General features: G+C 38.7%; 1 protein-coding gene across 1 annotated transcript; it reads right to left on the bottom strand.

The window, feature by feature from the left end:
• Positions 1-1,497: 1,497 nt before the first annotated feature.
• On the bottom strand, positions 1,498-25,348 carry LOC128989651 (G1/S-specific cyclin-D2-like). Its single transcript, XM_054411613.1, has 5 exons — positions 25,045-25,348; positions 15,760-15,975; positions 10,140-10,305; positions 3,894-4,039; positions 1,498-2,758 (listed from the first exon to the last, which is right to left on the bottom strand). Exons 1-5 carry the CDS (start codon positions 25,237-25,239, stop codon positions 2,555-2,557), a joined length of 927 nt encoding a protein of 308 aa, XP_054267588.1. The 5' UTR covers positions 25,240-25,348; the 3' UTR covers positions 1,498-2,554.
• Between the last annotated feature and the right edge of the window lie 46,741 nt (positions 25,349-72,089).

Consider the following 72,089-nt stretch of genomic DNA (forward strand, 5'->3'; position numbering starts at 1 on the left):
TTTCATGTTTTTATAAGTTTTCGGTATCGTAATGAAAAATAATGTTCAATACTCGCCTCGAAAGTGTCATTGCGGGGCACGATGGCGTTTCCAGCGCTCGGCTTCGCCTCGCGCGAAAATGCCATCTCTCCCCGCAATGAGTCACTTTCCAGTCTAGTAATGAAAACTACTATTACTGGCCATATAAACCATCACAGCATAAATGATTAAAAGAGACCTTGTACGTTCTATGAGAGTCTCCTTCAACTGTGTTCTCTTTGTTTGAAAAGCTGCCTACTGCTGGTTTATATACTTCAGTATCTAGTGTGAATATTATTACTTTAACGCACATCATTGTCATCTTGACTCTCAGTTGTACAATGTTTTGTTGAGTGGAGTGGTTTAAAGCAAATGCATCTGTTTCATCCACACTGCTCTACACTTAGTTCACACCAACACATGATGATATTTACATCCACACTAAGTTCCTGACAAAGTCTATTTGTACCTTTTTTTAGGTTGTAACTTTGTTCAAGTCATGTTGTATGGTGTCCGTTATTTAAAATCGATGAGCCCTATCCCATGTGTTGTTCATTGATTTAATTATGCCAATTATTGTTTGTGTTTTCCCTCCTTGTATGAAACACAATGATTCTAGTTTTTAAAACAAACTTTGTTTGAAAACCAGTAAAACCACACAAACAGCACGGACAAGTAAAAAGTAACAAAATGCCTGATAATGCAACACACAAAGAGTTTGTCTATTCTGTTAACCTCTGCCCAATTACTTTAGGTGGGGCTCATGAGTTACATACTAGACCTGGGGTTTTGTCCGTCTATCTTGCCATCATGGTTGAATTGAACTCAATGAATTGCCATGTTTTCATTTCATGAAGATTGTAATGTTTTAAGCAATTTTAGTTTTGGTTAGAAAAACGTTTGTTCATATTTACTTTCTTAAATGTTTTTTGTAGCCTTCGAACCATAATATGAAGTTTAAAATGTTGTACTGTTTACTCACATAGTGCTGTTTTATGAAAGCAAACAATCTACACAATAAATCTACATTTTACTTGAACTGTATGTAAAAGATCTAAACCAGTTAGAGAGTTTCATCAGTCTCAGCTTTCGCTACAGATACACTAGGTGAAGTAGACATTCCATTAATAAGTTAAAAGTTATAGACAGTTTTATAAAAGAGAAATCTCATCAATTGATCCACTGACCGAGGATTATGTTGATGTGTTATGTTCAATGTTATGATTATGTTCAATTATAGTCTCTTATGTTTAAACCAACTATGATGAAAAATTAAAAGAGAAGACAAAACTTTATAGTAACACATTTAATAAGAGGCTTTAATATTCCACTTGTCCTCTTTGAATAAGCAATTGCTTACAGCAGCTGGTCTATTTAGATGAGAATTCTCTGCAATCACTGCATTTTGACAAAACCTGAATTAGATAAAGGATATAAAATAACGCAGGTATTAGTAATACAATTACAAAGGTTCTACTGGAAATGTATATTTATTTGAAACAGAAGGTACAGCAGTAGCATGTTGTATGGAACCTGAGGTATATCTATATATATATATCTGATCAACTACTAAAACTACAACAGAACTTATTGATAATTTTATTGATAAAAATCGGATATGGTGACTATATTTGATTGAATCATTGACTGGTACATACTTGGTATGGTAAAACTAAACTTAACTGTATGGTGCACATTTTTTCTTATAAGTATATATTTCCATAAAGATTACAATTTTAATAAAATCTGCGAACTCTCAAAAATATTTCTTTAAAATACAACATATAATGCGAATCGATTAACAATCTAATAAAACGATATGTATAATAATATAATATATATATAAAACACTATAAGCTCTATATAAAATATAAGAAGCACAGCGATATCTACAAACTATATACAGGAGGTGTTAAGTAATATTTGTCGTATGTACAAAAGTTATGACTAAACGGTTAAAGGTTCAATGGCACTTGACTCGACTATTGCACTACGGTATTCTAACTGAGGAGGTACATAGTTGCTGAGCACCGCAGAATTACTGGAACCGGTTAAGTACAAAAACGGATTGAGCAAAACGGTCCGAAAAGATACTGTGAACGTAAATAACGACTACTGTACAAAATAAGCCCACTAATTGTATACAGGATGCATTACAGGCATTGCTGAGGGAAATTCCCTTACGAATTCTAGGAACCTAATTGTTACTCGTAGGATGTATAACCGACTTACGCTATATACATGACTCGATTTGACTAAACTTTACACTAACCAATAAACATCTAAATATACGTCAAACTAAAATAAAACTTACGGTATTAAGAGCTCCGAGTGTTCTACCTCTAACTGTAACAGTAACAAAGCGTAATTGATTGCCTTCCCCGTAGAGCCGGAGTGTTTCCTAGCTCGTTTTCTCCGATGCCGCTCAATCGCACAACCACAGGAACGTCTTAATTCGACCAGTCTTACCTTCGAAACTCCTAGTCTTTAATATTTATCACAATACAAATGCCCTAGTGGCGCAGTGCTAGTGGCGTCAGAAGTGAATATCACGGACGTCCGTGGGTGTCTCAGCTTTGGCGTGTTGCGCGGCGTGCTGAGGCTGCGGCTGCTCCAGGAGCTTCTCTGATTGGTCCACCACTGGAGGCCGTTCTACACTTGGCTCTGAGGATAACTTGGTGTTGGAGATGGCCGAAGTGACCATCTCTTCAATCTGGGACAAACAGCTTTGGAGATAGTCCTGGAACAAACAATACAATTGTAAATAGGAAAACTAATTTACCAACCTTTATTTTTTCATGTAGCCTAATTGTATTTTGAAAATGTATTTATTTGATGTACCCCTTTTGAGGGAAAATCAATAAAAGAATGATGATGATGATTAGACAGCTGCGGACTCAGTCTGTAACTTAACTATGTAGGCCTAATACCAATTATCATTCATTCATTTTTGAGTGAACCCATATCAATCAAACACTGATCACATAAAATGTAGTGCAATTCATGAGCACAAACACTGCGATGAAAACAAAATTATATGAATAGCAACTTCAAAAATCAATGAAGGTGGAGCTAAAGTTTTTTGCAAATCAGAGAAACCCCAACCAATAAAGTACAATGAATCGCCACAGTGATTTAAAAAAATGCAGTCACATGATGAAAACTGTGTAATGAGTTTCTATTATGTGGAGCCGTGATGAGAGTGGATGATTGGTCCTTTGTGTGAAGGGGGCCACTTAGATGCGGGTTAGCTCAAGGCTGAAACAGCAAATCCATTCTGATGTCAGGGTCACTATATGGGGTTAAATGGGGAAAACGTAAAATTTGCCTTTTTGTTAAGAAATTATGATGCATTTGGTTGGATTTTTAAAGAATGGAAAACATAAGTATCAATCCAGTTTGATATCATTGTCATTGAAAAAAGAAAACGTTGAATCTGTGTTTCCATTTATAAAATGAAGACAATGGGACTTGTAAACATCTTATTTTTTCAAAATGACATCATTATGAAGTCTAAACTTATAAAGTCACTTTAGCGTTTAACAAGTATTTTTTCCTCAGGAGATTATGCCAAAGGAAGTTCTATGATATAGCTGAGTAGTTAATTAATGCTCAGCTACAAATCAGAAGTTTACCGGTTCATCTAAGGTGGTTCAAAACGGGACCCGGATGTCCGATCATTATGGGATTTTATAAATAGTCCAGTCTAAAGAACCAGTTCAGTACCAAAGCTATCATCTCATCCATTCCACCCACATCTACTCATCTTCACCTTAGAATATAGGCCATACCCCATGTGTCTCATCATCTTTTATTTTATAGAAACTTATGATTTGTTTTAGATACTGTAGTTGTTTCAAGTATAAAGTATTTACCATCTCAATGTGCAGTATCCTCTGCAGCCTAAGCAGTAGTTCAGGCAAAGGAACATTGTTCTTGGAGGTCCAGTCGAGGCCATGCAGAGCAGCGGCGACACTGGCTGCGGATATCATACTGGCTGTGTATCTGCAGAACTTGTAGTCTGGAAACAAACGATGGCAATTATTGTGTGCATTCTCAGTGTAAAAAAAATTATGTGAAAGTGTATTTGAAGAATTGAAAAAAAAAGAAACAGCAAGTTCTGTAAGTGGTTGTTTGGGATTTTTGTGGCTTCATTTTTTACAACTAGAAGCATTGGTCCACTATATACACACATAAGTTGTACTACTGTATAGCTCATCCTAAATTAAACGTGTTTAATTGTTAAAAAATAATTTGTTGCATGGCGAGGCCAAATACCACCTTGGGTATCGATGGCCATGGGAGTAAGAGTAAGTAAGTAAGTATAAGAAGGGTAAAATCAAAATGTCCTGTATAACTTTTTACAATCAATACACTACATTTCAATATTGTATTATTTACAACATCTATAGTCTTATGCTTCAGTGGATGCTGTTTTTACAATTTTAATTCTAATTCCATCAACTAACAAAATACATTAGAATGTAGAATATTATTTGATTAAATGGCATTTTTTAGAATGACGTCCAAGTAAAAGAAATTTCTTGTGAAACTTTCTCACATCCCATAATATTGCCAGATTCCTTTGATTAATTATGTAATTATACAGTGTAGTGTAAATCTCAAAACACCTTTTAAGCCTTTTTCATGCAACATATTACACTGGCGACCTTCCAATTCTGATCTCATTTCAACTTGGGAGAAAAGGACCAATCACACGATAAAATCAATCAATTTTTCCCTGCATTAAAAAATAATTGTTAACCTTGATGAGTGTAAGGCTGGTTTAAGGGTGGGGGTGCGTCAGCGGTAAGAGTAAATGGGTAATGGTAATGTACAATAGCCGGAGAATGCGACGGGCTGTGTGGCCTGGTGTCCTTGTGGCTGGGCGGTCCACGGCGTGTGTGTGAGTGTGAACGCTCGCGTGTGTATGTGAACACCGTGAGAAACGCAGACTACTCGGCCTCTTTTCAAACAAGTAAATATAGTTCGTCCGCCGAAAGAACAGGTCTTCAGGTCTTCACACAAAGGATGTGTAAGGCATGTTGCCGACTTTGAGAAGAAGGCGTTGTCGGACAAGGGATTGGCTAGGATTAATTGGTCTCATGTTGGAATTTGTGTGAACGGAGTTTAATGAAAAAGTACGAATCGATTTTTGACACTTCGACTCAACATTCGCGTTGCTCCATAGGGAAGGGAACTTTGTGGAATAAAATACCCACTTAAGGTTCAAACTATGAATTTTTTACAAATATTTTCGCTTTGAAAATAAAAATAAAAAAAAATTATTCTAAAAACACTTAAAAAAGTTTCATTTAGTGGTTCACGTTATGAAGTAGTTTTTTCCAATAATCAACCACATTGCAACTTTTTTAAATTTGTACAACATAATTTTTCCCCCTTGCGTCTTTTACGTAGGTAGTAAGTACGTCTTTTTGGCATATATTTAAGTTCCGTTGACCCACAATTAGACCATCACGAGTTGAATTGTAAATCCCGATAAGTTATTGATGAATGCGAGCTTTAAGGTTGTTCTGACTGAGGTATTTAAAAGTTAAATCAATCACGCTTTAAATCTTTGAGTCGATTTACAAGCATATGCATTGAGCGATTTAAAAGCCTCCTTGGGCGATTTTTCCAGATATTAACCTAGATATTAACCACTTTTGTAAATGTTAACTGCTATATGCGTTGAATTTTGCTGATGCTTCATCGAAATATTGTATACGACTTTTAGATTAAAATATTGTTTTGACTATTGACACTACAGACTAAAATAGTATATTTCACTGTAATGTTTAGATCTGCGGTTTTTAAAAGTTGAATCGATCACGCTAAACCTAAACAAACCTTTCGGTTTGATATTCTTGAATAGTTGACTGCCATTGATCACAATAATATGGCGATGCTATACACATATTGTTTAAGGGACGTTATTTTAAAATCGTTCTATGTGTTTATGCTGATGTTATGTTAAACCGACTTGTTTGGGAGTTTTTTTGCAACTATCGTTCTTTGTCTGTTTGGCAGTAATAGCTTGCGTATGTTTCACTAGAAAGTTATTGCAAACAAAATATTAATCACGAATTCCTAGAACAATCATCATCATGCTCTGTGTTTGAACGTTCCTATCGCTCCAGACTCTGTTGTTCCCAGCCCGAGACCTCTACAGGGAGGTCGTCGCGTCGTCGCGCCGCTGCCCCAAAGAGGCCCCTAACGTCTGGTTCTTTATCAGGGCCACGAGATATGCTGATTTTCATGCCGTTGCACTCTAGCCGCCATCTTGGACACCTTATCGATATTTGCACACTTCCTGTCGCCTCTCGAGAGCAGCCTGTGATTGGTCGATGGTCGCAGAGTTCACACTCGTGTCGGGACGAAGCAAGGTCGCTATATCGATTGCACGATTTGCCTTTTCGATCTTTAGGGTCATTTTTAAAATTTAATCGCGCATCTCATTGGGAAACATACAAAAATGTGGAATTCATTGATAATTTCCGTGCGTCAGTTCGTGTTTCGCTTCTTGTGGCAGACTTTCAGTTTCAAGAGAATTCTTCACGAGAAAGTTTTCTTCGTCGATTTAAACTCTGTATGAGATTAAAATACCAAAACAACCGTCACGTTTAATCAGTGGCGAGGCAATTCTACAAAATGAGTCCGGACAAAAGAATAACTATCACAACGAACGGTGTGATAGAATTACGTAAAAAAAGACTTGTTACAGTACGTACAATTGTATAGTCAAACCCAAATCAATGTCTTATCAAATCAAGTATTCCAAGCAACCCTAACCGACTTGAGAACTAATGGACTTATAAGTGCCCATACAAATGTTTTCCGCAAAACAATGTGTTTACAAAGTGGTTTTGTAGATCACTAACAACCCTAAAAGAAATATTTAAAATCAAACACATCTCCGGCCTACTTGAGAAGTTGTGACCTTGTTGTCTATGCAAATGCAAACGTTTTCCAAGAAAGATGAATCACGGTGATGCAAGAAAGAGTCTTATAACGGACGAGGGAAGCAGACGCAGACTTACTGACGTGTGAAGTGAATACTGGGAAGTGTACCGTGACGATCTACGTGGCGTCTGTCTGTTGTGGATCATCATACACCCATACACCGGTACAATCCCACTCAGCAGGCCTATCTGACAATGTGTACCTTCATTTCTTCAATAAGAATACTTACAGATATGAAATTGATATATTGATATTATACTATAAAACTGAAATGATTGATGAAAATGGTGGTTTAACATTGTATATTTTAGACTCGTAAATCCTAAATCAATCAAACTTGTCATAACAATTTTCCCTTTTTCTTCACATTTACGCGAATCCATCAGAAATTTAAAGCGAACACGACTTCAACACGCACACGTACGTGAAAACACACGTACCGCCCCAGACGCAATCATTCATTGAAATCGAAACAAAGAAACCGACAGTCGATGTTAGCGGGGCGCGTAGTACACAGCGGGAATGAATGAATCGATGTTTTTAGAAAGACTACAGTCGAATATGGACGCAGCATTCTTTAAGATAGGATGTTGCTATGACGCTTATTTGAAGGTCGCAGTGATCACTAAACGCCGCCGGGCAAGGGGGAGGGAGTTTCCGGCCCCTCCCCCACACACAGATAACTATGATATACTGACCGTATACAATTTGGGCAGCGGACACGGACTGGTTCAAACAATAAAACATTAAGCCGTGGGTCGCGGGAAGAAATCATGATGAACAAGATCCATATCGTTAGTTGCTTTACTGAGTCGCCCCTCGCCTGGGTATTTGTACATTAGTTTATGAAGCGGACTTCGAAAGTATTATACAGATTGTTAAAGAAAAAACAATGCAAGTAAGAAAAATTTGTCACAAAATCTTTGTGACTTCTAGAGTCACCGTCACCTGGAGTATTTTTTTAAATTTCCTTTCAAATCCGAACTTCGAGAAAATATCCTATTGATGGTTAAGTAAAGAATTTAAAATATAGGTAATAACAAGATAAGTTAAATAGGCTCAAATTCAACAATGTAACAATGTAAAGTCCAACTTTTGATTTATTGCTAAGTTTGACATAAAATGCGAAATAAAGTTTCTAGACGAGATAACGTGGAAACCAACTGTGTTGTTTATGCAACAAAATGCAACAACTTATTTACTTTGCATTTCCGATGCATCAAGATAATAGCGTGATAAGAAACGAAGAAAAAACCTAAACGAGACTTTAAATTCGTAATGCAATCATTTAACTTGTTAGAATGTGTTACAATGAGCAATACACTCCAGTCCAGTGTTTGGGGGGCTTTTAATCCGGAATGAAAACATTTTGCTACACATTTGTGACAGCTAGATCCATTGAGAGATTTAAAGCCGCGTTTACACCGGAGTTTGAAACACGAGTTGCAAACAGAAATTGCAAACATCTCTAAAAACGCACATTTTTAGACGAAACATTTTGCTGTTGCAAACAGTTTTTCAGTGTTTGCAACAGAAATTTTTGTTTCCACTTGAAGTCGGTAAAGATCAAAGGGAGTTGCAAACTCTTTGTTTGCAACACTAGTTTCGGTCACTATGAGCCGTTGAAACACGAAACAGAAACATTTCTCCGCCATCCCCTTCCCTACATCCTCCACTCTCACTCACGACGTGATCACTCGCACCACCCTGTGTCTCGACTCAGTGTTAAATTAATCGGAAAAATGCTGTTTGACTGTCAATGAATTAACACTAACCTCAAATGACAAGGTCGTCTAATTTAAAAATAACAATAACGTCTCATGTGGATTAAAAGACTTATAATTAAGTCCTTGTAATCTTTAAAATTAATAATAATTTTAATTTGATGATTCATACAATCACCAATGTTCACCCAGCATCGTCTCGGCCTACGTTGATATGACAACACGACACACGCCGCCGCGGCTATCCTCGACACTTGACATCCTCGGAATAATCAGAACCAGAACGAGGCGAGTCATAATCAAGGTCGAAATTATTTCAAACATTTTCATGAAACGTGGAAACAAATCATGAAATAAAAATTGCAAACATTTATTTGAAACTACTGTTTGCAACTGCTGTTTGCAATAAAAGTTTGCAACTTTTTGTTTGAAACTCCGGTGTAAACGCGGCTTAAGAACCATCTTTGTAACTATTTTGTAATTGGAGATTGAATAGTTTGAACTCGGTGCAACATTGTAGCCGGTTTATCACTGGTGCCTTGTTGACGTACAGAGTTTAAGTTCAATCAGCTGTTTTTAGCCTCTTATCTTATCCAATGAATGGGCAAGTCAGATGGTCATTGCCAGTCATTAGTAATTCTAGCCTCTCTAGTTTAATTAGCATTTCCTGTCTCCCAAAACCAACTCACTTTGTTCGTCTTATATCACCGTCAGGAACAGAAATGTCGGGATATCAGTGATAACACCTTATTAATGTACGGTAGTTTATTTTCACCAGGATTATTTCGTAGATTGTTCCAATTTAGTTCCTTAGTTATGGTAGTTTTACTTAGTCCTTTGCCTTATAAACCAATCGAAACTTAAACAATAGGTCTAAAATCTAAACAAAATAAAGCTGTTGATATGTTCAAGTTGTCAAATATAGGGTATAGCCAACTAAAAAAAAAAACAAAAAAAAAACCTAAGGTTACAAATGTTTGATTGAATAGTACTTTTTTTTACAGTAGGTGTAACGAAAAAATGTGGTAGGACCACATTTGAGCTTAAACTAAATATTCACTTACATACTACACAGAAGTAGGCATTCCATTCCTATGTTAAATTTATAGCAATTTTTCGTTTCAAAAATGACTTGTATAATAACTGAAACACTGTTTGGGTGTCCTATGAAATGCCCCTTTGGCTGTTTTAATCAAATCATACATAAATAAAACCTACAGCAGCCATAGCATAGAACCTTTTGTCCCCACTATCAAATTATAGAAAATTTATAGAAAAATATACAAGAGCGACACACACTCTGATAGTGGCTCTATATCTAATTAATAAATTCATTTATGTTCTCTTTTGTAAACAATTTCGACAGCGGATCCATGAATGGAATGTCTTATTCAGTGCCCAAAGCCAACATTAGCAAGAATTGAACACTCGTACCTCTGGCACACAGGGCGATGAAGGTTTGGGCGTGTCGTCGGACCATGTGACACTCGCAGGACTGAAGATCTAGAGGAACTCTGGCGAGAATGTGACTGACAAAGTCATACGCCGTCACTGCGGATATCTCCCACTTGAGCTTGGCTAAGACCAGGACCTCCCACCTCTGAAACAGGGACACTGTCAGGACCATGGCAGACGAGGACGTGGTCGGGGAGGATTTAGAACTTAGGGGAGAAAGCTACTGTACGCCATGCAAGAATTGGCTCATCTAAGACCAGGACCTCCCACCTCTGAAACAGGGAGACTGTCAGGACCATGGCAGGCGAGGACGTGGTCGGGGAGGATTTAGAACTTAGGGGAGAAAGCTACTGTACGCCATGCAAGAATTGGCTCATCTTAGACCAGGACCTCCCACCTCTGAAACAGGGAGACTGTCAGGACCATGGCAGACGAGGACGTGGTCGGGCAGGATTTAGAACTTAAGGGAGAAAGCTACTGTACGCCATGCAAGAATTGGTTCATCTTAGACCAGGACCTCCCACCTCTGAAACAGGGAGACTGTTTAGGACCATGGCAACGAGGACGTGGTCGGGGAGGATTTAGAACTTAGGGGAGAAAGCTACTGTACGCCATGCAAGAATTGGCTCATCTTAGACCAGAACCTCCCACCTCTGAAACAGGGAGACTGTCAGGACCATGGCAGACGAGGACGTGGTCGGGGAGGATTTAGAACTTAGGGGAGAAAGCTACTGTATGCCATGCAAGAATTGGCTCTTCTTAGTGGAAAGCTGCACAGCGCAAGAATTGCAATTTATCCATAGTAAATATTATTCAATAGAAAGCTACAATCGTGTTAGGAACTCTTTTTGCGTGGAAGCATAATAATAGTAATGTAATATAGATAGGCTGAAAGTTTAAAAGACGCTATTAGATTGGAGTTGGTAGATCAAGATGGGAACAAATAGGATTCTTGTGATATGGGGGAAAAGGTTAAGATTGTTGGTAGATGGTCTACAGGCAGTTGAAGGGTTGTTCTTACGTATAAAATAACTTTTAACAAACTATAACTGGAAGTCAGAAAAGATCATTTTAGCGATCTTAATATGTATAGGCTTATGCTTAACTATCTATAACCCGATTCCTTCCGCGGAATTTTAAATAACCTATGCGGTGCTGTTAGGGTATTTTCTGCCACAAAATTGGATGCAACAATATTTTTTTTTAATTTTTAGTAGTTCTAGTAGTTAATTGTTTATGGATACCGTGGGCTAGTTTATAAAACTGGGTTATCTGTTTCCAACACTTGTCACAATTTTATCCTAAAGGACTTCAGTGCACACCCCCGTTCAAGTCTCTCTACACGCAAATTGTGATCGGGAATGTTTTTGAGTCAAAATACAATTTTATCGTTCTAATAGTGTTTACAAATGTTGAGTTGTAAATATAGTTCATTGAAATTTTCCATTGTCAAGTCTAAACTATTATTGCGGACAGATTTTCATTCATAGACCTACACCAAGAAAGAAGGATAAATAGAAAACTATGCCTTCATTATACCCGATACATTATGGAAATGTAAATTCTTCTATTTACAATCTTTTCACATCAAAATCATCGGAAACGCCATTAGCGTTCAAACGAGTTGCTAAAACCAATTCAGAATGTCGTTTAACAAACAAGAACATGTCAAGTTGGACAACAACCCATGTCGGAAATCAATGTTCCCTTTAAAGAGCCAGCCAAAATATTTCGAGCCGATTAAAACAAAACACGTTCTTCAAACGATCGCGACACGTAAAAAAGAAACCCGATCGTTGGTCGGCGCTGCACACTACACTTTCATCTACGGCCTTGGGCGGAATGAAAAACTGGTTCTCGTTTTGTTAAGTTAATAACGAAATGAGCCGAAGCCATCCGAGCCCCACTCGGCGTGTAATAAGGCGGTGCCAGGCTACAATCAGCTGAACAAATATCATTGTTGAGTTACGACGGTGGTAAATTAGAGTGAAATTAGGGATTTATCCGTGTACGATTCGAGCTCATAGAGGACCTTATTTGTATAACGCCGGGACAAACGGAATCTACATAACTACGAGGGGGGAAAACAAACGGAACATAATCCAAACATAACACTCTCACCGTTAACACCGACGACAGGAAATAGCTGGCATTCCGGGTCGAGTTCCACTACTTGAGTCCACGGTTGTAAAGATAAACATTTCGGCAGGAGGAAACGGGCTGTCTACTAGATACGAGACAGTAACACTAAACGTTATACAAACCAACGAATACTCGTGTAGACCCATGGAAACTGTTAGTTGGGAGTCTAACCTCGTTAACCTGTCAGTACATTTTCCCGGTCCTCATCGTATAAGTGGGTGATGAGGTCAACTACAGGATTTCCAAAGTGTTAAGTACGCAGTATAATTGGTAATTACCTCTCGAAGCACCCCGCCACTACCGGAATGCCGACCAATCGTGGAGAAGACCTGTGAGCCGCGTGAAATCTATAATGTCTTATTAACAGACCCTCCAGCTTCTTGCCGGGTTTTTTGTCGGAGTACGACCACCTACCAGTCCGCGTCTACAGTGGATTCCTTTGTCTGGTCCATGCCTTGGATTACACGCTCATTGCCGTTAATGAGGCTCCATCGCGGATTACTTAATTATAATTGTCTGAGAGAAAACGTGAATGGTGTGACGATTGGATTGGTTTCCCATTGTTAAGTTCTATCGTTGTTAAGTGAGCAAGAATTTACGTGGTGTTCAATGTCGTATTTCAGAGCAATTTTACAACTGGAAATACCAGAGTAAGGCCTGGCAGCAGTTATTTACAAATACATCATCCCATTTGGTCATAATAATGTCGTTAGTGAAATGATCTATAAATAAAGAGAAGACGTAAATGCACTCAATCGGTGCCGAACATTACCGTAACATTGTCTTCACCTGATGACGTAAAGGATGATTAATATCTACTGGGAAATGTGTAATGCACTAATGTACTATATTAGAGTTATCAGGGTCTAAAAGTTTGCCGAGAAGATTACAAACCAACATTCACAATTTATTTACCTCACATTTGGAAACATCCAATAAAATTCTTTTGTGATTTGGGAAAGACCCCATCAATTTCTCTACTGCAAATACTTTTCAGAGAAAAAGATCCTAAACCGAGATTAGATCTTTGTTCTGAAACAAATGAAACGCCAACATCTCCTAGGGACGTGTCGGCTCGTGGGGCGAAGACCTGACAAAAGTAAAGGCCTCGACCGATGTTCCGAGAAGTCCCGACCTTCTGGCAAGTTATTTGGAGGGATACTGGAGTGGAGCCGACAAACGCGGGCTCGACGGCCGAGAGCGGCGCGCGGAGTGATTTACTACCTCCGCGGAGGCGCTAACGATATTCACAGAATGAATGAGAACCGAGGACTCAACTGTTGCCAAAACCTGAGTGGGAGACTGGGTGAGGTCTGTGTGTCCTTGGACATTCACTGTGGTCCTGTCTGGGGATGTGGACGGGGTTATACACTTTGAGGATACTTGGACATTCACTGTGGTCCTGTCTGGAGATATGGACGAGGTTATACACTTTGAGGATACTTGGACATTCACTGTGGTCCTGTCTGGGGATGTGGACGGGGTTATACACTTTGAGGATACTTGGACATTCACTGTGGTCCTGTCTGGGGATGTGGACGGGGTTATACACATTGAGGATACTTGGACATTCACTGTGGTCCTGTCTGGGGATGTGGACGGGGTTATACACATTGAGGATACTTGGACATTCACTGTGGTCCTGTCTGGGGATGTGGACGGGGTTATACACTTGGACATTCACTGTGGTCCTGTCTGGGGATGTGGACGGGGTTATACACTTTGAGGATACTTGGACATTCACTGTGGTCCTGTCTGGAGATATGGACGGGGTTATACACTTTGAGGATACTTGGACATTCACTGTGGTCCTGTCTGGAGATATGGACGGGGTTATACACTTTGAGGATACTTGGACATTCACTGTGGTCCTGCCTGGGGATGTGGACCGGGTTATACACTTGGACATTCACTGAGGTCCTGTCTTATACATCGCTGGCCCGTCCACGCCCGTGCGTGGAACAACGTATACAGCAAAGCAAGGGGTGAGCCGGTACAGTACAGTACAAAGGTAAACTGAACTGCTAAAATGATTTTAAGGCAGTGACCAGGATCCGAACCCACGACATCGCTGCCTTAAGCCCGAAGTCCGTGACGCTAACTGAGCCCATCTCTAGCCATGAACTGAGCCACCGACTCATTAAGAGTTCCTTGATGTTTCAGTCCAGGGAGCCGAAACCCCGGACTGAGACTATTCTACGACCAAGTAAGTCATCTTCAAAATTTTTTTCACAAGCAAACACACACCATAGTGTGGGGACAAGAGAAAGCGTTCAGAGTTTGTACAGGATCATGGCTGCTGCAACTGAGGACAGATGCTGAGGAACCTGTCCAGGTAGTTGATACTAAGTGGGAACACATCCTCCTGTGTATTTTATTCGGGAAATGAAAGTTGGCGTGTAGGATATCAAAGTTTCTAGTCAGGAAAGTGTCAGGGCCATTTTTCAAATAAATGTTAATCATAATCAGGCTATTTTAAATCATACTAATATTATCACACTAAATATTAGTATCATTGAAATGACCTGATAACAACTTAAGGGTGCCAGATAAAAAAAATAAAGATGTGTATGTTTGAATTGTAATTATGCTATACTATACTTTCTTAATTTAGAGAATGTTGGCATTTTTCCAACAGTATTGGAATGATAGACTACAATATTAACTTAGTGCTACAATATTTAACATGGTGAACTCATTGTTAAGAGCTCAACTAGTAACAAAAATGAATGAATGAAAAAATCCTGGTGGCTTTAAAACCGCGATCATTCAGGAAAATCAAAGGATTACCGGATACCGCGTTGGGAGGAAGCAACATAATCGCTTTTAAAACGGAAGTTTGGGAAGGGAAACCACTGAACCAATGAACTGCCTCAAGATGTGATAAGAAAATCAGCTGAGCGACCTACGCTCTAGATAAGAGATAAAATCATCAGATGGTCCGGTAGTTCGACACTTTGGCTCGCCAACTTAAAATAAACAAAATTGTTTGTCAACTTTTTTCTCATTCTAATAGATTGCTTTCTTAAAATAGTTACTGAGCAATTTAATTCCATATTTTATTAATGTTTTACCATTGTATTACCAATTAATTCAGATAACGACGCAACTTGATTTTTACTGAAACTGAAATAAATGGCAAGTGCAAATGGAGTAAGGATTTTTTTAGTTATTGCTTAGCTGTTCCTTTAAGTAAGACTTATTAAACACAATATGAAGACCATGTGGGTCGAGTTTCGAGCTATCCAACGTCCAACGAGTCTAGAACTTTGTTTCTTAACAACACTTTGTAGTCAGAACATACCCACAGTAGTACTCGCCTTTCATACCACTGAAATAAAAATGTTCCAGAGATTTATCAACTATCTAATCAGCATATTTGAATTCCTAAATTTGATCACGGATTCAAGACTCTCTAGAATTTGCTTAAGAATGTTTAAGTATAAAAATAACTCACCCACAGATCTTGGAGAGTGATAGAGTTGTCTGTGTAGTAGACTATCGTCTCAGCACTGACTGGCCGAGGTTCTCTCAGTTTGGACGCCACGAGCAGACAAGCGCTGCCCAGCAGTTGAAGCTGAGACTTCTTGATAGGGCAGATGCTGAGGAACCTGTCCAGGTAGTTGATACTGAGTGGGAACACATCCTCCTGACACTTCTGCTCTTCGCACACCTGGGGACAAGGGAAGAGTTCAGAGTTTGGACAGGATCATGACTGCTGCAACTGAGGACAGATGCTGAGGAACCTGTCCAGGTAGTTGATACTGAGTGGGAACACATCCTCCTGACACTTCTGCTCTTCGCACACCTGGGGACAAGGGAAGAGTTCAGAGTTTGTACAAGATCATGGCTGCTGCAACTGAGGACAGATGCTGAGGAACCTGTCCAGGTAGTTGATACTGAGTGGGAACACATCCTCCTGACACTTCTGCTCTTCGCACACCTGGGGACAAGGGAAGAGTTCAGAGTTCGGACAGGATCATGGCTGCTGCAACTGAGTTGAATAGTGAAGAACTTCGTTGGTCAGTGAGGCTGAGGCTGTTAAGCTTTAAAAGGAAAACTAGAATATTATGCCAAAAGGAAAGTTCATTATTAGGACGGATTCATGGGTGCTGCAACGAAAAAAGATTGGAAAAATTATCAACATCGACTGTCAGAGAAGCAAGCTGTGGAAGCAAACTGGAAATTATTCAGAATTCGCGTTGGCTCCAGAATTGATCCTCGGAAACTATTACAGTAGAACCTTGATAAGAAGACTCTCATGGGGATCATTAAAAAAGACTTGTTATCAAGGTTGGCTCCTTATTGAGGTTTGCATAACATGTGATTAAGGGTAAAGTAAATTAAAGGGGATATGAAAATGACACTTGTTTTCAAGGGTGACTTGTTATCGAGGGTCTTCCTATCGAGGTTCCACTGTATAAAAAAACAACTTAAGATAGTAAAATGAAGTACATGAAGATAAAATTACCCTGTAGACTGTTAATATCTGAGAATATTGAGAACTGGAAGGTCACGCATTAAAAGTATTATTTTGGGCGAAAATATTACTGCCTACAATGTAGGATTTTTAACAACACAATTGGCAAACTGCGACTCAACTGGAACGGTCAAAAAGGACGCGACCTTGGTGCGATGTTATGTTATACGTATTTCAGAGCAGGGCCCATGTTTTATAGTACATTATCGATACAGTGCAGTAGACATGACTTGCAAACTGCTGTCGACAGCCCATACATATCCATCAGCAACTAAAACCTGCCACGCCACTCGACCACGGGTCGTGTCACCGAACAATGAATGATCCGTATTATATATTGTACAGGCTGAGTTGAGTACGACGAACAATTTTTGTTTTCACATAGGCCTACTGAGTCACTTGACGAAGAATCCATATCATGAACATGTTGTTTGACTAGGTTAAGACCATAGCTCATTATACAGGTTGTCCCACTTAAAAACGAATATCGAAATTGAGTACGGTACAGTTTGTGATGGTTTGTGTCACTAACAACAAATAGTCTACAGTAATCGTAAAAATTTAGTTCTTTTTGTGTTGCCTAGCAACGGATAATTGGAACTAAGGAATAGTCGGATTTCTTTTAAATGTTGCCTTAACAACCAATAATAAAAAAAATGGTTGAACAAATCTCGTCACATTAAACTGAATACTGTAATCCATATTTTGCCCAGATTATATCGATCAATACCCGTTCGACTTGACTGATTTCCTATCAGACTAAATAGTTGGTACAAACCGTTCTGTGATGCTAAGTGTCGAAATGGTGTCTGTACACCAATCTGTTTGATGTTCTACTGATCAAAGTTATTCGGTATATTATTCCCATTCTTTGTATATTCATAGCAAAATCCCAGCTTATCGGTGAGTCATATAAATGAATGTATGTGTAATTTCAACCAGTTTACATAAATGTCTCATTACATTACATTTTCCAAAACGTGAACAATTTAGACGATTTTCAAGACTTGAAACAACCCATGTCCCTACACTCAGGGTTACACAAGTTATACGATGTTTTGACGGAGACGGCACTATCGTAGTGTCGTTGTAAGTGTGTGTGTGTTAGTGAGGAGGCCAGACAGCGGAGGCCGGAGTTGGGGGCGGCGCCGTGGAGGCGGGAGGTTCACTAGGGATGCCGCTAACACAAGTACAACGTGCATCCTACATTGACATTCCTACATGTACACAACCGACGTGTAAACGCATCCAACATGTATACGTGCTGTGGACAACGGATACTACGTGTGCAGGCGATTTGAAAAAGCCGATACTGTTGGTTAGATAGGCCTACTTTTTTTCTAAAATTGAATTAGGTCGATTTAAAGTGGGCACTGAAATAAATTTTATTTTTCCTATTTAGTTTTCAAACCATTTTAACTTGAGACTGATGGTTCGGAAAATCCTTGGTTAGACGTTTAAAGACTCCCCCAAGAAAATAGAAAATCCCATTTTATGGACATTTTAAGGTTGACATGAATGCGTTAATTCATCCAACAACATATTCAAACCAATATAAACTTGTAAGTATAACTTTGATTGGTTGAAAGATAAACTAGTCTTTTGCAAGACCCTTCTCTCAAACTGGAAACTCCGAGCTCACAGGCAGGCGCAGATTATCTCACTGGGTTGGAACGGTAACCAGAATTATTTTACTAAATTGTCCTAGCAAGTCCTAGTTTAACGCAAACTAACAATTTGGCTAAACACTAAAATCTCCAAACATAGCCACCGATTCCTGGTGAAATCGGAGGTACTGTATAGATTTTATATCCCCTCTAAAAGATATAATTACAGATGCAGAGTAGTATTTTCTGGCTAGAGGATATTCAAATATCGAGAACATGCTTTGGAAAACATGCTATTTGCAAAATTTATCATGATTCTATTTTTAAATATCACACTTTATAGTTTCAATCCAGAAAGATAATTAATTGTCAGGTTAAAAGCTTTAAAGTTAGAATGTTAAAAAAGTTGAAAAAATGAAATAACTAGGTACTTTTGAACGTGCTTCCCAAGAGTATTTCTTGATAGGTGAAATGAAACACATATCAACATTGTAACGATTGATACGATAGCGATGTCAATTTGAGTGGACGACAGATGAAGAGGCCCGACGTGTGTTTGTGTGTGTCTGTGTGTGTTGAATGTGTGTCGTATTTGATGTGTGGGCGCCAGGCTGCTAGGCGATTTGCCGATCGGATGTTTGCCGAGTGGCGCCCGCCAACAGCTGGGACTGATAACATAGAGATAACACAGCAACAGAAACAGGACCACAGGGATGGGTACGGAGGCTTGGGTATGGTCAGCAGGGCTGGATATGGATAACATAGAGATAACACAGCAACAGAAACAGGACCACAGGGATGGGTACGGAGGCTTGGGTATGGTCAGCAGGGCTGGATAGTGGATATGGATAACATAGCTCGTGATAGGGGTTTGAGTTCTATTAGCTGAGCACTGCGGTGGGTCAGAAGAAAGAGTGGATGTAGCAGTTAGGTTGAAATCACTGGGGAATAATTCGCTGGGTGAAGAGACAAGAGTTCAATCAAAATGGTTGGATATTAAGGATTTTTGCAGATCGGGGAGGATAATTGAACATTCCTGCTTGAAAAATATTCAAGATCATGTAAGAAACTCATAAGTAGTATTGGGTATTAAGAGCGGCAGACTTGGTTTCGTATCACGCTTATAATAAAGAAGGAATACATTTCTGTAACATTACTTTTTAAACAAACTGACTCGCTAAAATACAGATAAATGAAAAGACTATCCACGTACTAATGAACATATAATAAATTAAATGTGTAAGTTTCCAATTAAATTAAATAACCTAGGCAGTAGATTCTTAGAGGTAGTTCAAATGTCTAATTTAACGACGCCAAATCACCAGAGTAATTTACAGTGTTGGGGATTTATTGGAAGAAAAAAAAATGCTTAAAAGTGACGAGGTTACATAAAATAGATTGTACGACGGGTTCAGATATCCCACTTCCCCTAGTTAATGCTTATGGAAAGCCATTAATATGAGGGATGAGCCTGTTACAACGCTAGTTTAGATCACTGACATATTTATGACGCGAAATCGTGTAAATCAGATAAAAAAGCGACCACAGGGCTCAAACTGGGAAGAATAGAATTAAATTCTAAATATCGACATTAAAAAGTATGTACTATTTTAGTTAAGTTTTAAACATTTTTGAGGAGTTTAGTCAAACGATGTAACCCTTTTTCTTAGTAAATACGATGTAAACAAGTAAAGGTTGCATTTAAAATTTTAACAAACTAAATTTTATCAGGCCTAAGTTAAATTTGCAGCATATACAAAGAATTTAAACTTTTTGACAAGCAGATTAAAATAGTGGACGTCAAAAAAACTACGTTTATACTTATTAATCGTTTGATATAATAGAATTATCAATAATGGACCTATTTAACATAGTTAATTAAAAAAAACATTTCGGTAAGAATGGTACAGTAATACTGTCAGAAGAGCTTAGACTATTTTGAAAAAATTGTAACTAAAACAAATAACCCAAAAGCCCGAAACATCACAAATTATTTTAAAATATTCACAGAAATCGAACAAGAAAGATTTCAAAGAAATAATTCATGTGTTTATCTGAGGCAAAAACATCGTTTTTACTGTGTATATAACAGTTTACATACAAAATGAAGTAACGCTACCTTGTGATGTCCCATAATGCGTACAAGGCGTGTAGTGAAGGCTTATTTGTTTTAAAGTGAATATTTATTGATACAGTAGTTATAAATAAGTAGTTCACTTCTTTACAAAGAATAACGCGAAATAATATAGGCTATAACTATAGAATTTATAAATCTCGTCTATCGTAAATATAGTATCGATTGAGTTTAGCTTTAAAATGGCATCTGTAAGTAAAGCATTGATTAAAAATGTTAATACAATTTGAACAAAGTAATTACTTTGTTTTGTTTGCAGCGAATAGAATATTTGCATATAATAAAATATAGTCTACGTTAAAAACAGAACAAACATGAAACATTGTTCGAGATTTTGCGATGTCTACGAAAAATATCACATTTAAAGCACACGCCCTACAAAAAATCATAAATAAAAAAAGCATGAAATATCTACTCGCCAGTTTAGCTTTTCTGCATCGTGTTTGAAATACAGTACTGACAGTTTTATAATATATTTGATTTCGTTGTAGTTGGGGATATATACTAAGACATAAAGTGTTATATACATACGCAAAACATTATGGATAGCAATGGTAAATATTTGCCGATAAAACAAATGATTTTAAGTTTGCAGACTCGATATATATTTTATAGAACGTCAAGTTTTTTACACAATGTTTGCCAATTTATCTGTTAGATCACATCGATCCTTTAAATTTCCTAAATATACACAATTGACGCAAAATCCTCACTAAAACTTGATTGGGATACATCTATGTATTCAACAAGAATAAATAATATTTTGTCGAAAGAAAGTAAGTTTTTTTACTATTGAACCACGAAATATTCAACAATTGAACTACAATGAATTCAACACGGCGTCACCAACAGAATTGCTTCATTTTGGATTGTTGAGTCAATTGCGCCAGAACCTGTTTTTGCTTACTACTTAGGCCTATTTGTGGGTAGCAAAAGTAAAAAAAGAATTTTAAAATTAATGATATGTAAAATACCATAAGCTATACGTAAGATTGGGAAACTTATTATAATACCTTTATTGTGATTAAAAACTAATACTTAAGTTAATTGTTTTAAATATCGCGATTTTACAGTATTAATTAAAATTGAACGTTACAAAAATTAATAGGCTCGTAGGCTCTACAAAGCATTAAGTTACAATATATAAAACGTATCTTAATGTGAAGATACATTATATACGAACATGTCAACATGCCTTCTGTATATTTAAATTAAATCCTATATCTCTGTAAAATAATAATAAACTTTATCATTTTAAGTACTTTAACTCTTAATGAGAGTTACAAGTTTTTAACTGTTCCGTGTTCGAAACCTTCACTATATTCGTGACGTTTAAAGGTTAATATTTATTTTGAGGTAAAACCAAAACTTAAGAATACAATTTTGTATAATGGTGCGGTATATGTTTTTTACCATCACCCATACAAGTCTACAATGACGAATCAATTATTTATATTTAAACTATAATATAGCTCTCAATATTAGTGCGTAGTCAATACAATGTAACAGTTTTAGACTATTTTCAAATGCGTCGAAATCTATTAATCCTAATTTAAATAGATTTACATTTAACTATTAGAACAGATTTTAACATTCGTTCTTTTTCAATCGGCCATACAAATTTATAATGCTATATAAATTTAATGTTAATAATAATACAGTATTAATAGTTAAAGAACGATATCTTCCGATCGATGGAGACGAAGAAAGACCACCATCTTCGGTAATAATGTAAAAAACTGTAGATGCTGTAGAAGTAGAACTGTACGTAGTTGATAAAATAGCATCCTGAAGAAAAAATCTACGTCATTGGCATTTCCCGTGATTATGCCAGATTTCTAGCCTCGTTTGGTCGCGCTGATTTCGTTACGAGAAATTCAGATACGTGGCGATTTTGCAATCGAATTTAATATCCCTCCAAGGAAAGTTTTGTCTAACATTATACAGGGTGGGGCAATGAAAGCACCCCAATTTATAAGCTGTACAAACTCAATAATATTCACCCTATAGATATAAATAGCACATCAAAACACAGCTTATCTTTTGCCATTTTAAATTAACAAAGTAATTTTTCCATTTCTTGAGAACAAAATTATGCAAGTGACGTCCTTGTCCTACTTGACATTCCTTTTAAGGCACAACTCCATCAAATACTCCTCCAGCATTTCTTTAGGTTCACTTTAGTTTTTGGACAATTCTTAGCTTCAGTTCAAGCAAATCTGTGGGGCGACCTTGAAAAACCTCGAACTTCAAGTAACTTACTAGAACAACCCCCCCCCTCCCAAAAAAGGAGCCAACAACAAAAGCTTCCTGGAAAATCCCTTTGGACTTTGAGTTACTGCGACTCGCACTCTTTCAACTTTTGCTGGTATACAAAGAGTTTTGCGGCACCCACCGATTATTTTTTAGGTTAAAGCGTTTATGCTAAATAATTTTACCCAGTTAACCATTGTTTTCCAATCGGGAACAGCACCATGTTGACCAAGGATGGAATGTGGTCCAAACCAAACAATCTCTTGTTTTTTGCACAAAAATCACTGTTTTAAAAATAGGTTTCCCCATCAAAATCTCAGTGTTAATAGCCACAGGCATAATATTTACTAAAATTGCATAGTTTAATGGATGTTATAAGCACAGCTGATCATTCGTTGTTGCAACAATTAACATGTGACATGTAAAACAAATTGTGGCGTTCTCATTGCCTCACCCTAGTTCTGGTAATTCTGTTTGATGAATCAAAGGAAATTGTTACAAGTCAATGTTTACTACATGCGTTTCGTTCATATAGGATATTAGACAATTATCCACTGTATGATACAGATTTTGATAATATAGAGTAAATGTAGCGTTAGGTATTAGTTGTATGCTAAATACAGAATCAATGTTTACAATCTCTTTCAGGAGCATTTAGACCCACCCTTGTCCTTTGTTAGCGCTGATTCCTCTTGGGATTTCGGCACGAGCCGATCCTCGGGGATTACGTTTTTTGTTGTTTTACTTTGTGCTTACCAAAATACACCTGTTTACTTTTCCGGAACTTTTAGCAAATGTAGGTTACGTATATGTATGACTTATAAGTCTATACTTATAACGGTAACGATGAGAAAATAATGCGTCAGTTTTGTGATTGAAATACATATTTGAAAGAAGAATAAAATATGTAACAATGTCAGAAGTAAGAATGATATCACTGCCATATTTTATAGAAGAAAATTATATTTGTTGCGTGCGTTTTCTTATTATATTTTTGATACTATTCAAAGGATGAATACATGAATAACCTACTTGTGCAAACTTGTACTTGCATACAAAATGACCCGCAATGAATATATTCCTGAATATAGCTTTTTCGTTCTACGAATATTTTTTTCAAAACCATCACAAATATTATATTTTATAGATACACCGGTACCAGTATTAGCTACAACTGTAAACCTGTTTCGCCTTTTAATAGGGTTTAAACCGTTTAAAACCCTTTTTCAATTTCAGGAAATTCCATCCTTGTAGTGCTATTGAGAAGTTGTTTTAGCTTAATAGTTAATGTAAAATAGTGTAATAAGGATGATGGTATTGCAAGATAAAAATGATTACAATAATGATAAGAATTATTCTGATTATTTAAACGATTTTAAGACTTTTAACCTTTAATTTGTTGTGCAATACAGTACTAAGTACACAAGGTCTACAGTCAAGTTTGCTATCCCAAAAGTGACGAACGCGTGATGATGGTGCAGTTTTGTTGTTTTAAGAATTGTAGGCATTAATGAATCGAAGTAATGTAACTAAATCTATTAATAGCGACTTGATTCGACTTATACTATACAATCAAGATTTTAAAACTCTTGAAAAGGGTAATAAGGCTACATGTTAGTCTACATTACGAAATCTCACAAATGACAAAATCTCCAAACTGTCGTCAAGTCAAGTAGATCGTGTCTCTTAACACTTAATTAAGTAATAGCTCTAGCTGCATCCTAGGTTTTCTCATGCACCGTAAAAGTTTTTAGTAAGGATTGATTGATAACTGAAAACTGGATTTTATTCTTTCCTTCAGGATGAAAGGTAACATAAATCATATGCAATACCATGCAGGTTAAACTAATTGCCTATTTACTTATATGCAGTATCTTTGTTGTTATCATTGTCATCCCAATTTTATCGGTCTTTGAGACTTTAAACCATAAGAACTATCAAATCGTCTAATTCAATCTATACATGCACTTGATTGTATGCTTAACACTACTCCGCTTATAAGTTCTTATAAGTTGAATCAGCTGATTGTTACGAACGCTTACATTATTAGCATTATTATTACATTATTAGCTTACATTATTGTTTATTGCACCCAACGTAATCAGCTGTTTCTCGTATTTCCTCAGTCAGTATTGATATTTGTTTTATTGCGCTCTAGGTACTTTGAACAGATGTGATCAGCTGATTCTTGTGTGTTCTCAGCATTTTTTCACTATACCTACTGTTCCTCAGCACTGTTGTTATTGTTATTGTTGACACTGTACCCACCTCCCACATCCAATCAGCGACAATCCTCCTCATGTCCGGATTCAGTTCTCTCTGGACACACTCGAAGTAGTTGATGCCGCTCGCATACTTGTCCTCGTCCGTCAGCAGGTTCCTCAGCACGCGTGCGTCGTTCAGCAAAGCCGGGTCAGCGTAGGATCTACATTCGCACTCGGTTTCGCAACATAATAAATCCATATTTGATATATTACAAACACTTCGGTACACTAAACGCACTTAGGAATCGGAAGGAACTAACGTTTGAGAGCTCGCCACTACGCGACTGCACGACTTACACCTGGAGGCAGCCCAGGCAGGAATGATAAAAATTAAAGAGTGGTGGAATTCCTCGCCGGCTCCCCACCACCTGATGTTTCCCATAGCCCCCCCTTCCACACCGGAGAATGAAAGACATTGCGGGCGAGCTTCACATATCCGCCGCCGCAGCGCTGCCGGCGCCTGCCACTCTTGTTCTTGTTGTGGTCCAGGGTCCAGTCCAGTCCCAGTCCCAGAGCTAGACAAAGGAGGCCTTGCCTTCGACGTGGACTGTCCCTGCGTCGCCACTGTCGGCAAACATCGCCAACTTTCCCTTTGTTACACGATTAAATCGGGTCTATTGCAAAAGTTCAACACATCAGTGACAAGTCTAGGAACATTTAAACTGTTTGACGATGATATCGAAAATTGACAAGAAAGAGAGTTTAACCTAGCCTAACTAAAACTGGCAAAGAAGCTAAGATAGGTTGATCAATTAGATAAAATCATGTATAATCGGTTATTCTGTTGGCGAGAATGTAAAAAATAACATACTTAATTAAATGAATAAACAATTACTGTTCATTACACCAAACCCTTATTTCAGAATATTTCGGAAAAATCAAATAGTAGCTCACCTAGTTCATTAGCTGTGTTTCTATCAAGTTTCAAGTGGGATGAATGTAATTGTTTAGTAAATAATACTATGTTCCCAATAGTGCAGTAAACATAAGCGAAAAATTCCATAAACCCTCCCAAAAGAATAGCACAAGCAAGGAATTTGGTACTGATGTTGGGTGTACCTTCCTTTTGAACATACTAAAAGTCCCCTAAAATTGAAGCTGTCCTATGGCAGCCATATTGGAAAATGGCGGCATATTTATGTATTTTTTTATATATTGGCCTTATTATTAGAGATACAGGAAAATCTAACCATAGACTAACCAACACAAGTAGACTTCTCATCCCATTGTAAATTTTGAAGCTCGTTTTTCATGTCTAGTTCATGTACGCCACACTGGGCGCTAATGTCGACGAAATTTTGTTTCTATTATTTTAGGGTTAATTTCTTGATTTGTGCTTTACTGTTTGGTTATATACCCCCGCTGCAGCAAACCTGCCATCTAAGCGAATTTCCATTTGGCTGAATTGATTTTCAATCGATCTATTAAATAGCATTAGGTTTAACAAGTACCTAGGTTTGCTGCTACAAGGAAACTAATAAAGTGTGTGTTTTAAGTAAAATAATTATTGCTTGGTAGAAAATGAATATATTTGCCAAGATTGATCAAAAGATATCCATAAACAAGCAAACTACAACATTTTACAATATTCTCCATAAGAATAACATGGGAATTTTAAATTTACCATTTTTTTCGTTTTCTCCGTAACCAATAACCGTACAAAAACACTTTGATATACTGAATTGTTTGTTTTTTTAAGCTCTTTAAGAAGGTTTAGAGAAAAAATGGGAAATTTTGTGTTTTGAGGGTCAAAAGTGAGAAAAACCAATTTTTACCCCATAAAACCCCCCATAAAACCCTGTTCCCATGGTCCGATCATGCTGGATCGCGAACTCATTCAAGTTTATCCGGCCTTACATCTTCAAACCAAATTTCATCAAAATCGGATAAAAATTACTCAAGTTATCGTGTTCACGGACACATATATATATAAATCTATATATATATATATATATATATCTATATATATATACATATATAAAAATTTTAACGAATGGTGTTTTTGGCCTCTGGGGACATCAAAATGAAAAAGTAAATCGGTCCCGGGCCTAAGTCTTACCATGAGACCTACGGTAATAGCTACTTCCCTATAGGGAAATTCGCTAATAACTAGGGGACAGGTTATTGTTTATGATTATATCGTATTATTTGGTTAAACGAGGTTTTAAATGGCTGTAATAACGGGAAACAAATTGTAAACAAAACACGACCTCTACAGAAAAACGTACAGAACTAACAATAAAATTGTCTTCAGCTGTTCCATAAGGATGAGAAATCTACCAAGGGAGTATGTGTTATCTATGATCTAACTGTACGAAATGTAGTCCATCTAAAAATACACATTTTTTGTACATATCATTTTTCTTTAAACCTAACGTTTTTTGAGTTATTTGTGATTAAGTGTATTTCGTTTTTTTATTTCTAAAAAATAGGCGAAACTTATCGAAATTGACGGTTAAGTTTTCAAGGTTTACGACAATTCATCCCATTTAGTTAAATAGTGTGATACTATAAAATCTTAAAATTTAACTTTATTTAATGAGTAAAATAACTCCGCCACAGCAAACCTGCAGACTCAGCAAATTTCCATTTGGCTGATTGGATGTTTTATTAAATATATAAATAAAGTTTTAACAAATACCTAGGTTTGCTGCTACAGGGAGGGTAACATAGTTTGTTTTTTTTTTAGTAAAATATCAATAGCTTAGTATAAAATAAACTAATTTTCCAAGTTTTATCAAAATAAATCTATGAACAAGAAAACTACAACAGTTAACTTATTCATAAGAATAGCATGAGAATTTGTAAATTTACAATTTGCATATTGTGCGGTTACTAAAAAAATGGCGATTCACCGTCACGATTCGAATACTAAACGAAGAGGGTTTCAAAAGGAGATGGAACAAGTTATTTTAGTAATATTAACTCTATCAAGCACCGAAAATGTTGTAAGCAGTGAGGTAATCAACCATATTTTGTAAAGTACGCAATAGTCATATTAATATTTTATCCTCATTTTGTACCCATTAAATAACGGTACATTTTAATATTTTGATGCTACCACCACACTAACACAAGTAGTGGACTTGACATCCTATTGTAAATTTGGAAGATCGTTTTTCGTGTCTAGTTCATGTTGGTGACACTGAAAGCTAGTGACGAAAAAATTTTGTTTCATTATTTTAGGGGTAATTTTGTGATTTGTACTTTACTGTTTGGTTATATAAATAGGAGACGTATAATTTTTTACGATTAGATCGTTTTATTCCGTTTAACTAGGTTTTCAATGACTAACATAACTAGAAACAAATTGTAAACAAACCACGATCTCTACAGTCCACCGGACGGAACTAACAACAAAATTCTTCAGCTGATCCATAAGGATGAGAAATCTATGGGAGAACATTTAATCCGTTGATTGATCCATCCATGATATGACTAAACTATATCTCCATGATATCTGTTTAACTGAGTGGGATGAATAATTGTCGTAAACCTTGAAAGTAACCATAGATTTTGATGGGTTTCACAGATTTTTTATAAATAAAAAAATCTAACTATACTTAATTGCAAATAACTCAAAAACTGTTGGTCTTAGAGAAAAATGATAAACATCAAAAATGTGTACTTATACATGGACTACATTTTTTATATTTAGCTTTTTCCTTTATCTCTAATAATAAAGCCACTATAGCGAAAAATACAGAAAGATGCCAACATTTTCCAATATGGGGGCCGTAGCACAGCTTTAATTTTAGGGGACTTTTAGTATGTTCAAAAGAAAGGTACACCCAACATCTGTACCAAATTCCTCCTTGTGCTAATTCTTTTAGCCAACCAAACATACAGTATATCACTGTGCAATATCAATGACATAATCAGCAAGAGAGTCTTATACGTATATGTAATTGGGGAATCATTTAGAAGTTATACCACAGTTTATTAATGTTTTAGCTGATGGAAGTTTCTTATTGTATAATAGTATAGCCTTTTGTAAACTGAAGTAGAAAACACATCGACTACTTTCAGTTTATAACTAAAATGAGCCTATTAAATAGGCGTCAAAAGGGTTTGTGTTAAATTTTATTCCCCTTTAATTTGATGCATGCTATACAACTTTTGTAACATGGCCATGCCATTTTTACTTCATGGTAGTAGGACTTGTATCTATGGTTTATGGTAATACACATGGCTGGGTAAAATAGTCAATCAATCGACTAAACTAATCCAACAAAATTATCATCAGCATCTTACAAAACAATCAATAATGTGTTGCCAAGTTTTTCAAGTTAGGTTTTTTGAAGGAGGTTTCAAAGCAACATTGCCATTACCACAGCATATAAACTGAAGAACGTCAATGCTAACTCCAAAGGCATGGTGCGAGACAATGTGATAAGGACCTAAGTATAGTAAAGATAATACTTCCGGCCTCTGTTCTAGTTTCAATATTTTACCAAACTCATCCACATTTCTGCATTCATAACCTTAATAGATGTATTAATTTATCAATATTCACTTATTGAAGGATAAAAATAAGAAAAGTTATAATAGGCTCCTATAATTCTATTCTAGTTATAATAGGCTTCTATAATTCTATTCTAGTTATAATAGGCTTCTATTATTCTATTCTAGTTATAATAGGATTTCTATTCTAGTTATAATAGGCTTCTATTATTCTATTCTAGTTATAATAGACTTCTATTCTAGTTATAATAGGCTTCCATTATTCTATTCTAGTTATAATAGGCTTCTATAATTCTATTCTAGTTATAATAGGCTTCTATTATTCTATTCTAGTTATAATAGGCTTCTATAATTCTATTCTAGTTATAATAGGCTTCTATTCTAGTTATAATAGGCTTCTATTATTCTATTCTAGTCATAATAGGCTTCTATAATTCTATTCTAGTTATAATAGGCTTATAGGTTTCTTTGTAATCCGAGGGCCTTGGAAACCCTTTTCTTCAGATCTTTAGACAAGACTCGTAAAAATGGGAAACAGTTTGTGAATTCAAAATAAATATTGGCTAGAAGAGGGTGAAAACGAGGATGGGAGGGTAAGAAATAAGCCCGAAATAGTTGTAGTCCCTATATTTTAAAGTAGAAGAACCTTTAATCATCAATCCTCAATCCAACAAATATTTGATAAAAACTCTTATACTGGTGTAGTTGTTTAGTTTAAAGAAAGTTCTCGTAAATGAAAAGACTTGCATTTTTTTCTAAATAGGTGGATCTACAGTACATGATCGTGGGTTCTGAGCCACTGGGCCAATAGCCTATCACATCCGGTGTTAATGCCTTCAAGTATGGCATTATTACATTGTAGATTAGAGAAATATGCTCTCACACGCGCAGAACAGAGAAGTCCGAGTTCTAACTAGTAGACAGATCGTGTCACTGAAAATACAAATTTGATCCGATCAAGAGGGTGTAAACAGGGAATGTTACAATGAATGTAGAAGAAGGATAGTGAAACTTAGTCCTTTAAACCGGTGGAGTGGTCTATAATAAGACAATATAAGAACAGACATGACACTGAAAGTTAAAATTTGAAGAGGAATGATGAAAGTGAAATAGAAGATATTAAGATAGAGAACGGCGACGGGCGAAGAGGATGTTAAGAGAGTGAGAGTGGACGCCACTCGCCAGAGAGAGAGAAGTTGAGGAGCTTGAGTCTGCACACCACACACGTCTCAGCGGCTACATCTCTTTGTTTTTGAGCCGAGGCATTTACAGCATTCCACCGTTCCAGTTGTGCAGATTAGCGACTTCTAGGAATTTATAGCTGTTACAGTGGAATACATATTGTCCATATGGTGGTCCAGCGTAACCTCCGCACTTCAGGTTAAGTTAAGGAAAGGGCCATGTGCCGGCCCTAGCTTTGCATGAAATATAAAGAATTTTTCATTTAATTACAGTAGGCTACACCTTGTCTGTGATTGCTAAGGATAGGGAAATGAAGAGTATGAAATGAGAAAGATCTGGAAGACTCAAAACTGAAAACTAAACACGAATGGATAGGTGTCGATACATCAAATCGCAAGGAGTGATGTGATAGTGACCGCTACCTTCAGTAAACTTGTCTGGAAGTAGGGGTCTTTAGTGTTGTGGAACGGGGGAATATGTGATGATGAAAATGTGGAAAACTCGTCAATCAAGCTCAGCACAGATTGATGAGTGATGACAGTGAAGTCACTTTGTATCGAATCACAGCAGCAACCCAGTACATAGGAAGTAAGTCTTCGATGTTGGAGAGCTGGGGAAAATGAGGAAATTCTGAAAAATTCAACGCTTTGTCACATAATCCATTACATATAATTTTGAACGTTCACAAGTTCTGGGGAACTGGGGGGATATGTGATAAGAAAGGCAGAAAAGTTTAACATTTGAACCCATATGTACTGATACACTCAACGACTTATTACATTGAGTAAAGATGCCATGGAATTCACACACTTGAGTCTTTAGTCAAGGGATAAAGAGTGTATCAGCATGTGCTCGACTAGAAGATACAGTGCATTCCAGGAAATAAACATGCGCATTACATATGTGCGGAGAGCATACCATAGTTAAGATTTCGGATTCCTTGATAATGCGCGTCTTTACGAGAATTTCGTCTCGCCACAGTAAGAGGAATGTCTTCACTTACAGTCTTCAGAGTACAGATAGTGATGTTGTAATTCCTTGGTTTCAGCAAAAATTGTGATGTGTATCCTACCACTTTGAGGTAAATGGGAATCAATTGGGAATTTCATGTAGAAAAGAAATTTATGGAAGGATAACCTCAACGATTGAGCCCCTCAATAAGTAATGTGAGATCAACATAATAAAACCTATCCTAGTTAAATCGTCTAATTAACTGCGGATGGTGTCCAAAATATGTGAGCCGTTGTGATGTTACTTATCAATCCGGGACTTTAAAATTGTGTCATAACGAGTTTGTGTAAAAAAAAAACAATACGTAACCTATTTTAACCTTGCATAACCGAACTAAAATCAGCAATAAAAATAAAATGGAAGCCTAAAGTTTCTTACTCAAGCATAATAATCTATTAACTACTTCGCTACTGTATACCTCATATGAACCTCTGTAAAACCGTAATGGCTCGGTTGAGTATAAAGTACAAGCTCGAATGAACGTTTCAAAAGATTGTTTTACCATATCGTAGGTGGAAATCGTTTAAAAATCGTAAACATGCCCCCAACACAACTACACTACTAATGCTCCAATTGAACAGTATCAATACCTGAAAGTTTGATAAAAGTAACGTATTTTCATCGCCCGCATTTCTGTGGCTGTTTAAAGGGTGTCGGGTGAGAGATTTTCTGTTCAATGAAAGACACTTGTATGAATGAATAGTCTGCGTTTCGATGAATGGTACAGCACGGTACATCTGTGCCCCATATGTTGCCCCCTGCATCGCTTCGTATTTACATCTGTGGCGCATATCCCCCCCAAACTTGTCCACACATCCTTATTTTGCATTGTTTCTGATTTAAGAAATCGCAAGTTTAGCGATTTTTTTAACTTTATTTGTGCGGCTAAGTTTTTACGGATGATGAATCTATCACCGATTCGGTTTAGAATGGCTTTAGTTTAGATACATTTTTAAATTTTTTTTTTAATTATAAACATAGAAGAAGAGACCCTAATAGAATTGAAAAATCATCTTTTATTCGAAATATTTGGCAAAAAGGTGTTTTGAGAAAACATTTGATACGCTAGGTGGTCTTTAGGTCAACCACCATTATGACGTCGAAGGACCGTCAATAGAAAACGCTAGCATTTGAGAAGGGGTAACTGTAAACTGACTATGACATACTGACGATTTTGTGAAAGTTATCAGTATCGTAAATATCATTCATAATTTTGTGATGGTTTCAGTATCGACAAAGCATTGGTGACGGTGACATGCAGCCATTGCAGCATATAGACTTGGTTATAACCAAGTGTATCTGTGTGTTTGACATATGCCTCGCCACAGTCGTGGTGTCATGAAGTGTATACCCAGTATACCCAAGTGTAAGTGTATTTCTTGTGTTTGCCAAATGCCTCGCCACAGTCGTGGTGTCATGAAGTGTATACCCAGTATACCCAAGTGTAAGTGTATTTCTTGTGTTTGCCAAATGCCTCGCCACAGTCGTGGTGTCATGAAGTGTATACCCAGTATACCCAAGTGTAAGTGTATTTCTTGTGTTTGCCAAATGCCTCGCCACAGTCGTGGTGTCATGAAGTGTATACCCAGTATACCCAAGTGTAAGTGTATTTCTTGTGTTTGCCAAATGCCTCGCCACAGTCGTGGTGTCATGAAGTGTATACCCAGTATACCCAAGTGTAAGTGTATTTCTTGTGTTCGCCATAGGCCTCGCCCTCGCCACAGTCGTAGTGTCATGAAGTGTATACCCAAGAGCAAGTGTATTTCTTGCGTTTGCCATATGCCTCGCCACAGTCGTGGTGTCATGTAGTGTAGGCCTATACCCAGTATACCCAAGAGCAAGTGTATTCCTTGTGTTTGCCATATGCTTCGCCACAGTCGTGGTGTCATGTAGTGTAGGCCTATACCCAGTATACCCAAGTGCAAGTGTATTTCTTGTGTTCGCCATAGGCCTCGTCCTCGCCACAGTCGTAGTGTCATGAAGTGTATACCCAAGAGCAAGTGTATTTCTTGCGTTTGCCATATGCCTCGCCACAGTCGTGGTGTCATGTAGTGTAGGCCTATACCCAGTATACCCAAGAGCAAGTGTATTCCTTGTGTTTGCCATATGCTTCGCCACAGTCGTGGTGTCATGTAGTGTAGGCCTATACCCAGTATACCCAAGTGCAAGTGTATTTCTTGTGTTCGCCATAGGCCTCGCCCTCGCCACAGTCGTAGTGTCATGAAGTGTATACCCAAGAGCAAGTGTATTTCTTGCGTTTGCCATATGCCTCGCCACAGTCGTGGTGTCATGTAGTGTAGGCCTATACCCAGTATACCCAAGAGCAAGTGTATTTCTTGCGTTTGCCATATGCCTCGCCACAGTCGTGGTGTCATGTAGTGTAGGCCTATACCCAGTATACCCAAGAGCAAGTGTATTCCTTGTGTTTGCCATATGCTTCGCCCTCACCACAGTCGTGGTGTCGTGAAGTGTATACCCAAGTGCAAGTGTATTTCTTGTGTTTGCCAAATGCCTCGCCATAGTCGTGGTGTCATGTAGTGTAGGCCTATACCCAGTATACCCAAGTGCAAGTGTATTTCTTGTGTTTGCCATATGCCTCGCCACAGTCGTGGTGTCATGTAGTGTAGGCCTATACCCAGTATACCCAAGAGCAAGTGTATTCCTTGTGTTTGCCATATGCTTCGCCCTCACCACAGTCGTGGTGTCGTGAAGTGTATACCCAAGTGCAAGTGTATTTCTTGTGTTTGCCAAATGCCTCGCCACAGTCGTGGTGTCATGTAGTGTATACCCAGTATACCCAAGTGCAAGTGTATTCCTTGTGTTTGCCATATGCCTCGCCCTCGCCACAGTCGTGGTGTCGTGAAGTGTATACCCAAGTGCAAGTGTATTTCTTGTGTTTGCCATATGCTTCGCCCTCACCACAGTCGTGGTGTCGTGAAGTGTATACCCAAGTGCAAGTGTATTTCTTGTGTTTGCCAAATGCCTCGCCACAGTCGTGGTGTCATGTAGTGTATACCCAGTATACCCAAGTGCAAGTGTATTTCTTGTGTTTGCCAAATGCCTCGCCACAGTCGTGGTGTCATGTAGTGTATACCCAGTATACCCAAGTGCAAGTGTATTCCTTGTGTTTGCCATATGCCTCGCCCTCGCCACAGTCGTGGGGCCCCAGGGGCCGGCGCGGCTCTAAGTGCTCGCTATCTCTGTAATTGTCTTGTCTGTAATACACCGCGTAACACCGCGACCTTCAGCTCGCCGATCAGTCTCATGACTTATTGCGCCTATTCCTCCAGACTGTATTAACTCAATTATTCCTTAAGATTAAAATGTTCTTTGCAACGCCCATACCGCAGTATTGTTTGGATCCGGAGTCCAGTCAGTCCGGTTATGCTGGAAAGAAATAATAGAAAATAAATTTAAATGTTTGTTGTTTTCATTTGAAGTTGCACGTAAAATGTAGTTTCCCTGGTATATGATTTGTACCAGCTAATGGGCTTTAAAACCATAAATATATTGGCAGCATAGTGTTCACGTGTGAAATGATAGAGCAAGAGCTTTGACCTATCAATTATCTGTGCAAACTCAATAGATGTTCAGTTATAAAATTATCTTCTATGAATGCAGTGGTTGCTTGAATTCCGGTAGTATGGGATTGAAACCAATTTGAAATGACCTTTTGGTTTTGCTGATCTTTACGTATGAATTTCCTGGTGAAAATGAAATCTTTCTGTCCTTAAAAAGACATATACTATATGTCCACATATTGTACTTAACTTTGTAGCCATAAGTGTGTCGTCAAGCGGTAAGCCACCCAGTTCACGGGTAGATCCCACGACTGCATTCTCGATGCAACTGCACTCGGCCGCGTTGCTACATAAACTGATCGTTTTGAAAAACCCAGCGGCCTCCCGGTCGCCAAACAAGGCGCGTGACAGCTTTTTTTGCATTCCAGCCTTCCATTGTGATCTGCTTAAGGCCAGGCTCTTTTTGTTTTCTACTCCATTTTCTCGTGTTTTAGTGGGTTTTCTCACGGTCTCGCCGGTCTATACTGTACTCTATTTAACAATTATGGTGCCCATATCGGGACGGCAGGGATTTAGATTTCCTAGAATACAAGCATGTCTCTGTATCGGCAAATCTATTATTCTACAAGAACAAGTGTGAACGGCTGATTTGATCTGATGATATCGTAAACTATGGAGACCGAGCTTCCCTTTGTGAACTACTATGCAGGTACAAGAAGGCCTATGAGTGGCTGATTTGATCTGATGATATCGTAAACTATGGAGACCGAGCTTCCCTTGGTGAACTACTATGCAGGTACAAGAAGGCCTATGAGTGGCTGATTTGATCTGATGATCGTAAACTATGGATACCGAGCTTCCCTTGGTGAACTACTCTGCAGGTACAAGAAGACCTATGAGTGGCTGATTTGATCTGATGATCGTAAACTATGGATACCGAGCTTCCCTTGGTGAACTACTATGCAGGTACAAGAAGGCCTATGAGTGGCTGATTTGATCTGATGATATCGTAAACTATGGAGACCGAGCTACCCTCGGTGAACTACTCTGCAGGTACAAGAAGGCCTATGAGTGGCTGATTTGATCTGATGATCGTAAACTATGGATACCGAGCTTCCCTTGGTGAACTACTCTGCAGGTACAAGAAGACCTATGAGTGGCTGATTTGATCTGATGATCGTAAACTATGGATACCGAGCTTCCCTTGGTGAACTACTCTGTAGGTACAAGAAGACCTATGAGTGGCTGATTTGATCTGATCACATCGCAAACTATGGAGACCGAGCTTCCAAATGGTGAACTACTCTGCAGGTACAAGAAGGCCTGTGAGTGGCTGATTTGATCTGATGATATCGCAAACTATGGAGACCGAGCTACCCTCGGTGAACTACTCTGCAGGTACAAGAAGGCCTGTGAGTGGCTGATTTGATCTGATGATATCGCAAACTATGGAGACCGAGCTACCCTCGGTGAACTACTCTGCAGGTACAAGAAGGCCTATGAGTGGCTGATTTGATCTGATGATCGTAAACTATGGATACCGAGCTTCCCTTGGTAAACTACTCTGCAGGTACAAGAAGACCTATGAGTGGCTGATTTGATCTGATGATCGTAAACTATGGATACCGAGCTTCCCTTGGTGAACTACTATGCAGGTACAAGAAGGCCTATGAGTGGCTGATTTGATCTGATGATCGTAAACTATGGATACCGAGCTTCCCTTGGTGAACTACTCTGCAGGTACAAGAAGACCTATGAGTGGCTGATTTGATCTGATGATCGTAAACTATGGATACCGAGCTTCCCTTGGTGAACTACTCTGTAGGTACAAGAAGACCTATGAGTGGCTGATTTGATCTGATCACATCGCAAACTATGGAGACCGAGCTTCCAAATGGTGAACTACTCTGCAGGTACAAGAAGGCCTGTGAGTGGCTGATTTGATCTGATGATATCGCAAACTATGGAGACCGAGCTACCCTCGGTGAACTACTCTGCAGGTACAAGAAGGCCTGTGAGTGGCTGATTTGATCTGATGATATCGCAAACTATGGAGACCGAGCTACCCTCGGTGAACTACTCTGCAGGTACAAGAAGGCCTATGAGTGGCTGATTTGATCTGATGATCGTAAACTATGGATACCGAGCTTCCCTTGGTAAACTACTCTGCAGGTACAAGAAGACCTATGAGTGGCTGATTTGATCTGATGATCGTAAACTATGGATACCGAGCTTCCCTTGGTGAACTACTCTGTAGGTACAAGAAGACCTATGAGTGGCTGATTTGATCTGATCACATCGCAAACTATGGAGACCGAGCTTCCCTTGGTGAACTACTCTGCAGTTACAAGAAGGCCTGTGAGTGGCTGATTTGATCTGATGATATCGTAAACTATGGAGGCCAAGCTTCTCTTGGTGAACTACTCTGCAGGTACAAGTATGAGCGGCTGATTTGATCTGATGATATCGTAAACTATGGAGGCCAAGCTTCTCTTGGTGAACTACTCTGCAGGTACAAGTATGAGTACTGTAGCTGATTTGATCTGATCACATCACAAACTATGGAATCGAGCTTCTCTTGGTGAACTACTCTGCAGGTACAAGTATGAGCGGCTGGTTTTATGTGATGATATCGTAAAATATGGTGACTTAGCTTTTCTTGATGAATGACTTCGAAGGTACAAGCACAGGTACAAGTGTGGTTTCACATTAGTGTTATTTCTGTCTCACGGCTGGTCTAGAGGTTAGAGCAGGACTTTAAAACATGACAAATACCAGGCACAAGGTTAGTTGTTGTTTTTTTTTAATCTATGTATTAAATTTAGTGTTTAAATTATACATTTAAATATCTGAAATAGCACGTAATAATATTCAATAAACAGCGGTGCCATATTTTTCATCGCACTATTGTTATCAATAAGCAGTAAATAATCGTCTTTTTCAATGAAGCTGCTTACAATCTACTATCTATTTTCCTTGTTTGTACAGTATCGCTTGTTTCAACATTGCTCGAATTTCTTACTAAAAGTGCCAACAGTTGGGCCAACCTTGTCTTCTTTATGCAGCTTGTATGCTTCGAATATGCTAACAAATTGTTTCAGTAGTTCGTTTTTCGAATAAAAATCCAACTAACAATTATTTATTGTTTTGTTTTTTTAAACCAACAAACAACGACAGTTTTAAGCAAATTGTATTTCCATAAGTTCATCAATTTTTTGCCTATAAACAGGGCCAATACAAAAAGATTTTTTCATAATATTCAAACAAACAGCATCTAGTTTTAGCGAATTTCCCATACATGAAGTAAGCTATTGCTGTAAGTCCCATGCCCGTGGTATTAAATACCTAGGACCGATTCACTTTTTCGTTTTGATGTACCCAGAGGCAAAAAACCCATCCGTTTAAATTTATATATAAGGGTGTTCAAAAAGGATGGGGATATAATTTACGTAGTGATTCTTTATGGGTCAAAATAACCAAACAAAACATTTTCCGTTTAACCTATGTCTATTTGTATGTGTGTGTGTATTTACAAAAACATTCATAACTACTTAACTGTTTGAACTTCAGCGTTGGAATTCTGCAAAAATGTTCATCTCATTGGCCGCTATCTTCGTGCAAAATGAGTTTAAACAGTATCAAATTGGCGGCCGTTTTAAATATCTTATGCCAACCAAATACAACGAATTCCTTTATTTTACAAAAAATACTGCAATTTTTTTCCACGATATCTTATAAGGCTCAGTACGGACATAGAATAACTGAGAAATCAATATATGTCTTGCCATAGGCCTACCTACAACAGTTGTCTCCATAGTTTTAGAGAAAAGAAATTAATTTTTTAGTTATTTGTGAAATAACTGATATAGATGACATTTTGGTACAAACGTGTAAACCTACATTATTCGAACGAGTGCACGAACTATGGGAAGAGACTTTTATGGGGTAAAAAATGGGTGTCCATTTTGACCTCCAAAACTACAATTTTGCAATTTCTTTATAAACAATTTTGTAGAGCTAACTGTACAAAAAATCTAATCAATTTTGTATGTTTAACTGTTGTTGTGTGTCTAGTGGATACAGAGAAAATAAAAAAAAACCTGTAATTTTTTATTTATAAATGTTATATTGATGAGAACAAAACTATTATAGTCGTAGTTAGTTTGTTTATGGATATTATTATGAACAAATTTAGCAAATTCATTTATTATATTAAGCTATTAACATTTAAATACAATCCCCAATATATTACCTTTCCTGTAGCAGCATACCAAAGTGACACTTAATGTTATTCAAAAGGTAATCGATCTGAAAATTTTAAGAAAATATGTTAGTGAAAATCCAACTACGCAAATGGAAATTCGCATAGTTTGCAGGCAGTCACTATGCTGTCACGGGGGTATTTGTATTAGTTTGTTAAGTTGCAAGTACAATTCTAATACTGTACATTGTAAAAATTGAAACATGTTTTGATCTGAGTTTAAAGATGGGTAAGCTTAAAGCTTAGTTGATGGAAAATTGTGGCTTGGAAACTTGTCTCTTTTATTTTAGTCTATCGTTACTATTACAGAGGAACAGCCACAGCAGATTTTTTTGCTTGAGATGGATTTAAAGCTGGTGAAATATTTTTGTATTAATAACATTATTTTATTTTACAATCTGTTCAGAATTATGAAAAATTAGTAAAAAGCATAATAAATGAATGCAGCAAGAATCTCTCCAGTGATAGATCATGCAAAAATAATCATGGCATGTAACTAAAACTAAACAGATCTATGAAGCAATAACATCGTAACGTAGTCTACAAATAGTAGACCAATAAATACCCTAATTATCTTCAGCTGATCCACAAAGAAGACATACAGTTTAGTTCATAGGTTCTTAAAATAATGTTTAAAGAAAATACCAAATATTCTACTGAATATTCCAGGCATATTCCATATTCCAAGATTTTTCCAGGCATTATAAACTCAATTCTGGCCAATTCAAAAACCCGTTAAAAAAATGTAAATTTACGCCGACTTCATTGAGGTAACGCAACGACTGATAATTTAAACTGCGGTTCTCCGATTATGAGCGCTTGTTTTCTGTTTTGCGCAGTTTACGGACGTCTTTACGATTAAACCTGTCGCTTTAAAATACTTTTCCCTGAAGAGTGTTTGTGTGTGTGTGTGAGGTGGAGAGGGGGGTATTGCCTTACCTGGTCCTCATACCATACTCCGCACTGTTGATAATTAGAAGGCAGGAGGACTTGAGGAGAGCGGTTCGTGGACCTGACTTGTCTGAGGCCTTCAGACGACCCTGGTACCCCCTCCCCCCTCCCCCCTCAGCAGCTCACAGACATTCCGGCCTTTTACAATTAGTTTAATTTGCAGCCCAACCTTCCCAACACTGCGAATCACCAACAGGTAGTCTCCCCTTCCTCGGCATGCTACAAGGGCTGGTGGTAGTTGCTGACATGTTCAGATAGTGATGGGGAAAATACTTACTATAGTTCGGCCGCTTAGAAAGCGACCTCCTCCAGCATTGGTTTAGCATTAGCGCGCAGGTCGTTTTCTAAGCGGCCGAACTATAATCACCAACAATCAATGTGATGTTAGAAATGTAAAGGTACGACAAAGCGTCACCTCTCTCCCGTAATACAACGTATTCGTGGGCTGAAACACTTGTAGATCAAAAACCATATCTTGAGTATTACATATGCCAATAAACAACAATCCCCGGGAACCTAAGTTTCAATTTCTTGAATGTAAACTTAGAAAAATCTTATGTTTCACTATTTTTAGTCTCTTCTCTGTCAGTATCCCATATCTCCGAGACGAGAGGACACTTTCAGATAGAGTAGGGACCGAGAATGTGATTATTGATCTTGATTTAAAAGAAAATTCACCAATCAACAATAATCCTTGTGACGCAGAAGTTTCAAATTTATAAATACTGTACATGAATTTGAAATTTTGAAGAAAGCTAATTTGAAGAAACTCTGAAGAGGGATAGAGAGAGTAATGGTAATTCTACTATAGAGTTACAAGCAAGATGATTAGGTACTGCTTGACGGAATGGAACTTTATCATGTCAGGTTTTAGTCGACAATGTCCTCGAACACTAATATTTAATACACATTGTCAAGAAAAAATAAAATTTTGTGATACTATCCTACTGGCACTCCGAATATCTACAAAAGTGTTGAAAATTTGAAAAGTTTTTCCTTCAAAGCTTCTGTAATTCCTTCATTGAAAGGAAGGGAGGCTTAGACACCAAAACAAAATAGTGTTTACCCTCATTCATTTCCATGGTATAAACACTCAATAAGCCGACTCTGGCAGTGTTCCTAAAATAATCACGAGGGTTGATGTATCAAGGGTTGCCAAGGCCGGAAGGGTTCTCACGCTGTTCGGAGTCGAGAGCTTTCTTCTTTCACCCTCCCCTCATCAGCCACAATTAGGCACACCGCGGTTCACGATCAAATAAATACAAAAACACAGTCTGTTCTCGCCTGCAGTGTTTGACAGCGTTGTTTATACAAGTTTAATAGACCCTCGATATTGAAATGCGGCGGTCTACAAGGAGGCGCACTCGGTCCGGTATTGTTTCTTTGGACCAGCAACAGCTCCGACACAATGGTCGTTGGAACGTAGTTCTATAAAGTCTTGTTAACCTGTTTTTGTTTGGTTAATATCAAGGGACAATAACGATTCAAGTTGTGTTATATACTTCGATGGAAATACAATACTCATGTCACGGAGTTCGGAGTGAGTATTTTTCAGACTTTGGCTGAAGCGAATTGCCCAGACCGCGTAACCGCGGTAAACTAGGTAGATCAAACGCCGAAATCAAAACGTTCTTCGGCGATTGAGCAAAGCCAAAATACCCACAACGCGATGTGAGCAAAAGTAATTGTCCTCGTCGGGAAGTGGGTATTTCTAGTTTGCGCAATTGCCGAATAGCCTGCATAAACTACCGCATACACAATTTCAATGAATACAAATCGACATGAAATCCACAATCACTGGGTAGAATAAAATTTATGTTTAAAATTATATTTATTTAATGTACGAGTATAATAAATAAAATGATAGAAAAATACAGATAAACATCAAATTGCCGAATAGGAAAAGTTATAAAAATGCCTATAACAAATACACATACAATAATGTTTTTCCGCTTTGCGAGCAACCTTAAAATGGCGACTATTTAACAGTTCTTGTTACATTGTATTTTACTTGTTGGCTCAGTATGTGCTGCAATGCCATATAGAATTGAATTTTATGTATAACCTAATACATTTTCACGATTTGCCTAAACAGATCCTCTTGCAACCACACTTAACCAACCTTGTATCCATAGGACATTATTGCTTCTTTGCGTACGTTTACTTGCTCATAAGGTACATCCTCGGTGCAAATACATTTATTTGGCATCACCTGGAATTTGTTACTTGAGGACTATTTCTCCAGAACTCCATGTTTAGCACCAAGAGTCCCCGGTCAACACCAGGAATGCTGACCATCACGTTGTCTCAGACTGAAACTGGGATTAATTTTCTTTCCGTGTTCTGGATCTTTTGTGTCTGGATGTTTAAGGAGGTTTCACAGTTTTTCCATGTTGTATTAATAGCAGATTTTCTTGAGCAAACAGTGCACAAAGGTATGCTAGCTGCTCAGTATTTAGGCCTTCATTATGAATATCCTGTGAGAACGAGAATTCAGCGTTTGCGCATGATAGAAATACCCACAACCCGACGTGGACAATTACTTTAGTCGACACCGCGTTGTGGGTATTTTGGATTTGCTCAATCCCCGAAGAACGTTTGAACTTCGGAATTTGAGTAAATCAGTTTACCCACAACGTGGAGTGGGCATTTCGCTTCGACCAATGTCCGAAGTCCGAATAAGATGCCCACTCTGCGACATGGGTATTTCACACTGTCCACGTCGCGAAATGGGTACCCGAGGCTACTATTGATCTTGTGGTCTAGGAGTCCCTGATTAAAATTCAACGGATTTCGGTATGTGAAACCTTCCTGGATCAGAGTCCCGGTCTACCAGGTGAGGAGACCCCTTCAGTAAATATTACCATATTCATTTTGCTTATTTATATTTACCAAACCCATCTAATTAGACATATATAACCAGGTACCACACATAACATACATATCTACACATGTTCAGCGATCCAACCATGAGACGCCAGACTGACAAGTACGTCCTGTGACATTGGAGGCGTCTCATGATTGGTATTCTCATAGACTCCATGTCCTGGGCCTGGGCCAACATCTCTCCATTCATGTGTGATCTGACAAAGCCAGATGGAGGGGGCACTAAGTTATCTTCAAGCCTTGTTCATTCATAAGTATCCTGAGCCGAAGAGTTGGCCTAATCCTGTAAATGGAATTCACGGGTGTGTCAATCAGGGACCAGATTTGCTCACAAATTGCCGCGGTAATGCCTGTGACATCACTTTGCTGCGTAGGAAGGCTAAGTGCTGGGCGGGCTCAGCACAACACAAGTGCTTGATGTGTTGTGTGTGTCGCGTTGGTTGTACTGTTTGTAACCAAACGGTGTGCTCTGATGTGGATGAAATAAGTAAACAAATGTATTGTAAACTCTTTGATGTGTGCAGACGCAGATGCGAATTTGAAGTAAATAGGTGAGAATATGTTGACCAGTAGAATGTGACCGCACAGGGAATCCTATATTTTCCATAAGGAAAATAATCAATTGTACAATTTAGACACATCACAATCAAAAAACATGGAACTGTACAACATACGTCATACAGTAGCGGATATTTGATTAAATTATGCTCAACGTTCAGCTCAGTATGAAGTATTTGAGTGTTTTCATTTAATTTCATTCGATATTCCTTTTTATGTTCCATGTTGTACGGTATTTAATTCGGTATCACATTCCACATAAAATGTTATAGGCGCCACGTGGACCCTACTAATTTTAATTTCGCTCCATTTCGTTTCGAGCCTGTAGTGTAATTTTTTTCCCTTATCTTCGAGCCAATAAGATCATCACTAACATACTCAAACATAAACTCAAAATTTTGTTCCTAAACAATGAGAATGTGGAATTGAAGCATCTGAAACCTAAGGATTTGTTATTGGTGTTTTCAATCCCCAGACCCAGACCGTTACGGCAGTGACAGTTAAGGCAAACTTTGAGGAAGAAAGACTACCTGTAAAACTGCTTTACTCGGACACATTTTTATAAGAATCCTCCATTCCCGATCTCAAATTTTAAAAGGAGAGATGTTATCTTGAAATCCACAGTTCAAGTGTGAGATACGGATGCAAGTGGGTCAATTCTTGTTGTGTGAGAGGGCCCGTATCCGAGCCTATGAATGAGGTATGCGGGTCTGTGCCTACGTGTGAAAACGCTCTTCTCGGCGCCTGCCTTTGTCTCATCGGGTCATCTGATTCCACCACTTCCGCCGGTCCAGGTCCGCCGGCCCGCCTCAGAGATATCATCACTATTGAATCTGACGGTTCAGGTCCACAGGTCCCACAGCCGTAGCCGTCGGGGATCACGGCGAGATCACGGGAGTCAAGGTGGAGAAGATTCAACTTATGTTTGTCTATACTTTACTTAAAGATTGGTGAAGAAGGGTTTATAAGGTGTAGGGAGGGACACTTTTTCTAACCGATTAACGGTTATTGTAATGTATTGTAAAGCCTTTTCACTTTTTTTGGCAGGAATGGAAAAGATGAAGGTGTCATTCATAATCCAAAAACTGAATGAATGAACTTTAAATAAATATGCCCAGGTGATAATTTAAAACCGAACCATACTTGGTGAAGAATTACTTGGTCTACATACATACATCCTCTTTTATACATATAGATAATTTATTTAGCCTGCTTTGTTGTTGTCATAAAGCGTTTGGGCCCATTTTTCGTGGTTAGAATCTTCACAGGTCACACAGACTTCGATCACGGTGGGGGCGGGTTGGTGAAATTCAATGTGGAAGATTCTAGACATTTGTTGAAAACTGGACAAGGCTTTGCAAAGATGCATAGTGAAAGATGGGAACAGTGGCGGATCTAGAACAGTCACAAGGGGGGGGGGGCGAACTAGGTGGTCTGGGGGGGGGTTTGGAGGTACCCCCCAAAAAATGTGTGTAACTAAGTCTTCAAAATGGCAGTTTTATACCATTTCTTTGTCCAAAGTTAGTGTGACAAATTATTTTACGCAATGTGTATTCACTACTGTATTACATGCAGTAAAAATACATATATGTATACCCGAGGGGGGATCGGTCACCCCTTCGCCCCCCCTCTGGATCTGCCACTGGATGGGAATGTCATGTGAGATCCGGAAAATAATACAATACTAATTAATAAATGTGCACTGGTAGTTGAAAACTGAAAGAGACATGGTGATGAAGTTCATGAGGAATATGTATAGGGATGATAGAAGATCGGAAACAATACATGGAATATACTTTAAAATATATATAGTTACGACTTATTTTAGGGGAGAAAATATTTACATGTGTGAGACATGACTTCAGATCTTTATTCTCCTTGATCTACCCAAAGGCTGGGCAAGACACTCGATTGCTCTTCAGCAACTAGTCAACGGAGACCTCAGGGCCAACTGCTCGGCCCGAAACCTCCGACTCCAAACCTCGACCCAGGCTCACTTCAGAGCTATTCAACAGTACCTACAAGACAACAACATGCCCTTCCACACTTTTGCTCTAAAGAACGAAAGACTTCTGAAGGTAGTCGTCAAGGGTCTACCTTCCACTCTCAGCGGGACTGAGGTCTCGGAAGAGTTCCATGAGATGGGCTTCTCCACTGTGGAATCACGACCCCTCAAAACCCGAGGAGGCCGACGTACCAACCTCTGGCTGCTAACTCTGCGCAGACAAGATGGATCAAGACCACCTGCAGAAGTCTACAACATCTCCAGTGCCTTCTGTTGCAAAATTGAAGTTAGGCAATACAACCGTCCCAAGGGCCCCATCCAATGCCATCGCTGCCAGGGCTTTGGTCATGGATCCAGCCACTGCTACAGAGACCATCGCTGCGTTCGCTGTGGAGGATCCCATCCCGGCTCTCTCTGCCTCAAACAGCACACGGAAGCTGCAACTTGCACCAACTGTGGTGGACAACACACAGCCAACTACAGGGGATGCCCCGCCTTCAAGGAGCAAAACCGCTCATATGCAGCAGTAGCCGCCCCCAGAAAAACTGACTCGGAGTCGGAGCCGCAACACATCCAACCGCCCCTCGTGGATGATGAAGGCTTCCAGCAGCAGAGACGACGCCGTCGGCGGGGACCAAGGAACCATGAGAACCGTGGAAGACGTAACTCATCTCAGGACTCCAGAATCTCCAACGAGTCTCCAGCCCAAAACACCATGCCTGAACCAACCCAAACAACGTCCAGCCCTGATGTGGCTCCTGCCTCTGTCACTGCAAACCCCAGGGTGAGGCGCACCCCTCGACCGAGAATCAACGTGCCTCAACTACAACAGACAAGCAGCCCTGCCCTGCAGCCCAGCGGCCCTGCCCAGCAGCCCAGCCGCCCGGCCCAGCAGCCCAGCGGCCCTGCCCAGCAGACCAGCGGCCCAGCCCAGCAGGCCAGCGTCCCCGCCCAACAGTCCAGTGCCCCTCAAGCGACTGAACTAACCGAACTACTGACAGCGCTGCAAAGCATGATGGCCCTTGTTGCACGCCTGGTGGAGGCGCTCAGCAAACATCATGGGTAGACTAAGAATCGTCTCATGGAACGCCGATGGGGTGGTAAACAAGAAGCTGGAACTGTCACAACTTCTACAGGAGCTAAATGCAGACATCGCCCTTATCCAGGAAACCCACCTCCGTCAGGGCATGGCCTTCAATCTTCCCAACTACCAGGGCTACCGCACAGACAGGCTGGTCCAGGGACGTCCCAGTGGTGGAACTGCCATATTTGTCCATCGAAGACTTCCTCATCGTGAAATCCCGGTGAACCTTCCTCCTGGACTGGAGGTAACAACGATCGCAGTCCAGTATGATGGAGCAGAACTTGCCATCTCCTCTGCATACAACCAGCCTGGAAGGTCCCTCCAACAAGTACATCTTGACGCACTGCTGAGACCAAACTCGCCAGCCCTGCTAGTTGGAGACCTGAACTCGAAGCACCAGGACTGGGGATGCCGCCTCACAAACACCCCTGGACGACGTCTCAAAGCCTACATAGAAGCTCATCGCCATATCCAGCTCTTAGCTCCAGAAGAACCAACTCATTACCCCCATCGAGGAGACTATCCAGACATCCTTGACATTGGACTGTCCTGCACTTTCGACAGACACATTGAGGTCTTCACAGTTCCAGACCTGTCGTCAGATCACGTCCCTGTGGTCTTTGACCTTCCTGATGATGGGGAGCCCAGACTACCGCGCAGAAACACTCAGAAGGTCAACTGGATCAAGTATGGCAGTTACCTAGCAGACCGGCCTCACCCACCACCACCTCCGGCCGAGTCTCCAGAACAGCTGGACAACCAAGTTCAGGACCTGACCTCCCTTCTACGTGAAGCTTTAACGGCCTCCTCGTCCTCCCCATCCACTGCGCCTCGACTACAGCCACTGCCAATCCAACTGAGGGAAGAGATCCTGCTCCGCCGCAGACTCCGCAGAGAGTACCAACGCTCCCGGTGTCCAAGGGCCAAGGCAGACTTCAACCGCCAAGCCAGACGCTGCTCCCACCTCCTCGCAGAGCACCGATCTTCCACATGGGAGGACTACGTGGAAGCCTGCGCAGAAGACAACGATGGTGTCTGGCGAGTCGCTAGGTCTCTTCGTGGAGAGAAGAAGTCGATCCGCCCTCTGCACGGCCAACGAGGACTAGTGTACTCACCTCAGGACAAGGCGGAAGCTTTCGCAGACACCATGGAGGACCAGTTTTCTCCCCATGCTGATGTCTACGATGACGACCACTGTGAAGCAGTTGAAGACTTCCTTGACACGTACGACCCTGACGATGAAGAAGAAGTCGCCCCCGTGACCACACAGGAGGTCAACGGTCTTATCAAGGCCCTCCGTCCTCGCAAGGCACCTGGCCCGGACTCCCTTGGGACACCAGCGATGAAGAACTTGCCAGCTTGGGTCATCGTCTTCATCACCGCAGTCATGAACTCCTGCCTGCGCCTCTCGCATTTCCCGTCCACCTGGAAGGAAGCAACGGTGATACTGATCCCCAAGCCTGGAAAAGACCCCCTCTTCCCGGAGAATCACAGGCCCATCTCCCTACTGCCTGTGCTCTCCAAGATGCTCGAGAGAATTATCCTGGCCAGGTTTCCAGAGGAATTCTTCAACTCAATCAGGACAGAGCAATACGGCTTCAGAAGAGGTCACTCAACCACTCTTCAACTTCGTCGAGTAGTCAACACTATCGCCGGAGCTCTGGAGAAGAAATTCCACGCCACGTCTGTCCTGATTGATGTTAGTAAGGCCTTCGACCGAGTGTGGCACGAGGGACTTCTTTACAAGCTGGCCTCTTCCCCACTGCCTGGCTGCACCTGGAAGCTGATGAGAAGCTACCTCCACCAACGCAGCTTCAGCGTCCGAGTCGACCAGACCTCCTCATCCATCAGGCCCATCTCGTCCGGTGTGCCACAGGGATCAGTGTTGGGCCCGATTCTGTACCTGTGGTACACTAACGACGTCCCACTTGCTCCCAGAGTCCAGCTGTCACTCTACGCAGACGACGCGCTGTTCACCGCCACCTCCGCCAACCTGAGGATGTCGCGTGTCTACGTTCAACGGCAGCTGGATCTTCTTCAACCCTGGCTGGAAAAGTGGAGGATCAAGGTAAACGCTGACAAGTGCGAGGCCATCAGCTTCACAAGGACCAGAAAGCAGGCAGATGGACACCATCTTTCCATCGATGGCCGACCAGTACCATGGAAGAAGACAGTAAAGTACTTGGGAGTTCTACTGGACAAGAGACTGACGATGACGCCCCACGTAGAGAGAGTCTGCCAGCTCTCAAATGCATTGGAAGTCTCGGCCCGCTGTTCAACACCAAGCGACTGCCCGTCCGGACGAAAATCAGACTATTCACGGCCCTACTCAGACCGGTGATAACCTACGCGGCACCGGCCTGGTATCATCTTACCTGCAGAACATCCCGCAGGAAACTACTTACAATCCAAAGCAGGAGCCTCCGGCGCGCCACCAACTCTCCCTGGTTCGTTCGGAACATCGTCATCCGGACCTCAGCCCAAATCCCGACTATCAGGCAGTTTGTCGACACCCAGACAGCGAGACTCCAACAGACAGCAGATGTGACGCCATGGGACCACATCAGGGATCTCCTCCAGCAGCCCACTCCTCGACTTCGCCCCCAGATGATCGACTGAGACACCAAAACAAATCAACCATTGACAGGTAGCTGAGCTACCAGGGCAGATGGCCCAACTAGTCCATGAGCCATGACATCAAAAGACGTCGAAGCTCTTCAAGTAGTGGGGAACTCCCCACAGTCAACAATCGGATCGGATCGGATGAAACCGAAACCTGAACAAAACTTGGTGAAGAAGCTAGGTTCAAGTATGTGGTAGGGATGGCAAAAGATGGGGAAGTTTTTGAAGATCCAGAAAACAATAAATAAAAGAACCTGCTTTCAAAAATCGTTTGAACCTAATGTCTAACATTACTTGAAAATGAAAGATTTTCACATTGTTTTCTACAGCAAGAACATAATTTTATAGAACTAGGGGATAATTGTACAGTATTGCTATCTTAGTGGTAATTCCTTGGTTTTTTAAAGAGAGATCTGCAATACAAAAAAGGTTCTCGCCTATATGATTGGTGGACATAGCTTGCTAAAACTCCCCGAATCTATAGTACGTATATATTTATGATGGTGTTCTTTCGGTGCAGTTTTCCATAGTTTTGACACTTAATTTCCAGTTGGTACACAACATTTGTTAAATAAATAGTTTGGTTAGAAAATGGAAATACAGTAAGTCCAATTCCCTCGTTGAATTTTGAAATACAGTTCAGACATTCAAGCAACACAAGATTTTGAAACCACAATAGTTACAAAGCGTATATACAATGTTAGGTAATTCAAGATTTACGATAGGTTATGAATGACAGCCGTTGGCAAGACATCATAGCTCCGTTAGAACTCAAGGAATACTAAGTAGGCTGTTGGTGACCAACGGCCAATACTTCAAACAGTTAATCGTATCCACTACAAAGTGTTCTGCATGTTCATCGAGTTCTTCATACTCAGTAGTCGGTGCATGATATACTTGAACCAATGTTTAAGAAAAATAGTACAGTATGCATCTTCTGGAGTTTTATAGCTCAATATTGTTATAGCAATATAGTCATTAGTCGGTGACTAAGAACAAACAATCTTAAGTTGTTTCAATGTGCAGAGAGAATAGCCCAGAAGGCACCTGATGATTAAAAATATTCTTAAATACACCAAATGGAGGTAGTTCATCGAAGTTTTCCAGAGCTGTTTAGGAATTGATGCAAAAATGTTTCTTAAAGGATAACTTAATAATCTTCAAAATAAAAATGGACAAAATTAATGAGTGATTTTTACTGGAGGTAGCCAACACCTCAAGGTTCAGCCATCGCTTGAACAATTACAGCGAAAAAGTTTGCCGAGCAAAACTGAATTGAGAAGAAGGATCCCCACACCGAAACTTTGATCAACATAGTCAAAACCATTTGACACGTAATAATTGTGGCAATTGTAATTGTTTTATTGGCAGTATTGATCCGACTGACTTATACCTTTAGGTGTTGGTCAAACACGAAATAATTGGCAAAATGGTAAAGTAAAACCACAAAGGGCATTGTTCAATTGACTTGAACTGAGAGCCATGTCAACTTCGCTCAGCGGAGGTCCTACAAACAGCTGTAAGACACAACTCGTTCAACAATGTGTTGAGCGACTTGTGTTATAATTGAGGGTGTATGACGTCATTTCCGGACAAAAGAGGCCAAGGGCCACCCCCCCCCCCTAGTGACAGGACCATCAATGATTGTGATTGGTCGAGATTTCGGTGCCCTCGAGACGGCCCGCCTGCCGAATGCCCTTTCACTTTCAAACATGGCGGCGTCCTTTAAATTACAACCGATATCGTCCGGTAGAAGGATAACAACATTTAAATGTTCAAATTCTAAATCCCCTCTTAGAGGGATTTAATGAAACCTTTTGACAAAGAACTTGCTGTCTACATTCAAATTATGGCGATAGTTGCACAGAATGTGTACTTACGAGAGTACAACGAATGAACTTACAAAATACTTAACATTATACAAAACTGGCAGTACGTCAATGTATAATTTCTACTAAAATGTAATACATGTACGAATTTAGCAAAATTGAAAACAACTCATTTCTACATTAAAATTGCATCTCAAAACACTCACCTGGACTTGAATTATTATTTTACAGAAAATACAAATTAAGACAGTGGTGGATCTAGAACAGTTACAAGGGGGGGGGCGATCCGTGGGCTGGGGGGTTCGGGGGTATCCCCCCGAAAAATTGGTGTGAACTAAGTCTCCAAAATGGCAGTTTTATATCATTTCTTTGTTCAAAGTTAGTGTTACAAATTGCAACGTGTATGCACTACTGTATTACATTCAGTAAAAAAATATATTATATATGCCCGAGGGGGGGTCGGTCGCCCCCTTCGCCCCCCTCTGGATCTGCCACTAAACTTGTCTAATAATCTACGTCTTTAGCACTTTGTCCTCTTCTCACATTGCAGATTTACTACACTCGAATTCGACATTTGACATTGAGCAGTAACGTCATCTGATGCAACAAAGTGAAATGTCTTGTTACATCATCTGGACAGAGATGTGTTTACATAACAAACCATAACCATTACCCTCAGATTGGCCATGACCATCGATTGATTGCTAGTATCGCTTCGACCGCAAAATGTCTAGATTTGTTGTTCCAAGAGCCGATTGGATAATATAAAGTAAAAGTAGGTGGTAAAAACGAAATTGATATTCTAAAATGAAATTGTCGTTTTAAAGAAGAGGACTACTGTTAAGGGATCTCGCAGGTATTATAATATAAATATTACACCCGATGGTGTACAAAGCTATTGGAATCTTTTTTTACAAGAGCATGTTTAATGTGAACAAATCTAAAAACAGATTAGAATCGTCCAACCTAAAGAAGGGTCTTGTTAAAAGTGATTCAAAGAGTCAGAGTCTAGTGAGAGTGTGGGAAGTAGGTACGGCGGCGACCACTACCGTAGACACAGGCTAACATATGATATTACTGTTAACGACACTGCGGCAAATAAACTACAGGCCTCCAAGCTTGCAGGCGTTGTTAATATTTATCTAGACCCTAAACTTTCATTTCGGCCGAACAATACTTAGGCCCTTTAGTTCTCGACCTTCCCCGCGGCGACATTGAAATTGGCTTTTTGTGCTCGCGTTACGTGTAAGCTGTGATGGGAACATGCCTGTGATCCATGAAATAAAAACGTCAATGGAAAATATGTAATGATCATTGGTTGGTTGTTTAGGGATTGTGAGTGTCCATTAAACATGCTCGCGTACAGGTAAATCTATGTTATTCATGCAAGGAGTAAAGTGATATTGATAATCAGAAATCACCGGATTCATCCTTGGAAAAGTCAGAAACTTTTAGATGGCTCGAAACTGGACCCAGATGATCTTAATTATCGGGCTAATCATTGAGGTCCTGGCTAAACAAACATCTGATCTTAAGTCTGTAACTAGGTGCACAAGGCATCTCACTTCATTCATTGTGCACTCAATGTAGATTAAATCACGTTCAGAATGATCACTCCTAATTGGTAATACATTATACATTGTGTTTATGGTTTTAGGCATATCACAATTAATTGTGGATCAGCTGAAGACGAGTTAAGGCATTCTCTTTCAGTTCATGTATAGGACATATTGTTGTTTACTTTTTCGTACTTCTTAACCAACCTTAGAACTATTTAACTATCATTATCATTATGAGATGGGGACGCTGAACTTAAGAATCATTATGTATAATAAAAACTATTGCTCGTCATCTGGTATTAAACTAAAGATCTAAATAACAATGTTCTGGAAATCAGTCCACTAAAATGATACTAGAAACACCGTAAAAAGATGCATAGACATTTTTAAGGTGAGATATACGCACTTAACTTATCAAAGTTAAAGGGTGATAAACAAGAGAAAATCATGACTATCGTGTTGGGAACAGTCGGTGACAATGACAAGATAACACTCTAACTCCAATGACGATCATTTTTAATCAGTTTCTCATACTCGGTGGAAACGTTTCAGATTGCGATCCAATGCATTGTTGTATGTATCGCTATCAGTCGGTTGTCTCTCCAGTGTTATCCTGAGGAAGCAGGTCATTGGCTCAAATGACGCAGAGATCCTGTTATCGAGAGATAAGCGACAAATGGCTGTTGTCTCGGTTACTGGAGCATGCTGGAGAGTTATCAGTTACACTTTGTTATCAGCAATCCAGACCTGGTTAAACCATTGCTCTGTCGCATCTCCACCTTCCAGCGTTCAGTCTGCTGAGCAGGAACTGCACAAAATTCTTGATTTTTCTTAAGATCGACTCTCAACCCTGGTGAACGTTGGAAACATTTTGAAAGATCTGAAAAGGGCCCGTTCATCCCCGTTTAAAAAGGCCTGTAGAAAAAGGCCACAAAAAGTCTATTGATTAAAAAAGGAACTGATCACATCCTAAGAGTTCCTACGTTCATCATCCCAAAGCATGAACTGACTAACATTATTCATTTGTAAAAAGGTCCCAGCAATTCTATTAACCCTCAGACACGGTAAATAACTTACTACGTAGGCCTATGGCATATCAAGAAAAAGTCAAAATAGTCTACCAATCCCCGAGACGAACTGGACAACTCTTTGAAGGTTCAGAAACAACCCGTGCACACAATTGAAAACATTTCGGTCTGAAAAAGGAGGGTAACATAATGCTAGCATGCAAATACGAACAACAGCTAGACAACATCAAGGTTATAGTAGTATGTTTTCTGTGACAACATGTAGCATAATACCATAATACCTAACTGACATTATCATACTCCTGTCTTCACAGTTGCTATGGCAACACTTGTGCCACAGAAAACATACTACTATAATAGTATGTTTTCTGTGCTTGTGCTTGTAAAATCCCACTTCTACAGTAGGCCTACAGTAGTTTGAAAACCATCAATGGCAAATACAAATAAGACAAAATATTCGATTAGTTGTATAAATTTCCGTTTTTGATCCTAAATTTATAGAAATACAGGTTTTTAAGACAGTTTTACATAAGTTGTCAAGCAATGTGTTGTTTACTACACAAGTTATCTGTTCAGTAAAGATATTGTTTACTACCATCTGGCACCACACGACAAACATAAGGTCTAGATAGAGAACTAACGTGAGTCGTGGACTTAGGCAGCTGAAATAAACTCCAATATGTGTGTAAAACAACATAATCCCTCTATGGTACCTGTGCTTGATGAGGTTACTGGAGGCATATGAAGTCAAATAAAAATTACACTCTTTTAACAGATACAGTTCGTTATACGTTCATTATACAGGTTCTCACCAGATGAATGTCGAAAATGCTAATTTGCGTATAAGATCTATTTCTCTTTTAGTTTTCCATCCTTGTTGAGCAAAGCGGTTAAGTTTCCATTTCACTTCGGCGTCATGAAAAGTTTATGCATAAAGACTGCATATTCATTGAATTGTGTATATGGCTTTATCAAACTAAGTTTATTTTATGTGTTTCACTAAGACCACAAATTAAACATTAAAATTCCAGCTTTGTCTAACGTTAAACAAACAAAACTTTGGGGCTTTGCTTCATATTTGTCATCTCTATCTTTAAGTTTCTACGTACCAGCAAAATTTCCAGACCAATTTTCTGTGCTACGTTTTCTGATTGTTACGTTTTTTAGATTGGATTTTGAATGTAACTTCATGAAAATTATGAATTATCTTTTTCAAATTCAACTTTTCCATTCTCCAAAACCACTGACTGAAGACCTTAATAGTAAGCTGGATTGCACAGAGTTGGTCAATGGTCACCTCAAGCAACATTTTCACCATCGTAATTTTATCTTCTTAATTTGCCAAAACCATTATTTGTATATCCAAGTAGGGCGTAGGCCTACCTTGCAAACGTTAGCTGCTTTTACAGCCTCATGCCCTAGATATAACTTGACATAAGAAGCTGCAGCCTCCAGACTCCGGCCAGGGACACTCAGTCAGACAGGAAGATAAAGAAGTGGAGGACCCATGGAAGGGCCACGTGCCTGCCACATGTTAGTCTGGGGCATTGAGTCATTTAATACTCGGTAAAAACATTCGGAATGCCACTTACAAGTACAACTTCGGCAAGAAGTAAATCAAAACTGTAAAAAAAACTCTCACATCCATTGGACCTATGGACGAAGTTTGCTGTAGAGGTCGAGAACTGCGATGTATGCTAGTGGTGAAGTGGAGAATTCCAAAAATGTTCAATATATTTTACTACATTTAATGTCAAAATAGTTGCCTATTTCTTTGTAATAACTTTTCAAATGCATTGGAAGCTGCCTAATTAGTCAAGTGGAGATCTATACAGGGTGATTGATATAAGTGTGCCAGCCGTTTTATTCGAAAGCCATAAGAGATATCAAAAAAAGTTAAATGGTAAGTGCCTTGGACTTTTTATTAAACAAATTGTAGTAAAGTCGAAAAAATTATTTTAGCCGCCATTTTTCCAATACGGCCGCCAACTTTGATTTTTCTTATGGAACACCCTGTATTTTATGATGTTTTCTGGTAGGAAATATAATTTTAAGACGATTTTATTCTTGTGATTTTTTTCATAAACCTAACCATTTCAAAGATAATAGTGGTTGATAATAGATAAAGTTGTGAAATTTTGAATGGTTTTCGAATAAAACAGCTGGCATGCTTGCTTATGCCTTTATCGAAACTCTTTCTCATGCAGAAATTTCAAAACTTTAACCATTATTATCTTTGAAACGGTTAGGTTTATGAAAGAAATCACAAGAATAAAATCGTCTTAAAATTACATTTTCTACCAGAATACATCATTAAATAAAGGGTGTTCCATAAGAAAAATCAAAGTTGGTGGCCATATTGGAAAAATGGCGGCTAAAATAATTTTTTTGACTTTACTAAAATTTTTAAGTAAAAAGTAGGCCTACAAGGCACTTACCATTTAACTTTTTTTATAACTCTAATGGTTTTCGAATAAAACGGCTGGCACACTTATATCAATCACCCTGTATATCAGTCATGTGAATGTAGTACTAAAATGGGAAACTCATGTGCAAAATAATCTAAAAACTCCTAGGTAGTTGAACCCATGGAACATCCATCTAATTACTATTTGTCGATCTCTTTTACAGAAAACTTTCACAGACCATTTGGCCAAAGTATTTTAAATTATGTATGGTTGATAGTACCACCCGCTTAATATACACTTAGTTTAATTTTGAAAATGAGTTTACAAGAAAATATATTTAGGTACGGTCTAATTATCTGCAGGAATAACCAGTAGGAATGACTAGAATGAGGTAATCCTAAAAGTGTTCGTATAGCCTGATGCGTTATAGAATAGCATAACATTATTTCAATTATAAATGCTCTTGCTAGTTGACGTCCTTTTGCTTCTATTGTAAAATTACGGCGTAAGAGTGGATACAGCAATTTACTCTATTAAACGATCTTATTTACAACCATAAAACGAAAATTGAGAAAATGTTACCTATTTAACATACTAAACTGAAGACTAGTTAAAGTGTCTATACCCAGACTAGTTAATACAACCTATTGACACGTCACGTTGATTGAATAACGCGGGAACTCTTCGCGTCTGAAATTATCCCTCCCCACACTTATTTGGCGGCAAACAAGCGCCATGCTAGTTCGGAGTAACAATAAAATAATTATAAGCTAGAATTCGTAATTATGTTTAAGATAATAATTTATTCACCAGTTCTAACCTCAGCACTGTCGTTAGGCCAACAATACAATGTAAAACAAACAATTAACCCTAATTGAACTTGTATGGAAATTATGTTCTTAGATGTATGTAAATAAATATTTTTTGTACTAGAACCTAGAACGCTAGGCACGAGCCCGGATTCACACTACTTCAGGCAGGGGTTGCGGCATTACCACTTAGATGAAATCCATTTGTGATTTGGCGGGATTTGAACCCGGGGCCCCAAGAACCGAAGTACTGTACCACGCTCTAACCACTACAAAAAATAATTTGTACCAGTAGACCAGCTCACTCCCCATTTAAATAGGTATAGAGAAGGTATTTCAGACAAAGAAGATGACTGCTGTCTCCATGGCTCTTGTGATCTTTCACACGTACCCGCCTCGATGTAAGCCCAACTAAAATATAATATAGCCTATAGTCTATCTACATCGATACTAACCTCTTTGCCACTATACCTTTTACCTCACTCAAAGATATTAAGATGTATGTTACAACTTGTGCATTGCAAACAAATAATAATATCTCGATTAAAGTCATTGTTATTATTACTTGTCATTATAATTCATCACTAATTATGCTTTGTCACTTCTTTCGGAACAATTCCTTAGTGGCGCATTATTCTCGGAACAGTGACTTAGTGGCGCATTATTCTCGGAACAGTGACTTGGTGGCGTATTATTCTCGGAACAGTGACTTGGTGGCGCATTATTCTCGGAACAGTGACTTGGTGGCGCATTATTCTCGGAATAGTGACTTAGTGGCGCATTATTCTCGGAACAATTCCTTAGTGGCGCATTATTCTCGGAACAAATCCTTGGTGGCACATTATTCTCGGAACAGTGACTTTGTGGCACATTATTCTCGGAACAGTGACTTGGTGGCGCATTATTCTCGGAATAGTGACTTGGTGGTGCATTATTCTCGGATCAGTGGTTTGGTGGACTTAATTATCGGAACAGTGATATGGTGGCGCATTCTTTACGAAAGAACGCTTATTGGAGTAATGACTTTTGGAGCAATACCACGCACCACTCAAGCTCAATCACAAACTTACTCCACGAATCTACTGCTCTAACACACCCCTCAAACTTATTTCTCTAACTTACCCCTCTAGTTATGGTATCCTAGTTGACGCCACACAACTCATACCGAACACATCTGACACGTAACAGAGCGGTCTGACAGTGCGAATCGTTCACTTCCACTTCCGGTCGTCGGTTGTTCCAAGTTCCAAGAACCGACTTCTCGCTGGAGCCTCCGCTCACATTAAGTCTACAAAAATATTGCCTCCGAAGGTTTGATGTTTCGCCGAATCTTGTCGTACACTGGAGGATGTTTACTCCCACTCATTGATCATGTGTGGACGGTTTATCTGTTTACAAACAGAGCGCGTGAGAGCGGAGGGTTCATTCATGGATGTGATCTACCCTTGTCAATCCCACCCGGGTAGCGTAGAGTAGTTACAACTTACAGCCCGCGGACCAGCCGGCGACGGCGCTGCAGCGAGTGGACATAGGAACACCAATGTTAACGCCAATGCCAACTAATATATCTTTTACTTGCATGAATTAATTTAAGTTTAATCAAGTAGTTGATTGGCTAGTAATCTGCCATAGAATCAACACTCTATCTGAAAGACCTCGGATCAGTATACTATAGCGGTTACAGATAAAAAACACCAATAAAATGTCATAATTAATTTTGTCAAAGTTACGTGATTGACTTTATGTCTTTTTTAGCGAATTTCCCTATAGGGAAGTAGCTATTACCGTAGGTCTCATGGTAAGACCTAAGCCCGGGACCGATTTACTTTTTCATTTTGATGTCCCCAGAGGCCAAAAACACCATTCGTTCAAATTTTTATATATCTATATATAGATATATATATATATATATATATATATATATATATATATATATATGTGTCCATCCGCACGATAACTTGAGTAATTTTTGTCCGATTTTGATAAAACTTGGTTTAAAGGTGTAAGGCGGGATAAACTTGAATGAGTTCGCGAACCAGCATGATCGGACTATGGGAACGGGGGTTTATGGGGGGTTTTATGGGGTAAAAATAGGTTTTTCCCATTTTTGGCCCTAAAAACACAAAATTTCACAATTTCTTTTCAAACCATTTTGTAGAGCTTAAAAAAACAAATAATTTAGTATATTGAAGCGTTATTATGCGCCTAATTGTTACGGAGAAAATTCAAAAAAATTGTAATTTTAAAATTCCCATGTTATTCTTATGGAGAATAAGTAAACTGTTGTAGTTTGCTTGTTTATGAACATATTTTGATCAAATTTGGAATATACATTATTTTCTTACTAAACCACAGTACCTTTTAATATTTTACATTAAAAAAAACTTTTTTACCCTCCCTGTTGCAGCAAACCTAAGTACTCATTAAACTAATTCTGTTTAAATAGGGAATAAATGTGATATTTTTAAGGAGACATTTTAGTTTAAATCCAATCAGGCAGATGGAAATTCGCTAAGTCTGCAGGTTTGCTGCGGCGGGGGTATTTAACATTCGACTAACACATTCTGTAGTACAGTCAATAATATTTTACTTCGATAAAGGCACAGAAAACGTACTACTATAACCTACTATAACCTTCTGTGATAAAGGTTACATGATTGCCGTTCTGTTTTTAGTCACGTTGTTGTAACTGAATAATGGATAACTAAATGCTCACATAGAATAATTTGTCATTAAAGGAAATACTGTTTTCCTAAGTGACACCAAACTAAAAGTACATTATGCATTGGCCCTACACAATGTGCAACGGCTAACAAACAGTTCTCATAGTGTTATTTTTACTATCAAAATATACGCTTTAGTAGCCTATGGTCATTAAAGAAGTTGCAAGATTCGATGTTGAAGAATCGTAATAATCGATAGATTCATATGCTATAATTAATTGTACTAAATGGAGTGTTAACCACGTGTTACCTTCCGAACTAAATTTACTATCGCAAACAAGGTTCCACAGCAACTAAGAGGCTAAAAATGTGAGGCTCATTTTTCCATTTAGATGCATAACAAAAATTTTATTGTAAGCCTGCAAGACGTTCATAACTAAGGAACAATTTAAGATTGGACCACAGACCACAAATTGTAGAAATTATTAAAAACCGCGATGCAAACACTGTGACCGCTGCGGCATTAGTTCTTTGATATGTCTAAATACTTTGAAATTGATAAACAAATAATATACAGTTTTCTATACTGTAGTGTGGTAACTTATTGTAAGTAATATTGTAAGAAAAAAGTCGAGTTTTCAATTTGGTTTCATTTTACCAGTGTTCAATCAATTTCTTATATCGTCTACAATGGAAAAACTATTGATAAATATAAACTAAATACAAATAAGTAGAGCAGTATAAGCATAGAATAAACAGAAACACAAGTATCTAGGTTTACTGCTACAGGGGGGGCAATAAAGTGTGTTTTTAATGTAAAAACTAATAGCATAGTATAAAATAAATAAATGTACCAAGTTTGATCAAAATATATCCATAAACAAGCAAACTACAACAGTTTACTTATTCTCCGTAAGAATAACATGGGAATTTTAAATTTTGTTTGCACCAAAATGATCGGGGGGATTAGACTATTAAATTGATGTATCACACAAACCATGTTTACATTTCAAAATTTCTCAAAAAACACCCCTACCCCCCAAATTGGGCCCTTTTGGGGCATTTTTCAAAATTGAAAATAATTTTATTGGATTGGGCATGTCCAAATTAGGGGGAAACGAGAACAAACAAGTGTTAAAAGCCTTAACTTTGCACACAACAGATATGGAAAGTTTTCAAATGAACACCCTGTATAAAAATATATCCATATACATATATAAACATTTGAACGAATAGTGTTTTTGGCCTCTAGGGACATCAAAATGAAAAAAAATATATCGGTCCTGGGTCTAGGTCTTACCGTGCCGCCTACGGTAATAGCTACTTCAGGGAAATTCGCTAAAACGAGATCAAATCATTCAAACATTAATACCTGAATCGTCAAATGCGAGAATGGGTGAAATCTGTTGCCAAGGTCATTGAGAAATTAGAAGCATTCTGCAGATCAGCAAATCTTCTGCAGAGTAGAACAATAGTAATTCAACGCAGTGAATGTTCATTCCAAAGCGAGCCAGATGTTTGCTGCATACAGTGTCTTGCAGATGCAAGTGCTAGAGATTTGAACTATTTCATTGGTCTTTCAGTACAAGATCTCTTGAAAATCAAGCGAGAAAGATAGAGGACGATAATTAAAAACATTATTTATACCCTCTATTTATGGTCATGCTGGACTCTGGAGACATTCGTGCCGCTGATATTTTGGGGGGTCCAGACCGCCCTGCTACCGTGTAGTGTCCAGTTACATCTCTGGTCAGTGGTCAGCACTTCCTCGCCGCCGTAATCTTCCGTGACACCCTCCACTCCACCCTCTTTCCACGAACACCTTCATTCATCCCGACTCCGCAGATCATATCCAGGCGCCTCAAAGGATTTCCGCTCTCCATTTGTCTACTAAGGAGCCCCTCTTCAAGTTATTTCTGGTCTTTGTCACCGTTTCGCCGTTTTGCCTCTTGGTCCAATGGACTACCACAATGGCAGGTGCCCCGAGTGGCTTATACGTTTGTTACACCCTTTTCTCAAATGGTCCCGTTTCCCCTGTTTGTTGTGGCAAGCGCCATCTGACAATGGTACCGTTAGTGGCTAAGAACGGTTTTGGGAAATCCCTCTGGCTAATTGTGAATTCTGAGAGAGGTTATGAGGGTTCAACTTGAAAGGCTACTGTGTTTCCTAAATGAGAAAGACAAACAGTTAAATCTTAATAATGTGTTCAATTGTGACTATATGTGCATTACTTATTTTTAAACTTCTTTTTATGTTAAAGGAGTGATTTTTTAATTTCTTCAAATGCTAATGTACACATGTATACCATTATGTATACCATATTGTGTATACCACGCTATAATACTAGTGGCTTGTAGGGACATAAGTCCCAAAAAGCTCAAATGCAAAACAAATTATTGTACAATAAAAACAAATCTCAGAATAAAATTATGTATGTGTTAGGATAGATAGAACGTCATATCTATACTGTAAAACAGAAGCTTTGTTTGCTTTTGTAGATGTTATATTCAATAAATAATTTGAATCATTCCAGGTTTAACCCTGCTAAAGGCAGCAGTTATATCCTTGTACGGAATAAATACTAGTTTACTAAGATAACTTTGGTCTTTTGGTTAATGATAATACAATACCCCCGCCACAGCAAACCTGCCGACTAAACAATATATATCCGACAAAATATATCCATAAACAAGCAAACTACAATATTTACAATATTCTCCATGAGAATATTAAATTTACAATTTTTGGAATTTTTCCGTTACCAATAACCGTCAAAAACACTTTGTTATACTAACTTATTTGTTTTCTAAGCTCTTTAAAAATGTCAAGAGAAAAATTGGGAACTTTTTTGTTTCGAGGGTCAAAAATGAGAAAAGCATTTTTTACCCCATAAAGCCCCCCGTAAAACCCTGTTACCATAGTGCGATCATGCTGGTTTGCAAACCCATTCAAGTTTATCTCGCCTTACACCTTCAAACCAAATTTCATGATGAACAAAAATCGAACAAAAATGACTCAATTGATCGCGTGAAGTAGGTATGAATTCCCCTTTCAATAATATGTTTCCTCCTAGAAACGAAGTCATTTTCAAAACACTGTTGTATTTACTTAATCGGTTTTAAAAACCTTCACTCTCAGTGTGGTGACTGACAATGAGGCTATGTGGGCGATTCGAGCTGCTTACCGAGACGGTTTAAGACACTTTCCCGCAACTGCATCACAACCCCTTGGCTTTACCTTTCTATTTTAGACCATTTAATTAATCACAAACATTGGTCAGCGTGTCATGGTCACTTTGAACCAACAGCCAAACAGTTTAGACAATCAATTGACGCCTTGAGCATTTCTGGCTTGTAATAATTGGACATAGTTTAATCCTGTATCACTGTGTGTCCATGGTCTCAGTCATTAAAGTCGTTCAAAACATGGTTAACAACTCTTTGACCGTACATGATACAATCGTTGAGATACCTTCCATAGATCTAATATCCGATTACATAAAGGAGTCATGAGCCTTTTTCCATATGAGGAAGCGTCCAAACGCCACCACAAAGGATGTGGTACTTTGTAGACTACATCGATATAAAAATCCAATATAAAAAAAGAAAAGAAAATTACACAAATAGGACATACAAAAAGCTGTAGTGTCGATTAGAAGTAATAAAACCATGTAGCCAAGGAGCCAAGCGTACACCTCAGGATTTATGGTTTTAACAAAACAGCGTAACCTAGAATATTTTAATATTGAGAAAAAAAAACAAAAACAAAATTCTTTCATAAAAGGGTTCTAGCAAATGGTATTTAATGAACAAGTCAATTGTGACAATGTAATGGCCATTAGAATAACATTTTAACTTGTATACTGCATCCCTGTAGTAAAATCATTACGAAAACTGTTTCACTTTCCTATTTTCGACCTGATAAATGAGTATAATAAAATTTTCAGCCTGATAGCTAGTCTGGAAGTTTGGGTATTAATAAGTGATGAATCAGAGAGTCAATAAGTGAGTTCTTTGACATTTATAAGTTTAGAAAGATACTTATCAAATAATACAATACACAATTTTATCACTACGAAATGTTAATGTAGATACGACGTTTACTTTCTACCCCTATACATGCTCGTAGTATATGGATAAAGTATTCTTTTCTTCAAAATCTTCTAATTTGAGTTTTTGGTGAAACTATCCGTTTTGGCCCCCTCTGAACCCAAAAATGTTGTTTTTCGAAGTGATATCTGTGTGTGGAGGGATGTGTACAGAACTTCAGAATACAACTGTGGTTCGATTTTGATGAAATTTGGTATGGATGGCTAGGGATTTTTTATTTTATGGTGATTTTACTATAAAAACCCATAAAATAACGGAACTGAAAAAAACGCATTTTCACATTTTTAACGATCAATTTTGTATACCAAGGGTTTTTTTTAATTCTAAACAGATTATACAAGCCCTGATGCCGTAAAAAATACCGCTCAAAAGTTATCACAATTTTTTAGGGTTTCCCATAAAATAAATCATGGTTACTTTACTTTTAATCTCTGTAAGTTTACTCCCACCAAGGGCTGTTGACAATCTAATGGGAGGAAGTATGTGTCAGATTGCTGATACGCTTATTTTACCTGCAAAACTCTAAGACCTACGCTCATATAAATTAGAAGAATAAAATAACTAATGGGGAAAAAACATTGGGAAAGTGAAATGAGGAAAAAATAAAATACAAGAAGTAGGTACAAGCGTAAAAAAAACTTCAGTTAAAGCCCAAAACAGTACCGGAATAAAAAAAACCCTGTACTTTTGTAAAAGCTGACAAACACTTGAACTTCCCCACGATCCTTGAACTGTCTTCAGCCTTCAATTAACTAGAGGTATTCACCGCGGACAAAGCTGTTTGCTGGAGTTAACGTGTCCGACGGACCGGAAGTAACATTGTTGTCTTTGGAGTGGTTCATGAAGACGTCGGTTCGCCGTGGAGGTCTGATGAATGAAGTGAGCGCTGAATGACCCTGCTCTAGCCAGGATCTTCCCAGAAAGTACACAAAGAGCGGACAAATGTTTGACGGACAAGCAAGAAACCTCAATGGACTCAGGGGACTATATTCCCCACCCGAATGTAGTAAGTATGTGTGAAATTTCTGCTCAAAGCGTCCGCTCCACCCCCGACAATTTTATTGGTAGGCGCTTCGCAGTAAGGGTATTGAGCTATTGGGTGCGGACCTTTGATTTATTGTTCGCCTTAAATCAGACTCAAAGTTGAAATTTCTCCTGGGAAAATATGGCCTTTGTGGTGCCGACATTCTTATTGCTTTGCTAAAAGATACAAAATGATGGCCAAAATGGACAAAGTATGGCCTACATTTCTTTGTTGGAAAGTGTTTTACCACAGGGTAAGACAAATCTATATATATAAAATCCAATGTATGTTTGTTTGTATGTTTGTCCTTTATGGACTCCGAAACCGCTCGACAGATTGTAATGAAACTTTCAGGCAGTATTAAGCATTATTCAAGGATGGTTTGTGTGAAGTTTGGTGCAGATCCGTCAAAAGGGCTCCGCCCCAGTGGCTCTGGAGTTTCCCATGTTAACCTTATGAGTACTCATATTTAAATGGAATTAAAGAATCTTAAAAACTGGTTCAACTAAACAATTTGATTCTGTGATATTCAATAGAATTAAAACAGCACTATTATTATTTTTTTTTATTTATGACAACAGCTATAATTTTCAACCATAAGGTGAGTGAGCGTAGCGAACGAACTTCAACCAGGACATGATTGAGCCATGCGAACGAGCTCATCTTGAAAATGAACGAGTATTGACATAAAACCACATTAGGACAGGACGACGTCTGTCGGGCCAGCTAGTTTAATATAAAGAAAAGTGATGATTACTAGACTTTTATATTCGCTGCATAAATTAGGGAAGCATTTTCGGTATATGCTGTCTTTTTATTGGTGTTTGCTATGCAACTAATTTTGCCACTATAACCACGTCTTTATAATGTTTAAAATTTAATTACGTTACCACTAATATTTACCTAGTGTCTATTTACTACTGAACAATTTAGGGACAAATTTTTTGTTTGACTTTGCTTGTTTGATCTTCTTTTTAGCGAATTTCCCATATAGGGAATAAACTATTACCGCAGTACTCATGGTAAGACCTGGATACGGGACCGGTTTTTTCTTTTCGTTTCGAGGTCCCTAGAGGTCAAAAACACCATCCGTTAAAATTCATATATATGTCCGTTAGCACGATAACTCGAGCAAAAATGATCCGATTTTGATGAAATTTGGTATAAACGTGTAAACCTACATCTATTCAAACGAGTTCGCGAACCAGCATAATCGGACTATGGGAAGGGGGCTTACGGGGGGTTTTATGGGGTAAAAATAGGGTTTTCCCATTTTTTACCCAAAAAACATAAAATTTAGCAATTTCTTTCCAAACCATTTTGTAGAGCTTAAAAAAAATATTTAGTATATGGAAGCGTCCTAATGGTTACGGAGCAAATTCCAAAAAATGTAATTTTATAATTCCTATGTTATTCTTATGGAGAACAAGTTTAAACTGTTGTAGTTTGCTTGTTTATGAACATATTTTGATCAAATTTGGAAAATGTTTTTATTTCTTACTAACTATTAACATTTTACAAAAAAACCTAAGTACTTGTTAAACTAATTCTATTTAAATAGGCAATAAATGTTATATTTTTAATTTGACATTTTTGTGTAAATCCAATCAGACAAATGGAAATTCGCTTAGTCTGCAGGTTTGCTGCGGCGGTGTTTTTTTCATGTAGTCGCATATTGAGAAGATTCACATGAAATAGGTTTAGCTCTGTCATAAGTGTACATCTCCGTACATGCAGGACTGTACAACGGGTTTGACAAATGCATTTTGATGTTTATGCTCTCAAATTTTCGCCAGACGCGAAGTTCCACCTCCACGCGTACGTGGAAACATATTGCAATTGTTGGACACCAGCGATATTTTTACCTTGTAGACTTGTGGTAGGGATATAGAGTCGCGGAAGTTAAATGTCAGTGAATATTTTTGCGGACTAGTGTTGAAAAAGAGGAGTATACGCGTTGTAAAGACAACCTGGCTATGCTTTCTCAGCTACAACTAGGTACCTAAACCTTTTTATTGTGTGACTAACCCAACAGAATAAGTTGGTTCTTACAAGTACCAATAATATAGTTTTTTGTAATAAAACCACTAATTTTGTGCCAAATTATGTGTTGGAAACGAAACAGCAATCCATAACAAAACTTAATGTTAACAATTCTTGACGTTTTAAAAGGTACGTAGTACCACATAATAAAGATAGAGGACCTGTTCATTCTGTGGTAGCAACAAAATAAGAAGTTTTCTTTCGTCAAGGTCATTAACATTTAAGTTAACTACTACAGAATTTAATTAGTTTAATAGTTTATAATTCCGCAATAGCTGGATTCATAGCTTATGCTAAAGGGAGTCCTTTCAATTTTTTCACGATAAAAATTTGGGATTTTTAACAAAGCCCATAAGTGTCTGCAAAGCTGCAACTCTTGACCCATTCAAAAAATGGATTCTGTTGGTACAGTTTTGCACTGATGACGACAAGTCATCTTAATTTAGGGCTCATATCAGTGATATTAGACTGTTTACCATAGTTTTGGTTTTACACGAGAGGAAAATCAGGAAGTTAACAAAACTATTGTTATCTTAATACTGTCGTTAAAATAAGTTAATTAAATAACAAGAATCAAGCAAAAAAAGTAGTAAACAAGAATATGCTTTGTAAATAAACCAGACAGGATTAACCTTACGATAGTCCAGCTTATCCACAGAGGTGACAAATCCACATGGAATATGATTATGGTGTGACTAGGTAGATAAAAACATTGACTATACACATCTACGTAGAGGTGTATAGTCAATGATAGGAAGTGTGGAATATCTACTTACAATTGTCCACCTTATGCAATATCAATATATAACATTTAAAAAATAGGATTTTGACTGAAGTACTCTCTGAGATTCGGAGCGTACTTGCAACTTACATGCAACTATGTTAATTTTAATAAAGACTTTGAGTTTGCTACAACTAGTCAGTCCTAGTCCATATAGACGGGTTGTTTGCTTTAGAATCCAAAAGTCAAAGTTAGAACATTAACAAATCCGAAAAAATGTTTGTATTTCAACTAAACAGTCGCATGCAATACAAGATGGCGGCACGAGTCCACCTCGCTGGGCCTCTGCCTCAAGGCTGGTTAATAAGACTACTTTTTTCGAGCGTCCGTCTGCCATAGCGCGCCAGGTAACTAGGCCTACTTCAGTATCTAAACTACCATCGCCCGCTCCACAATTACTTACTGTGATGGGTATGAGAGCCAGCTTTGCCGCGCCGCCGCTCTGAGTGGTAACTAGGGTTTAAACAATACCGATAACACCACTGACAAAGCGTAATGTGACAATAGTTGATCTGTACACCTCTTCGACTCCCAAACTCCAATAGTTGTGATATGATTGCACTAACCACACATTTTGTGTGTAGATTCTATGTTACAATTTATCATACTTTGTTGTAAACACTCTGGTGATATTCGTTTTAAATCATTTCCAACGGTTTATGAAGCTCAGAAATAATGCAAACTGAAAAACGATGGAATAACTGGAAAAATACTGGATGAAAAACTGGGATAGCCAACACCAGTAACATCGGTTCAGCTGCACAGGCTCCTCGTTCTTGCTCAGTATTTTGCACAGGCAAACTGTCTAGTTACACCTATCGTGTTGGATCCGCTCATCAAAAGGATGTGTATTTTACGCTTTATCAAGGAAAAATAAAGGTATGGTCAATACATAAGATTGGATGTCTAAAGAACATTCTCACATAAACGGAAACCACTTTCCACTACTTATATTAGTCGAAACACCTCTTTCATAAGCAACATCAATTAACTTCATTGCCAAGAGCCTTCGCCCAACTTGCGAACCTTGAGGTTTACATCGCGATGTCCTAAAAGGAGAAACCTCGGGTCAGGCTAAGGTCAAACACACGGCGAACTGACGAGCAATCAGCGGATAACAAGAAATTAAAAGAGACCGGGACATAAAACGAGCAAACCCACGGCACGAAGGAGATGTAGATAGAAGAATGACAATAAAAGAAGAAGAGAAGCGAGTCGTGATGTGGAGCAGGAACAATATATTGTGGTGAAGATCTGCGAAGCCGAGACCAGGACTGGGACCCTGCATAAACGAAGATAAGAACAGAAGGCTCTGACAACAGACAAAGGAACAGCGGAGGTTTGGAGGAAACTGTATTGTATCACAGATATGCAAGTATTGCTATATACCTCCATATTGCGTTAAATGGAGATAAGAACAAAAGGTTTCGACAACAGACAAAGGAACAGCGGAGATTTGGAAGAAACTGTATTGTATCACAGATATGCAAGTTTTGCTACATACAGTACCATCATATTGCGTTAAATGGAGATAAGAACAAAGGTTTCGACAGCAGACAAAGGAACAGCGGAGGTTTGGAAGAAACTGTATTGTATCACAGATATGCAAGTATTGCTATATACCACCATATTGCGTTAAATGGAGATAAGAACAAAAGGTTTCGACAGCGGGCAAAGGAACAGTGGAGATTTAGATGAGATTGTGTTGCATCCCATACATACAAGTATTACTACTACGGTCCCTTGATACTATCTAGTTGTGTTGTATGGATATAACAACAAAAGGTCCTGACAATGGACAATGGAACAGTGGAGGTTTGGAGGAAACTGTATTGTATCACAGATATGCAAGTATTGCTATATACCACCATATTACGTTAAATTGAGATAAGAACAAAAGGTTTCGACAGCGGGCAAAGGAACAGTGGAGATTTAGATGAGATTGTGTTGCATCCCATACATACAAGTATTACTACTACGGTCCCTTGATACTATCTAGTTGTGTTGTATGGATATAACAACAAAAGGTCCTGACAATGGACAATGGAACAGTTGAGGTTTGGAAGAAACTGTATTTTATCATAGATATACAAGTAGCGTTTGATACTATCTACATACTATTCTTATCCCCATTGAGTTAAATGGAGATAAGGAACAAAAGGCTTCGACAGTAGACCTTTGCACGACAATGCAATAACGGATAAACTATATTTTACTACAGGGATTCAATCTTAGTGCAGTATTGTCATAATTCTAACTTTTATGGTAATTAAATATCTTAATATTTTCTTCAGAAAGGTTTGTAAAAGTGCAAAATGATTTGGAAAAGAATTCCACAGGTGTCAGCATATTTTCCGACTAAACATTTTTTCTACACTTTTTGATAGCTTTCCAAATACCGATTTGTTAAGTTTTCATGTACCTGTTTTGAAAAATTTGATATCTCCTTAGTCTGAGACTTTGCATAACAATAGATACTACGAGTACCTAGAATATCTATGTTGTCTAGCGTGTGATGTTAAACTACTTCAACAATTATCGTTCATATGTAACACGGTGGGGTGATGGGGGGAGGAGGGGAGGGGGAGGTACGAGGAGGATCAAGGACGTCAAGGACACTCGCTGGAATCCGAGACTGCACTTGACTCTGGGAAGTGGGAATCTTCTCTCCCACCTTCTGCCTAGCGACCGTTCCCGCCAAATCATATCACCTTTCAATATCCGAACTAATCGATTTCCATAAAAAATGAAGAGGTTTACTTAGTTTGGTTGCTAACTAGGAACCTTTAGCTTCCTACATTTCCTCTGTAGATCTCTTGTCACCGCATAGTAACCATTGTTCAGGTCCCTAACAGAAGGCCTTCAACCACAAGTATTTTCAATGGTAATAAACGAGTAGTTATTAAAAAAGGTCGATTGACACGTCATGTAATTTCCCACCCACGAAAGTGCCGCATAAAATCCATTTGGCCCAATTTAGAAGCATAGTTCTGCAAATGACCTTTTGACACATCAGCGTTGAGCTTAAAGCATTCTAAAGCCACTTTTAAAAGGGGTAATCATGGTTTATCTAGGACCTATATTGCAAACCACCTTAAAGAGTCATCATACACAGAATTTTGATAAGTTCTGTGTACTACCACTTGATGTAGTCTGCAGAATACTCCGCTCCTGTGGGGTAGCGGAATTTTATCCCTCTGAGCAAAACTGACATCACAGCCTGGGAGGTAAAATTCCGACCGCCAACTTTTGACTTGCACAGCATGAGTTGACATGAGAATAAATCAAAGGTGTAACTAAACGTATCTCTTCATGGTTTTAAATTTTATCAGAACAAATAAAAGTATAACACGAAAATGTCTCCCCGGACTTTTACCTCCCCTCGCGAGTTCAGCCATAGCCACCTCTAATACAGCATGTGTACTAGAGATTAGAGAAGGCTGTTCAGCTCAAAATGTACGGCCCTGATTTTTACCCCCGGAACACCCCTTGGCCACATATGAAATTTGGTGGGAATAATGATTTTCTTTAATAATAGGCGTTTTTAGAGAAAGACGTTTAAACAGTTAACTAGTATGCTAATTTTTACAGCTGTTTATATTATAATTTGCAGGCAAATTAAATCAATCTAGGCTGTGTAATTGTACCAACCTAGGCTTTGCCCCCGACTTTTCAAAGCTTTCTCAAAAACACCCATTGTACAACATTTTTTTAAAATTTCTGTATGTGGCCATGGTGTTAAATTCCGGAGGTAAAAATCTGGGCCGTACTATTGTCTAAACTCTAGTTATAGGGTCAGGGGGTAAAATTCCGGATTTTATTCCTAATCTAATTTATGACGCTCAGTCTATTTTCATTATACTCCCAAATCAACGGGGGTGAAATTCCGCTCGCGAACAAACTTGAGAGCGCTTAGATTACTACGTCATAGTGACGTTGGCTCTGCTCAGGGGGTAAAATTCCAGGCTTATAAAATTCCGGCGACCCGACTTAAACGCATCTTTTCACTTTTGTGAATTTAATCAGAACAAATTAAACTATAAAACCTAGAATGTACGGGCCTAAATTTTACCCCCGGACTTTTACCTCCTTCATGATTTTAGCTCAAAATTTACGGCCCGGATTTTACCTCCAGATTTGTACACCCGGATTTGTACGCCTAGAATTTTCCCCCTGTTCTGATGTAGAATTACGTGAGAATGGTGTACAAAATAGGTGTTTTCGTAGAAATAAGTTTCATCAGTTAACTAT

Source organism: Macrosteles quadrilineatus, unplaced genomic scaffold (genome assembly GCF_028750875.1).
Source record: "Macrosteles quadrilineatus isolate MER2022 unplaced genomic scaffold, UCM_ALF_1.0 Scaffold_3__2_contigs__length_128488019, whole genome shotgun sequence".
NCBI lineage: Eukaryota > Metazoa > Arthropoda > Insecta > Hemiptera > Cicadellidae > Macrosteles > Macrosteles quadrilineatus.

Coding starts and splice junctions, on each gene's coding strand:
- LOC128989651 (XM_054411613.1), bottom strand. CDS start 25,239: ATGGATTTATTATGTTGCGAAACCGAGTGCGAATGTAGATCCTACGCT. Junction 15,976..25,044: donor TCGCTGATTGGATGTGGGAG/GTGGGTACAGTG, acceptor CCTTGTCCCCAG/GTGTGCGAAGAGCAGAAGTG. Junction 2,759..3,893: donor GGATACTGCACATTGAGATG/GTAAATACTTTA, acceptor TGTTTGTTCCAG/GACTATCTCCAAAGCTGTTT.